General features: G+C 57.7%; 5 protein-coding genes across 6 annotated transcripts; 4 read left to right on the forward strand and 1 right to left on the reverse strand.

Moving 5' to 3' along the window:
• Positions 1–3,021: 3,021 nt before the first annotated feature.
• On the forward strand, positions 3,022–33,740 carry XPO7 (exportin 7; the record flags this gene model as incomplete). The annotated part of the gene is made up of 27 exons (XM_084274026.1): positions 3,022–3,174; positions 3,856–3,949; positions 4,723–4,889; positions 6,782–6,847; positions 9,703–9,807; positions 12,477–12,642; positions 13,182–13,255; positions 14,605–14,724; positions 15,489–15,635; positions 16,424–16,596; positions 18,086–18,279; positions 19,244–19,349; positions 20,606–20,741; positions 21,633–21,706; positions 22,820–22,900; positions 23,432–23,495; positions 24,594–24,702; positions 25,166–25,272; positions 25,718–25,806; positions 26,459–26,566; positions 27,628–27,710; positions 28,230–28,444; positions 29,188–29,326; positions 29,667–29,827; positions 31,063–31,161; positions 31,444–31,571; positions 31,762–33,740. Coding segments are annotated over 27 exons (3,252 nt in total), but the record flags the coding sequence as incomplete, so codon positions are not given.
• Positions 33,741–34,287: 547 nt separating this feature from the next.
• On the reverse strand, positions 34,288–35,804 carry PBDC1 (polysaccharide biosynthesis domain containing 1). Its single transcript, XM_084273959.1, has 6 exons — positions 35,743–35,804; positions 35,597–35,662; positions 35,082–35,141; positions 34,845–34,985; positions 34,639–34,750; positions 34,288–34,521 (listed from the first exon to the last, which is right to left on the reverse strand). Exons 1-6 carry the CDS (start codon positions 35,764–35,766, stop codon positions 34,400–34,402), a joined length of 525 nt encoding a protein of 174 aa, XP_084130085.1. The 5' UTR covers positions 35,767–35,804; the 3' UTR covers positions 34,288–34,399.
• A 2,651-nt stretch (positions 35,805–38,455) lies between these two features.
• FGF17 (fibroblast growth factor 17) lies at positions 38,456–42,567 on the forward strand (the record flags this gene model as incomplete). 2 transcript variants are annotated; one of them, XM_084274020.1, is made up of 5 exons in its annotated part: positions 38,456–38,487; positions 38,670–38,706; positions 40,552–40,729; positions 41,859–41,965; positions 42,271–42,567. In XM_084274020.1, the coding sequence occupies 5 exons, from the start codon at positions 38,456–38,458 to the stop codon at positions 42,565–42,567; spliced, it is 651 nt and encodes a 216-aa protein (XP_084130146.1). The 2 variants fall into 2 exon arrangements, with proteins under 2 accessions (XP_084130146.1, XP_084130147.1); XM_084274021.1 differs by having other exon boundaries at positions 40,585–40,729.
• Positions 42,568–51,824: 9,257 nt separating this feature from the next.
• Positions 51,825–56,448, forward strand: DMTN (dematin actin binding protein). Its single transcript, XM_084273926.1, has 14 exons — positions 51,825–52,023; positions 52,460–52,534; positions 52,717–52,872; positions 53,003–53,047; positions 53,194–53,302; positions 53,436–53,492; positions 53,587–53,739; positions 53,854–53,963; positions 54,053–54,158; positions 54,283–54,347; positions 54,449–54,505; positions 55,265–55,324; positions 55,420–55,500; positions 55,597–56,448. Exons 1-14 carry the CDS (start codon positions 52,006–52,008, stop codon positions 55,708–55,710), a joined length of 1,206 nt encoding a protein of 401 aa, XP_084130052.1. The 5' UTR covers positions 51,825–52,005; the 3' UTR covers positions 55,711–56,448.
• A 3,658-nt stretch (positions 56,449–60,106) lies between these two features.
• Positions 60,107–65,081, forward strand: LOC311199813 (actin filament-associated protein 1-like 2). The gene is made up of 15 exons (XM_084273950.1): positions 60,107–60,332; positions 60,456–60,530; positions 60,638–60,714; positions 61,014–61,104; positions 61,178–61,386; positions 62,335–62,514; positions 62,732–62,815; positions 63,013–63,417; positions 63,519–63,649; positions 63,753–63,873; positions 63,973–64,081; positions 64,234–64,386; positions 64,499–64,653; positions 64,731–64,841; positions 64,926–65,081. Exons 1-15 carry the CDS (start codon positions 60,149–60,151, stop codon positions 64,950–64,952), a joined length of 2,112 nt encoding a protein of 703 aa, XP_084130076.1. The 5' UTR covers positions 60,107–60,148; the 3' UTR covers positions 64,953–65,081.
• Positions 65,082–67,270: the final 2,189 nt, after the last annotated feature.

Here is a 67,270-nt window from a genome sequence, read left to right on the forward strand (position 1 = left end):
TTCCGTATGTCTGATGGTTTCTTTCACAGGAAAACTTGTTCTTTAATGACCACAGTGCCATTAATGGGGGGTGTTTAATGGGGCTGTACCGCTGGTTGATGTGGCTGGTTTCTGGGAGCTGTTTTGTTTCAGTCTTGGAGGTTGTGTGTCCCCTCTGGCACGGAGGGAGTTAACGAACTGTAATCTGCAGGGTCTGGCATGGATCTCGCCCTGTGCACAAACAAGGGGGGGTTTGTCACAGAGTGTCACACAAAAGGAGCCCTGGCTATTGCCAGCAGTCCCAAACAGTGGCAGGGAGTTAGCCTTCCTCAGAGGTGTGAAGAAAACTGACTGCAGGGAGAGCCCATTCCTAAACTTCTTGAAGAACTAGTGCAAAGTGGTATAAAACTCTTAAAAATAGGTAATTTTTTTTCCCAAAAAAAATTTGTCAGTTCCACTCTCTGCATCATCCATTTGGTGTGGGACCATGGGCTGCGATTCATCCCCATCCCACCAGGATGGGGAACCCAGGCTGAGCTGCTGCCCAAGGATCCCATTGTCTGAAGGACTGAAGGGTTGCAGTAGCCTGTGGGGTTGGTAGATGGTCGCAAGGATTTGGGAGGTTTGGGGGCAAAAGGTGTTTTGTCCTCGGGCTGCTGCTGCTGCACATAAACAGGCACCTTCCTGCGGGTTATAAATAACCAAAAGTGGATTTGTAATGTGAAAGGAGAAGTGCTGACAACTGCTTAACAGGAATCAGAGTAGTTTATGGTTAATAATGGTCTACATTTGTCTTAGATTTTTGAGGATTTCCTGTGTGGAGCCTGAATCTCTGGGTTTTGCTTTTCTCGAAAACAAAACTGTTGAACTTGCTGTCTGGGGCTTGGCAAAAAAGGTCTCTGTTTTCTCTAAAGTAGTGAAGCTCTCAGGACAATGCTTTCTGTGAGGTTATTGCTTTAAAAATATATAAAATAAAATTAGTGCTCTGGAATATGGTGTAAGTGTGGTGGTTTGACCCTGGCTGGAGGCCAGGCGCCCACCAAAGCTGCTCTGTCACCCCCCTTTTCAGCTGGACAGGGGAGAAAATAGATATTGAGAGGCTCAGGAGTGGAGATAAGGGCAGGGAGAGATCATTCTGCAATCAGTGTCATGGGCAGAACAGACTCAACATGAAATTGAAAAAAAAAGACATTTATTACACTACACATTCAGTGAAACCTGAGTCTGATGATGAGAGGTAAAACCACAGACTCTGTCCATGATTTCTCTCCCTTCTCCCCCTGCAGGTACCACAGGGGGAGTCAGGGATGAGGGTTTTGGTCTGTTCCTCATGAGCTGTTTTCTTTCTTAGTTGTTTCCCTTCCTCACACCCTTCCCCTGCTCCAGTGTTGGGTCTCACGCACGAACTTCTCCAACGTGAGTCCTTTCCCACGGGGCTTCAGCTCTGCCCCAGCGTGGGGCACTGCTATGGGCAGACCTTCAGGCCCAGACTGCTCCTGCCTGGTCTCCCACGGACTCAAAAGTGTCCCCCCAGCAAGCTTGCTCCAGTGTGAGCCCCTCTCTCTCCCTGTGGGCTGCAGGTCCTGCCAGGACCTTGCTCCAACGCAGGTCACAGCATCTCCTCTATGTCTCCACCTGCTCCAGCGTGGGGCCTCTCCACAGGCTGCAGGTGGGGTCTCTGCTCCCTGTCATCTTCCATGGGCTGTGGGGGGACATCCACTCCCCCATGGGCTTCTCTGGGGGCTGCAGGGGAATCTCTCTATCTGGCACCTGGAGCACCTCCTCCCCCTTCTCTTCACCGACCTTGGTGTCTGCAGAGTTTCTCCCATCACCTCCTTCCCTCGTGTTTTTTCCCCCCTCTTAAATGTGATCCCCAGCGGTGCTGTGACTGTCACTGATAGGCTTGGCCTTGGTCAGCAGCTGATGCTTGCTCTGTGGGACCTGGGGGTGAAGATTCTCCCTGTTCCCACCCCCACAGCCCCCTCCTCCACCAGAACCCCACCATGCAGAACCACATTTTTTGCAGAGTCTCTCTTCTTACACCACGAGCCAGCGCTGAGCTGCTGTGCTGCAGGAACCTGTTGGCTGACCCCATCCCTAACTCAGCTTGTGCATAACGATCTCTTCTCTGCAAATCAATCAGATGACTGATGCCACCCTTTTTCCAAATGTAGAAGTCAAAGCACAAAAGTTATGGCATGCTTGTGATGATTTACCCCTGGAAACCTGGAATGTAGCCCTAAAGCAGTTGAAAATACCTGCTTATTAATCTAGCACTAAGAACCTGAGGGAATATTTATATCCATCTGTGAAGCCACTTCTTAACTAGGACACCTAAGATTTCACTGGGGGAAACCATCTGCCTGGATGAGAGTTTATGGCAAATATTTTCCAGTTGTTTGAGCACAGAGAATCTGCCTGGTAGTTTTATTTCTCTCTGAAAGTGTTCATAGAGATGCTGCTCAAAGGCATCCTCCCCATTCTTCATTTGTTCTCCTTTGCTTTAGGTGTTTTGGGCATGTGTAGCGTAGAAGATTTATCATGAGATCCTTCCAGCATCCTGGGATGCTAAAGTCTGTTACTGTGCCCTGCAAAGGGAATATAAACCAAGTTTGTGAGGGCTCTGACACCGTATAACATTAAATCTAGGTGCAAGGATTGGTTTTTTTGCTATTCAAAGTGGGCAGGGTAGGGTTGGCACCATTACAGCACAGGATGTGAGAGGTTTTCCACACCTCATCACCCCTGTGGTGCATTCAGGCTGTGTGGGCACTGACCCTGGGAGGTAACAAAGGAGTGGGGAGGCAATGCAGTGCTCTGTCATGTGTGAGAGGTACTTGTGGAATATCTGTACAGGTCATTTGGTGTGTTAAATGCATTTAACTGATGGAAGAACTGACTGTGAGTTGACCATTTTCCTTCCTTTGGGCAAAGAGTAAAGTTCTATACGTATATGTATGTATATGTACATATAACCTGGGTTAAACTGCTGCCTAACTGATGTGTGAAACCTCTCCTTTCTAACTGCTTTGTCTCCCTGTGTTGCAGAGCCTTGCCCAGCTAGAGAACCTGTGCAAGCAGCTGTATGAGACCACAGACACTGCGACACGGCTCCAGGCAGAGAAAGCCTTGGTCGAGTTCACCAACAGTCCAGACTGCCTGAGCAAGTGCCAGCTTCTTCTAGAGAGAGGGAGTGTATGTAAAACAATATCATTGTCTTGGTATTTTGGGCATGGAGAAGGGAAATAGCCCCAAGGTCTGGTATGTGGTGTTCATATCCCATACCCAGAACGCTCTCACCTACCCCAGTTTGTGCCAGAAGAAAGCCCTGGCTCTGAGTGGTTATGACAAGTGGTTGTCAGTTCTGATGTCTTGTGGGCCTCTTCCAGCCCCTCACCACTCTCTCTGGAAAGAACTTCCCCCTAATATCTAATTTAAACCTTCCCTCCTCCAGTGATCTGCGTGCTGTTCTGTAAGAAACACGTTTTAACCTGCTTTTAGTATTCCAGTGGAAGTTAGGAGAGCTTTTCAATGTGTAGCAGGGTTCTGCGGTGGCTCAGGGGGATTGTTGTCTTCCAGGCACGCTGTTTAACATAGCTTCATGCAGTTTGAGTATGTTCACAGTTTTACTCCCACCTTCAGTGGCAGTTCAGTTGTATTTCACTCTCTAAAAGCTTTTCCTTCCTTAAACACTTTGAGTAGTTGGTTTATTTTAGCATCTATAAAAGCTTGGACTAAACGCTACGTAGGCTATTTAGACTTATCAAATCTAAACTTAAATTGCTGGAGAGAATTAGCTTAAAATCCAGCATCACTGCTCAGTCTTTGAAGTGTGTGGTAAAACTTCTGTTTATTTTCTTTTGGGTTTCTTTCTAGTCATCCTACTCCCAGCTGTTGGCAGCTACATGCCTTACAAAGCTCGTGTCGCGCACAAACAACCCGTTACCGTTGGAACAACGGATAGATATTCGTGAGTACCACAGTGAATTTTCTAACCAAGCTCATGTTTGTGTCATAGGGGCTTTTTATCCACAGGTGGGAGGTTTTCTGCAAGTTATTGTGCTCTGCAGTTTGAGCAGCCTAAGGTGTAAGATGCCCAGAAGGTTCCTCTTGGATGGCATCTTTGCCTGTGTCATTAGCTAACAGCATTCAAGGCAAAACAGAGTTTTTCCACGTGGAAGGGGATGACAACTCTGTGGGCTTGTGAATGAACTGAGTTAGAGTATAAAAGAAGCACAGTGAGGACATCCTTTCAAAACAGCAAATCCTTGATGGGTGTCTGAAATGCCATTTAGAGTATCTCCTAGGGCAGCAGTCAGCCTGTCACAGCGTGCTTTTGAGAATGGCCAGTACTTCCTCTCCCCTGAGGAGCGAGTCTGCCCTCCAGTCTGCTTTCTGTTTTACACGTGATGTGGTGGGTGACCATCCCCAAGGCGTGGTCTTGAAATATTTTCAGCTTTTCATGCTATTTATGTGTGCTCACAGAGGATTGGGCTTCATCTGATAATACAGAACACGTTAGGCTTGTGGGGAGGAGCTCACACCCGGCTCTAACCACCTTCCAGGTCTGATCCGCAGCTTTAGTGTGTTAAAGGCACCAGTGAAAGGTCACAGTCTGTATCAAACCCACTGCTGTGCTGTTGGGTTTTATTAATAACATTCACAAAGATGCCTTTTCCCACCAGCATTACCATCTCAGCTCCATCCACAGGGGTTTGTTTTTGTCCCTTCTCTGTGTTCCAGGAAACTATGTGCTCAACTACCTTGCCACGAGGCCGAAGCTGGCGACGTTTGTCACGCAAGCACTGATCCAGTTGTATGCCAGGATCACAAAGTTGGGCTGGTTTGACTGTCAGAAGGATGAATATGTCTTCAGGAACGTGATCACAGATGTCACGAGGTTTTTACAGGTCAGATTCTGTTCTGTTAGATGAATACAGGCCCTGGGGGATTTGAAAGTCCCTGCATCTTCAGTTGGTGTGCACCTTGGTATCCTCTGTGCTTTTGTTGCTTGAACAGTGACTACCAAGGCTGAGCTGCTGGCAACATGGGCTGGTTTTTATCATTTCAGGTGTGGTGGGGCAGGGGTTTATTTGTAGTTAATGGTAAGATGTGTCTTTTAGTGTTCACAAATCTTCCAAGCTCCCAAGCTTAAATCCATGCTTCCTGTCTACAAGGGAAGTGTGTGCCTTGCTTGAGTCGCTTTCATTCATGGCAAGGGTGATACCAAACATGACTTCCATGCCTATATATTGACCTGAGCTGCCCTAACTAAATGCAGCTTAAAACCAGCTTGTTCCACAAACATTATTGTTCGTTTTGCTGAACATTTCATCAGTGTACCTGCTGTCACCACAGCACAGGGCTTCATTCCCAGCCCCAAAACTTCCTCCTGGAGAGATCAGTGAATCCTGTAATGCTGTGACCACTGATTTATTTCTTCTGAAGTATGTCCCAAAGTCAAAAGCTGGAGGAAGACAGTAGAAGAGCTCAAAATGACCGGAAACTCTTCCCAGAGTGGAAAAGGAGATGTAACAAGGCTTTAATTCTGGAGTGGTAAGGTGTGGGCATGCAGAAAATAGGCTAACTACTATTTTTTCAGGTATTTGCAGATGTCTGCAGTGAAGTAGGATCCAGAAGGTGTTAAGTAATGTAAAGATCATGTTCCTTTCTGCCTGGTGGTAGTTCACAGGTGCTCTTAGCTGAAATTACCAGGGCTAGATTCCTCCCTCTCCCAGCTCACATGGGGAACGTGTGCTTTTTAATCAGGAACCTAATTAAATGGTGTGAATATCTCCTTGCTGTGTGTTCACTTTGAGATGTCTGTTACCCTTTGCTCAAGTTACTGGTTCTGGCTGCTAAAGCTTATGGGAGGCTGTGCTGTCTTTTAAAGACCTTGGGTTCAGCAGGGTTTCCCAGTGTCTGGATCCTTCTGTGGACATCCTGAGACCCTTGTCAAGAAGCAGATGAGTTTTCCCAGCCCAAATGTCTTTGACTTTCTGCATCGCAGACCTGTTCAGTCGTTGAAACTGGAGACGTTGTGCAGGAGGTGCAGAGCAAGCTGGAGCTAGGAAAGGGCACATCATTTCTTAGTTACAGAGCAGAAACTGGGTCAGAGAAACAATACAGGTTGTTTCTCTTAAATGGTTTGATAAATGGATAACCATGTCAAGTGAAGAAGGGTCTGTAACAGACTGGATTTGCTGTTGGCCCCTTGCTGGTGGTGTCGAGCACAGGCTGGGAAGAATGAGCTCCCTTCACTGGGAGATAGGCTGTCCTTCTTGGCAGGATAGCCCAGGGGGTGGGTCTGTGGAGAAACTTGGTCAGCTGTTACTCTTGTTGCTCAAAATCTGTAGTTTTAAAAGGAGGGGGGGAAGAAAAGAGGTTTGTTTCCCAGAGTTTTCATCTGGCAACTTCAGTACTCATCCTAGCACTGCAGAAGCTTCACCTCTGTTAAAATTAAACTGATTTAAATCTGAATATATCTTTTCAGAGTTAGAACAGAACTCAAATTTTGATTGAACTATTAAATGAAAGGCACCTATTTTTACTAGCTCCTGTTACCTATCTCTTTAGAACCCTTGGCATTAACAACACCAAGTATTTTAAAACCACATTTCAAATTCTTTGCTCTGTATTGCTCCCAAGCTTTCTTCCATTCCCAATACTACAAAGATAAAGCATTTCTAGACAAAGATGTCTAGAAATCCTCCAAGCAGCAAGGTCTTTGAGTGATGGTGAAGCTTAATGACAGCACCCTGGCACTGCTAACTGCTTTCCCTGTCACCCTTTCCTTCCTCAGGATAGTGTAGAGCACTGCATCATAGGAGTGACAATCCTGTCCCAACTAACTAATGAAATTAATCAAGTAAGTGCTACAGCCTTCCTCAGTGAAGTAAGTGTCCAATTTTCTCATTCATATTGTTGTGTCCTGCTGTGTGTCTGTGCACTGTTTGGGGTTGTTTTTTGGGGGGTGTGGGGGTGTTGTGTGGTGGGTGGGGTTTTTCCCCCCCTGTTATTTTTGCACAGTCATATACTTTTGTGATGATGCTGAACGCCCCCCCTGTCCTGATGAATTCTTTTGTTTCACTGGCATTTCCATCTCCTCTCATGGTTGATGTCATCTTCTGAAAGGAAAGAAGGGAAGAGCAAGGCTAAGCCACTAGTGAGGACAAAGCCCTGAGCGTGAGGACACCCCTAGCACCTCCTGTTGTCGGTCCCTGTGTGTTGTTTCAGCTTACAGCATTCTCATGCCAAGAAGTGAACAGAGCAGACCCTCCTCCCCCTTGACCAGGGAGATGAAACAAAGAGGATATGTCCAACTGGACAGATTATTTTAAGCATCCTATCCATTCAGTACCAAATCCCATAGCATTCCCAGCAGGCAGTTCTCAAATTCTGCTGGTTTCTTGGGGCTGGGTGATGAGTGCCTGGCACAGCAGCTGTACCCAGCTTAGCTCATACACTGTGCTGACTCTCTTTGCTGTTGAAAGCTGCAACAAGTGGAGTTACTCGGTGCTATCTAAGCTAATCTGATGGCTGCCACAGTCCTGAGGCAGCATGAGGGTTGCCAAATGTATAAATACCTAATTTTCCTCAGAGAGATCAGATGTAACAGAGTTTTGGGGATTTTAATATCTTCTTAAGGATAGTTTTGGCTTTGCTGGCATATTGATGAATTCAGGCATTGGAATGGAGAGATCCTTGTGTGGAACTTGAGGGATGATTACAGACTGTTTTCAGCACTGGAAATGGAAGTTTTATCCTGGCCAGAGCAAAGCTCCGATTCCTTCTCCTGGACTTGATGAAGTTCAGGACCTCTGAGCTTTCCGAGCCTTGTGCTGGCATCTGAACACCTTCTGCATCTGTTTCAGATCCCAAATTCACTTTCATTCTTCAACCCTGGCCTGATCAGCAATCCTAACCCACAGGCTCTCCTCCTAGACTCACAATATGTCTTGTTAGCATCACCATTTCCTTGCCCAGGCTTCTGTACATCCCTCAGTCCATCTCCGCAGAGGGCTGGTCCTTTGCTGCCCTGCATCAAGGGATGAAAGCAAGTCTGTTTACCTCCACAAATTAGTAAGTGTCTGTCAGCATCTTTGTAGAGGGCTGCAGCTTCTGCTGGCAGAATGGTCTTGACAGAGTCTCTACAGGTTCATACTAAAGCAAACAGTGAAGTTACAGACTGATCAGAAATGTCCCCCTAATATTTTAGATAGGAGATCTGCCAGAGTTTACTACTCCTTCCTGAGGCTGCTTTGTGCCAGCAACTGCACGGGGCTGGATTCGGTGACTCATCTTGGAAAGTCTAGAACTGCCATTACTTGCAAAATAATGACTCTGCCAACATACCCACAGATCAGAGCGGGGTCAGGCACGTGTGCACAGCAGAAAAGGAAGAAAAGGGGCTTCTCTTCAGGCTTTGAGAACAATTTCAACTTCCAACTACATTGCACGAGAGCTGAATTTTCCAGAGCTCTGTTTACTAAAGCTTTTGTTCCAAAAGCTCCCAGTACAAATAAAATAGAGTGCTAGTAACTGCCCTGAAGTATCATTTTTCATCCTGTGGGTGCTGCACAGACTTGCCCGGAGGTGTCGAGCACCAATTTAATGCACTTCTTCCCAGTGAGGGTGAGGGAGCCCTGGGACAGGCTGCCCAGGGGGTGTGGAGTCTCCTTCTCTGGAGAGATTCCAGACCTATCTGGACCTGTGCGACCTGTCCTGGGCACCCTGCTTTGGCAGGGGGTTGGACTAGATGATCTCTGGAGGTCCCTTCCAACCCCTGTGATTCTGTGATGTGTGCAAGTTGAAGGTTAACAGAGGCAGAGTAACAGGAGCACGGAGAAAATGCAGCTTGACGTTGCGTGCCTCTGTGCTGGGCTGCAGGGAGGCTCTGTGCCAGCTGCTAACCGACTGCCCATGGGATAACTCACCCCAGGAAGGCAGCGTTGTGCTGGGTTGTGCTCAGGGAAGTGGCAGAGCTGGGAAGTATCACTTCACTTTTCTGCTTTTCTTAGAAAGTAGTCACTGGAGTGACGCTGAGTTGTGCTGCAGCACGTGGAGTGGGTCAGCTGGGGATGATGCTCTCCAGTGTATTCCAGTGTAGTGCAACATGTGTGTGTTGTGCCTCTCAGCTCAGGTGTCAGCTGCTTATTCCATACGCTGAGAGGTCTGGAACCCATCCTTATCCTGGATACAGCTGCATCCAAACTGGTTGTTATGGGTTTATCTCTCCTTCCAGTTTTCTTCTCATCTGTGCAGGTTTAGGAGGGGAATTACAGCTGCTAGTGCTTGACCATGTGTCTGCCCAGTGCCTTCAGGTAGCATTTAACTCTTAAGGAGTTCAGAGCACTGTAGGAAGCAGCATTCAAGCTTCTAAAATGACTTGAGCACTCTTGGAAGTACTGCTGTTCTTCCTGCTTTGGAGGAGACTTAGAGAGAGTAAAGCCAGCCCTGCTTGCTGGCAGGGCCACACTCAGACTGCCTTGCAAGTACTGTAGGTGGCAAGTCCTGTGTCATCAGCCAGCAACATGATTTTTATCTGCAGCAGAACCGCTGTTCTGCAGCAGCAGCACATACCACAGCAGCAGTGCATCCTCCTGCTTCAGCCTGGGGAGGGAAACCTTCATCTCCTGGTGCTTAACTGGGTTCCTACAGGTTCTGCTGGTCTCCTTCCACCTCTGCCCCTGAGTTCTAAGCACTGGTTTTCTCTCTGCTCAGGCGGATACCACCCACCCACTGACCAAGCACAGGAAAATCGCCTCCTCCTTCCGAGACTCATCCCTGTTTGATATTTTCACACTCTCATGCAACTTACTGAAACAGGTAAGGAAACAACCGTTTGGTGTCTCTCTTGGGGGCTGTGTGGTGGGGTGACAGTCTTGGGACTGAAGTTATCACTGACACTACTCTCCTGGAACAAGCACTTCTGTTCTAAAAGCTGTGTTCTGGACTTGTTTTCAGGAAAGCTTTGACCTAGGTTTGTATTAAGGAAAAAGACCACAGCACAAACATGACACAAATACAGACATGTATTTCTTAAGCTTGATAGGATACACATATCTGTACCATAAGCCTTGGGTTAAACTTTCCTGTCTTAAATCATCAGGAAAGAGGTGTTTGGTTTGTTTGGGTTTGGGTTTTTTTTATTAAATATCAGATTTACATTAATGGCAGAGAGATTTCCTGTAAAATAAGCCCTTGTCTCTTTTTTTAACTTCACTTTAAAAGCCACATGGGGAGAGAACCAATGCTAGTGAAGATGTGTTTAGTAAACTGAGGTTGTCCTTGATATTTTACCAATGATAAATATTAGATGGTCTTATGTTCCCCAGGTTTTTATTCTGTGCTGATTATCAGACATGAGTTAACTTGTCTTAAAAATACTTACCTCAGGACAAGGCAGCAGTGCTCTGCTCATAGTTGGGGTTTATCTCCCCAAAACCAGTTTATCTTTCAGCTAAAGTAGCACATGTAGATTTTTCCAAAGAAAATTCTTGGGTTTTGCATCAGGCTTCTTTTCTAAATAGCTAATCTGGAGCTGGAGTGATGCCTGCAGGACCAGCCCTTTATGGGAAAGGCTACCCCAGTGAACTGATTTGATTACTTTTACTTTTATCCTCCCAGCTGAGGGAAGTGTCAAAGTTGACAAATAGCACAAAGAGCAAATTTTCTTTTAAAGATATTTCAAAATGAGCAGCTCTGGTTCTGTCAGTAATAAAAGTGGGTACGTGGGTGGAATTCCATCTCTCTTTCTCCTCCTGGTTTCTGATGGATGCAAGGCTGGTACAGTTAGCACCAGTCATCCCTCCTGATCCCTAACAGCCCTGGTACCTTTTGAATTCCTTGGCTTATTTCAGGTGCATTTGATGGTCAATTAGAGGTCTCAGAAATAAGAGGATTCTTCAAGTTTTGTGAAGAGAAGCGCTCAGGGAGGTGCAGGCAGGGCAAGGTCCTTATCACTGGAAAAACTTAACCTGGGAGACATAGCCCAGACCTTGCTAGCCTGGTGTCCCCAGGATTCCCCTCCTGCTTATAAGCTTCCTTATAAACAGGAGGGGAATCAACTTTTTAAAAAGGATAGACAATGGCAGGACAAGGGGGATGGATTAAAGCTGAAGGAGGGGAGGTTTCAATTAGATATTGGGGGGAAGTTCTTTCCAGAGAGAGTGGTGAGGGGCTGGAAGGGGCTGCCCAGAGAGGGGGTGGGTGCCCCGTCCCTGGGGGTGTTCAAGGCCAGGTTGGATGGGGCCCTGGGCAACCTTGTGTAGCTCCAGGCCTGGAGGTTGGTGTCCCTGCCTGTGGCAGGGGGTTGGAGCTCTGTGATCCTTGGGGTCCCTCCCAACCCAGAGCATTCCATGATTCTATGACTGCGCTCGTACCGTGGTCCTATACGTATAGCTTGGGCTCAACTGTCACCTGCACTACTGTAGCTGTGTGACCACGGGGCCTTAGCAGGTAGAAAGACATGGCTTGTTGCAGGAGGAAGGCTCTAGTTTCCCACCCTAACTCTTCTTCATGCTTTTGTTTCTTGGGGTGCTGTGCTCCGAGACAGGTTGGCATGTTTCCTGTCATCTCATGCAACATCCTTGTTTTCCTGTGATTAAACACCTACTACCCAAGTTGTATCTATTTTTGTGTCTAATAGTAGCTGTCTCCATCTTCTGTCTCTAAAGCAGAAGTTTCCAAGGTGATCCTTTCGAGCACAGGAGTAAGTCTTAGTGACAGGTACAACAGAGAGTGAGGAAGACATTCCAGTGAGCCCAGGCACTGGTCTGGGCAGTGTTGCCACACTGCAGTGTGTTATTTGTGATAGATTTAAGCTGAAAGGAGTTAATTTTGGTTTTAATACAGAGCAGTAATGGAAAGGATAGACAGACCCATCCCTGGACTACAGACCTGAGTGTTGCATTTAAACTGCAGGGAAGTGACCTAGTGCTTCACGTCCATCCGGCTCTTTGTGTCACTTGAGAGTGTCCATGGTTTCCCTGCAGAGCAGTGTAACCAGAGCAGGGCTTCTACAGATCATCTGTACCCAAAAAACCCATGAGAGCAGGTCTTCTACAGATCATCTGTACCCAAAAAAGAGTGTGCACTCATTTCCATATGAGGGTGAGGTAGAGCAACAAGATTCCCTGCTGCTGAGTGCTTGTCAGGCAGAAAACGTGTTCTTGTGTTTAACCTCAATAAGAACTTGCTTATCTCCTGAATCTTCCAGTATAATTGCAAGCTGGCAAGCCTGGCTGCTTTGCTCCTGCACGGTACAAGCAGAGTGGGAAAGAAAGCCCTGTCTGTTTATCCATCTTGTGTAAAGACTAAGCATGCAAATACACAGGCTGTCTGTAAAAGTGTGTGATAGCTGGGGTTGGTGCTTGTGGCACATGATCCTTTTGATTGCCACATCCTGTGTAGAGTCAAATTACTGTTTCAAACTCAGCTGTCACCTGGAATTTTATTTTTTTAAATTTAATTTTATTTTTAATTTTTTTAAACAGGCTTCTGGGAAGAACCTGAATCTCAACGATGAAAGCCAGCACGGTCTGCTCATGCAGCTTCTTAAGCTCACACATAACTGCCTGAACTTTGATTTCATTGGCACATCAACTGACGAGTCCTCAGATGATCTTTGCACTGTGCAGATCCCAACCAGTTGGAGATCAGGTAATCTTCCTGGAGGAAGAGGGCTAATTCCAGCATACCCACCAAAAGCAGGCGTGACTTGCTAGAGCCCTCTCCATACTTAACAAAGAAACCTTAGCCCACAGTGCCACCTGTAAACCCAACCTGTCCTTACTGGGAGGATGAAGGCACTTCAGTTTGGGTTGCCTGTCTTGAGCTGTAGAAATGTTCCTTTACACTCACTCTTAGGCTTGTCAATTCAGGAAGCAGGAAACTGTTTGAGTTTTTTAAATGTAAATAACAAACAACTTGGCACCTGCTCTCATCCTCCTTGCTGTTCTCACCAGGCACTTTGCAGACAGTTTTACAGATTGTGCCCTTAAAATATTTTCCTGTAATTTAGTCTTTAGTACCAAGTACTGCTGGGTTCACTTTATTTCTAGGAAACACATCCAGTCCTTTGGAAATCTTCTTACAGTGTGGCACTTCATGTGACATGTGCCTGTTGATAAGATAAGCGTTGGACCCACAGATAGCAGTAAATGGAGGTGTTCTCAGTAAAATGCTCCTTTCTGTTTCAGCATTCTTGGATTCTTCTACCCTTCAGTTGTTTTTTGATCTTTATCATTCCATCCCTCCTTCGTTTTCTCCTCTGGTAAGTTCAGTGTTTATTTTTCTTACAGACTTTGCTACCAGAAAGTGTTTGTAGGATTCATCTTGGAGACTTACTGGTGGTTAAAATGCCATAACCTGACTTCAGACAGCTGCCTTGCCTTTGATGGCACTGTCTTGTGCTGTAGCAACAATGGAGAGGCTGCCCCCTTGCTCCTGCTGATAGTTTTGATGCATCTGCAGGTTTGGGATTTGACCTAAAAGCACCTCGTTTGGTGGAGATCCAACCTACTTCTTTGTCCCTGTGTAGCTTGAAGCCTGTTCACTCATCCAGTGAGCCTTTTTTTGGAGGGGTGTAGCTTATGTTATTGCCACTGTACTGTGAAGTCAGTCCTAAAACCATACCCTGAGTAGGTAGCAAGTCTGAGAGCACGACTGAGGAATGTAATTTCTTCCTTCCACACTTGAAAACTAGGTCATGTCCCAGTTGGATGCAGTGGCCAATAGTGCAGCTGAATGAAAGTTGGGTTATTTCTTCTTGGGGGAAAAAAAAATCGCCTGCCAGGCATTTATCTGTCTGATAAATACTTTTCATAATTAATGCTACAGTGAAAACATGCCCTTTGGCTAGGGAGGGAAGGGTCCTTCAGAAGTACTTCTTCCACTGAGACTCTCAGCACTGTTCCTGATGTTGAAGGGTTACTAATTCTAATTCTGAATGTAGAGCCTCAAATATTCATGAGAGATTTTTAAATGTGAGATGGTTTTGGTTGTTTTTTTCTGTTACTGAGCAGAAATCTGAAGCAATTACACCTTTAATTGTCCTGTCTCCTTGATCAGTAATTGTCAGAGCCTACAAGGAGGAGAGGCTGAGCAGCTAGTCCCTATGCTTGCTGGCCAGAGGGAATGGGGCTTTGCTAGGTGTAACTCGCTGCTGCTGCTCTTCACAATCCTCTTCACCAGCTTGTTACTCGCTGCTGCAGCTGCACCCTGTGGATTCATTCTGGGTTTAAATTAGAGTTGAGAAGAGCGCTCCTTTCCCCAGCCTCTGCTGTCTACCAGCTTTCCCTGTTGGTCTTAGTGATTTTACAGTCTTACATGATCCATGGTCTCTATCTGAAGAAACCCCAGTGGTGTTGGGGAGGCAGAGTTTGGAACACACCTTTAGCTGTCAGGATGGAGATGCTCCTTTGGGTGGTGGCAGGTTTTATCTCAGCTGTAACTTGTTCCTGTGCTTCTACACAGACCACGCAGGATCGCAAAGCTGATGAGCTCTTGTGTAGCGATGCAGAGGAGCTTCAGACTTAAATCATGTGCCATGAAAAGGAAATACACAGTTCATTGAATAGTTCTCATCCCTCCCTCTCTGCTTATTCCCTTTGCCCCTTCCAGGTTCTCTCCTGCCTGGTGCAGATAGCCTCTGTGCGCCGGTCCCTCTTCAACAACGCGGAACGAGCAAAGTTCTTGTCTCATCTCGTCGATGGAGTGAAACGAATACTGGAAAACCCACAGGTGAGTCCTGCAGTGGAATCGTGTCTCTGCTGCCTCTGCACCGAGCTTCTTCACCAAAAAATACTTCCCAATCTAAGTGACATGCTCGTGGCTCTGAGGAGAGTGCAACATCTTATCAAGAATCCCAGACTGGTCTGGGTTGGAAGGGACCCCAAGGATCACAGAGCTCCAGCCCCCTGCCACAGGCAGGGACACCAACCTCCAGGGCTGGAGCTACACAAGGTTGCCCAGGGCCCCAGCCAACCTGGCCTTGAGCACCCCCAGGGATGGGGCACCCACCCCCTCTCTGGGCACCATGTTCCAGCCCCTCACCACTCTCTCTGTAAAGAACTTCCCCTAATATCTAATTTAAACATTCCTTCCTTTAGCTTTAATCCATCCCCTTGTCCTGCCATTATCTACCCTTTTAAAAAGTTGATTCCCCTCCTGTTTCTCTGCTCCCTTCAGGGACTGGCAGGCTGCAATGAGGTCCCCCCACAGCCTTCTCTTCTCCAGGCTGAACCAGCCCAGCTCCCTCAACCTCTCTTCACTGGGAAGCTGCTCCAGCCCTCTGAGCATCTTTGTGGCTCCTCCGAACCCTCTCCAACAGTTCTACATCTTTCTTTTATTACAGGCCCCAGATCTGGACACAGGATTCCAGATGGGGTCTCAGGAGGGCAGAGCAGAGATGGTCTTGCTGCCATCTTCCTTTTCCTACTGTCCCACCAGTGTGTGTTGGGAAGTAGTGCTGCCTCTCCATTCCTCTCCTCTTTTTCTCCTCTCAGAGTTTATCAGACCCAAATAACTACCACGAGTTCTGCCGATTGCTGGCCCGATTGAAAAGCAATTACCAGCTGGGAGAGCTGGTGAAGGTGGAGAACTACCCCGAGGTCATCCGACTCATTGCCAACTTCACCGTGACCAGCCTACAGGTACAGAGTGGTGTGACTTCCCCTCAGTGGGTGTTTATGCCCCTTGACTACTCATGAAACAAAATTGTAACCCTCTTGTTTGTTCTTTGCCCCTTAATTCGCTGTGTTATTCTTACCAAAAAAAAACCCAAAACCCTACAGACTCTGTGACCAAATCCTGCTGTGTTGCATTGATTATTCTTTGAATTCCTCCTGAATGGAACAGGAGCAAGATGTGGGGGCAAGCAGGGTTGCTATGCTTCCAGAGTCTTTCCAAGTCCTAGCAGGGGGTGAGGGAGGGGACCCAAATGTGTTTAATAAGGCTTATTTTTAGAATTCTGTATCGCTTCCCTATTAAAATGCAACTGCAAGTATTGCTAGGAATATGAATATCATGCCATATCCCCACTGTGTTTTCCACTGGCATACAGCTTGTAGCTACACCCCTGCACAGAATATGGTTTAAAACAATTGCATAGCTTACATCCTGCCTTTGGTTGTTAAATTTTAATATTTATCCAGAAAACAGCTTTAAACTCCACATTCTGTGTGGGGAGCTGTCTGCTGAGTGCTACAGCATGAGCTCAGCAGTAGCTTGGGACCCAGCCTGGGAACTGGGGTTTAACTTCAGGCTTTACTGAAAGCTGATAATGCCCCCTGAATTCGCGTGTGACCTGAAATTCCTTCTTAAAATGGGCAACCAGATCATCAGAGCTTTTAGATGTTACCATATCTAGTGCTAGATGAGTCAGAATAATGTGGGTATTAGGCTGCAAGTCACTGGTTTCCTTTCCCTTGGCTCCTGGTAGCACTGGGAGTTCGCACCCAACAGCGTTCACTATCTCCTGAGCTTGTGGCAGCGTCTGGCTGCGTCCGTGCCCTATGTGAAAGCCACAGAGCCTCACATGCTCGAAACCTACACCCCAGAAGTCACAAAAGCTTACATCACATCCAGGCTGGAATCTGTGCACATCATACTGAGGTAAGAAAAGCAGAGACACGGCAGCACCTCTGCCAAAAGCTCTCCGGTGTGTCCCTTATGGGCACGGCTTTGGGAAGGTTTGCAAGTCACCAAAAGATTTCTAAGGGAACCTTACCTAAAATTGTATATTCTGGCTCATGAAAATTATAATCTGTTTGTTGTGGGCTTTTTTAAGCTGGTTGTTTGGCGGGGGGGGGATAGGTTGACCTTGCTCAGTCTCAGATGGCTGAGAGGGATCTGAGGGATCTCAGACATGTTGTGGGCATCCACAGCATACTGTTCACTGCCACCATAGCAGAGAGGAATGAGGATGCAAAGCATGATTCACATAATTTTTAGATCTCTGCTGCTGTAGGATAGCACAAATTATACCTAGAAGTATTTTTTTCTTCCTTTCTTTGAGCGTAGGGGCATTCTACAGGACTGGATTTGTGGGGGATGAATCCTGCCTGGTGTGCTTGAAAACAAATGTTCAAGTATAGAAAAATAATGCCTTGCCTAGGGAAGACAGATCAGTTTATCCCTCTTCAGGTATCTAGCAATGCAAGGGAGGAACAGCAGGTTTGGCTAGTTGGGGAGTTGGCAGTAAACCTATTGTTGAGGTTAGTGTGTTTGGAGGGAAAGGCAGCTGAAACATTGCGAAAGATGCGAAGCTTTGTTATACAACAACAGCCAGAGACCTTGTTCTTGGCACTGCACGTTCTGTTCAAAGACCTGGGTAAACATTAAAAACATAAGAAGAGATTACTCATCCCAGGGCCTGATGGCTCTTCCACCTGAACAGCTACTGGTGCTCTGATTTACAGCTGTGGTAATGATCAGAGGGTCATGTCTGTGTTTGTAGCTCTTCGTGGTGACAAATAGGAGAGGCAGAGACTTCAGTCATTGGAATTGTCCCCAGGAAAACACCCTCTACCTGGTAGAAAAAAGCTTGTGTTATGATATCAGTTATTTCTGTGTTCTCAATTCTTTTCTAATTCTTTTCTGGGCTCCCTGGTATAAAAAGACAGGGATCTCCTTGAGAGAGTCCAAAGAAGGGCTATGAAGATGATTAAGGGCCTGGAACATCTCCCCTATGAGGAAAGGAGGCTGAGTGAGCTGGGACTGTTCAGTCTTGAGAAGACAAAAGGGGGACCTCGTTAACCTTTATAAATATCTTAAACATGGATTGCGGGGGGAATTGGCCAGCCCCTTTTCAGCGTCTGTGGGGACAGGACAAGGGGCAGTGGCTGCAAACTGGAGCATAGGAAGTTCTGCACCAACATGTGGAAGAACTTTTCCTCAGTGAGGGAGCCCTGGGACAGGCTGCCCAGGGGGTGTGGAGTCTCCTTCTCTGGAGAGATTCCAGCCCCGTCTGGACACTGACCTGTGTGTCCTGTCCCAGGGACCCTGCTTTGGCAGGGGGTTAGACCCAGTGGGCTCTGGAGGTCCCTTGCAACCCCTGTGATTCTATGATTCTGTGATTCTGATCTGTTTTCTTGCTGCTTAGGGATGGTTTGGAGGATCCACTGGATGATACTGGCCTTGTGCAGCAGCAGCTAGACCAGCTGTCTACCATTGGCCGCTGCGAGTATGAGAAGACCTGCGCTCTGCTCGTGCAGCTCTTCGACCAGTCAGCCCAGTCCTACCAGGAGCTGCTGCAGAGTGCCACTGCCAGCCCCATGGACGTTGCTGTACAAGAAGGTGAGGGTATTTGGAGAGCATGCAGTAAGTTGCCTGTTCTTAAAAGTAGCATTTCAGAAGCCTGTGTTCCTGGTGAGATCCATAAAAGGGGAAGTGGGTGTCTCAAATGTTCCCTTAGGGAGGTGCCTCTGGTGTAGAATGTTTTTGGCTGTGGGCAGACACTCCCATCACACACAGCAGTGCTGGCTGAAGAGATTGCAGTCCTACACCTGACCCCATTCTCTTTTTTGAGGGGGGAGATTTAGTGCATCTCCTTGCCTGGTCTTTCAAAGACCAAGTTAAGAGGTTGTTCCCCCCACCCACAGTTGATGAGTGCTGCCTGCCCCGTGCCTCTCCTGTCAGAGGCTGCTCAGCCCACAGCATGGGGTGGGATCAGCATGGAGCTTTGTCACTTACCCAGCTGCTTGGGTTAGAAATTGCTCAACGCTGGCCATAAAGAAGTGGCTCCTTTGCAACTTCTGCCTCATGCCCCCTCTCTAATAACCTAGCTGGCTTCCTCTTCTGTGGAGGACTTGGGCACATGAGCACAAGTGTGGAAACTGTTCCTCTTCCTTCTGAAACAGTATTGTCTGACCTAACACAGTACATTTATTAATATTTGGGGGAGGGAGGGGGCAAAACTCCATATGATACTGACTTCTTCACCAGCCACGTGTACTTTGAAAGAATAAATGCTGCCTGCTGGCATCTGCACATGTTCAAATGCACAGACCACAAGAAGGTGGCTTTCTGCAGAGGAACAACTTTAAATAATGATGAACTTCCAGGCAGACCCAGCAGCCTTGTTTCCTTTTTAGTCAAGTCGTGCCAAGGAGAAAACTGAGTGGCTTTGGTAGAGAGAGCGCTAAAGCAGAGAGGTACTCCTTGCAAATCCTGTCTTTGCCAAACTAAAATGCAGATCTCCTCAGCTTCCTCCATGCAAACGTGTGACACGCCTGGTTCTGATGTCCTCTGTTGGTTTCAGGGCGCCTGACGTGGCTCGTCTATATTATCGGGGCAGTGATTGGTGGTAGGGTCTCGTTCGCCAGCACGGATGAGCAGGATGCGATGGATGGCGAGTTGGTCTGTCGGTAGGGATGCTGACTGTTCTCTAGCTGCACTGCTCTTGAAGCCAACAACAAAAACAATTGCTGTTGTGAAGCTGCCACCATGTTCTTCCCCTCTTTTTTGCTGAAATGAACAGCGTGGAATTGGCTGTCCTGAAAGAGATTGGCGAGAGCCAGGCCAGGCAGCAAGCTTCTGCTGTGGCTTGGTTAAATTGGGTTAAATCTGAGTTATAAGAGGGAGAATGAGAGGGGAAGAGCATGTAAGAGGGGAATTATATGGGCTTAAAATGCATGCATTGGAGTAGAACTAAATGCATGATCTTTGCTGGGGTGGGGGGGATGGAAGTCTTCTTCCTAGTTAATAATCCAAAGTGGGTTTTGTCCTTAAATACTTTGTGAACGTTGTAGTACTTCTCTAACTGTCAGAACTTAGTGCTGTCTTCTAACACGTGGGGGATTTGGGGGATTTCTAAATCCTCTCCAGTGCAAGCGTTATTTGATGGATGGGAAAACATACATGTAGCTTTACTACTCACAAACTACCTCTGTGGTCCAGAGCCCATCAGCTCTGCTTGGGAACTAGGGTAGTAAAGGAGCTAAACTGGGGACCTATGAAAGCTGGCCCATTGGCAAGCCAGTAGAACATCCCACACTGGCTTCCCACGTAGCTGATGAGTTACTGAAGAGGAAATGGTGAGACCCACCGTGTATTTCAGCTACCTTTTAGTGCCAGCATATATAATAGATGTTCATGGAAACCCTATTTATATTTTATCTTCTTCCCCACATTTGGCACCATTGCTTGCTCTGCACGTGCATCACCCTAAAATCCCTCCAACCCCTTCCCTGCCAGCCAGGTCTGCTCAGTATGCCCAGGTCACAGCCTTGTTTCTTTGGGCTCCCAACAAAAGCCAAACTGAAGTGGGAATGTTGTTAGTCTGGCTCTGTGAGAGGAGCAAGGTGATGGTTTCTCCAGTGGCTTTGAGAACGTGACGCTGGGCGAGGGTGCTAACACACTCACAGCTCCTGCAGCACACTGCAGCCTCACAGCCCTGGTAGAAGGGACACAGAGGCTTTACAATGACCTTGCACAGAAGAGGAGTGTGTCCTAGTCAGTGTTCAGTGTTCTGCTGTCAGTTTTGTCAATTCTTGACCCAAACTGCCCACAGAAAGTAAAAAATACTGTTGTGTGCAGCCTGGAAACACCACCACCTGCCAGAAATACTCTGTTCCTCCCAGTGTCCAGGAGCAAAGTGTGTTTGTCCCCCACTTCTTTCCAGGGTGCTGCAGTTGATGAACCTGACAGACTCTCGTCTGGCGCAGGCTGGGAACGAGAAGCTGGAGCTTGCCATGCTGAGCTTCTTTGAGCAGTTCCGGAAGATCTATATTGGTGATCAGGTGCAGAAGTCTTCCAAGGTAATCTATCTCCTTGGCTGTATCTCTTTCCTCATGGCAAGTCCAGGAAGAGCTTCACTTTCTAAATGAAAGCAAGTGGCATCGCTTGTTTTCCTGGTAGCTGATGTTATTGAAGAGGCTCGACCGCTGTGTTTTCAAGATACGTGTCCAGTGGTAACACTGCAAACCCTGAGCTGTTCTTGAAGCACCACGTTCTGCTTGCGTCAGGAAGGAGTCAGTGACTGTGACAGTGGCTTAAAACTTTAGAGCTTCATATAGCCATGAGGAGCCTGAGCTTAGTTAGCATCTGTTCCCTGCTTCCTCAGCTCTAAAGTGAAGATAAATATCCATTGTCTTCATCGTGAGACAGTTGGAGAGGTACTGGACTTTGAACACCTTTAGAGATGCAAAATACCTTTTAAAAATTAAAAAATAATAACACTTACTTTTTTAATGGAAGCATCATTACTCCAGAATGAGATTCTCTTACCTTCAGGTAACCACTGATCTTCCTTCCCCACCTCAGAGACTTCAGAACAGTGATGTGACAAGGAGCTTAGAGCTCCAGGCAGATTCACCAGGATATTGTGTGTAGGTGCAAGTGGGAGATGGAGGAGCACAGTTGCCACATTCCCTTTCCCTAGGGAAAGCAAGTACCTAGCCTATGTGTACAGTATCCAAACCCACTGTGAGTAGCAGTAGGAAAGCTGCAGCAGAGATCGGGGCCGGTGTCAGCCCAAATGGGATCATGAACATCTCTGTGCTTTGTTTGATTGATCTGGGAAAGCCCAGAGCCTACACACCCCCCTAGGCAAGTGCACCACAAAGAGAGAACAAGTGAAATAGAATCTCTGAGCATTACTTGTTTTGTTGACAGCTTTTCAATTGGTGGTAATTTTGTCCCCCCTCTAGCTGTACCGCCGTCTCTCAGAGGTCCTGGGGTTGAATGATGAGACCATGGTCCTGAGCGTCTTCATAGGAAAAATGTAAGTGTTCCTGCTTGCAGGCATCAGAGATTCCAGGGTTTATTTGAAGGTGTAACCAGGAAAACTGGCGTACGAGGGAGCGTTGTCAGTCTAGTAACATCTGGCTTCTTGAGAGAATTGCAGCTGTTGTCAGGGCTTAAGTCACGCACGATATCCAGGACTGATTTACCCACCGTGGATTCTAGCCTGGGCTATGGAGACACAAAAATAAGCCCTACACCAGGATAATGGATCCTCTTTCCAGTGCCTGCTTAGTAGAACCAGAGTCAGAGAAAGGACAGCCTCGAGCACTCAGGCCCTGTCACTTGACTATTGCCAATCACCAGCCACGAAAGCTCTGTGGGGAGGGAACTGCTCCTTCAGAGGTTTTCCTTGCAAATCCTGTTCAGTGCCAGAGCAGCTCAAGTCCTTTTCTTAAAAGTCTTCCACCCTGGTAGGCACCCTATTCAGCCTGTTCTTGGCAGCTCTCCTCTGGACCGAACCCACTGACTGGCTTTTTGTCATGTCTTCAGCAACCTCCATTAGCATTTTGAACCAATTCAGTAAGTCCCACGCTGACACCCAGTGCCGTGTGCCTGGTGAAGTGCAGCCTCTGGCTCCCCCCAAATTTCTTGAGCATCGGCCCCGTCTTTACTTGCCTGGGGCCTTGCCCACCCTTGCGCACCCCAGGCGGCTGCGCAGCATCCCTGAGGGCTGACATGGCTCTCCTGGAAAGAAGCAAGGGCTACTAGAATTCTGCAGCTGACAGTGGATGGTGCAGGTGCAGAATTGCATACGTCTGCATGTAGTCACTGCCGCAGAATTCTCTTACCCTTGCTGCAGAAACCAGCCCTGGAGTGCCACAGAATTATTCCAAGGGCCTGGGTATGGGCCAGTGTAGCTTGGGACCCAAGTAGTGAAGATTATCTGAAGGATAATTTTCTAGTCAACCAAATGTAAGTACAGTGATTTTATACCAATATTTTGTGGCTTGTGATGTCTGTGGTTTCGGTGGAGGGTGGAGCTGATGATGATGATGATGATGGGTGACTTTTGAACTGGAAGAATCCGCCGCACAGCAAAGGGGAAGCTGAGCAAACCCCTCTGACCCGTCCTTGTTGTCCTCTTCCCTAGCATCACCAACCTGAAGTACTGGGGCCGATGCGAGCCTATCACCTCCAAGACGCTGCAGCTGCTCAATGACCTCTCCATTGGATATCCTTTGCAGAAGAGCTCTTGGGTGCACGGGACACCTAAACCTCAGGATGGGGGAAGAGAGACCCAGATGCTTGGCTTGGAACAGGAGCACCCTGTGTATAACATTCCCAAACCCTTTCAGCTTTGGGGTAGTGAGAGGAGCAGAGCACGAGCGCTTGGTCAACACCTTACCAAGCTGTTGAATTGCAGTAGATGGCAGTGATATTGGGAAGGGGGGGGGGGTGTGTGGTTGTTATTTTGGATCAGAATTGCTTCATAGCTTGCTGTCCACAGTTAGTTTGTTTAATCACAGTCTGTCTTAGGGTCTTCTCCTGGTTCTTCCTCCCAGAGCAAATGAGAATGGTCGCCATGGGTCTCTCTAGTAACAATGTACACAACTTGGTTGCTCTTGAAACAAGTGGAAGAGACACTGGGACATATTGACTAATAAAGACACAAGTCCCCTTCCAGTTTTGCCCTGGGAAGTGCTTTGCCAGTGTTGCAAGAAGTTTTCTGCTGCCTCTGCTGCTTCCTTAACACCCCCTTTACGTACAGCAGCGTCAGAAAGCTGGTGAAACTCAGCGCCGTACAGTTCATGCTGAACAATCACACGGTGAGTCCTGCCACCTTCTGCTTTTCATCTCCTGGTGAACTCCTTTGTGTGGCTGAGAGAATCCCCTAATTTTAACACCCAGGCACACTCTGGAAGTGAACCTATCTCCAGGATGTTTCTGTTGTACTAAATGAGCCTCTGGCAAATGTCTTCCATCTCTTTCTTCAAAGCCTGCCCTTGAGTTTTGAGGGGCTGTACCTCAAAACTTGAGGTACCTGTTATCCCCAAAAAGTTAATGTGGGGGGTTTCTACTCTCCTCTGAAACTGTGGGAGATGTCTGATACTGCTGCACACACAGGCAGTCAGTGGTGAGCACTGTTTATGCAATTTAATGCAAAACCAGCATTTCAGTGCCCTGGCTGTCGTTCCAAAAGTGCTGATTTGGAAGAAGTGCCATCCCTTGTGGTGGCAGGACATCAGCCTTGTTCCTTTGGTCAGTACCAGAGCGGTGCTCCCTGTGTGGATCAGGGATGCTGACTGGAAATCAGAGATGTTGGAATGAGCAACTAGAAGCTGGCAGCATAGATCAGGTTTCTCACTGGCCTCTGGGAGCGAGTGGTCATTCGATGCTCCAGCGATAGGACTCCCAGCACCATCTCCAGAAGCTTCACTTGAATGAGGTGCTGTGCTCCTTGGGTTTAGGGGATGTTCTTAGGCATCCCCACCTGCTGTGTCTGGCTCAGAAGCTTCATTGCCTGGGGCTGCTGTTTCCATGAAGAAGGAGAGCAGAGTACCTGGGGATCCCTCTGCAGAGGGCTGGTTTTCAGCAGCCTCAATGCCTGAAGGGTCCCCGTGAGCAAGGGAGACAAATTCTGCTCTGGAGGCAAAGCATCCTTGTTCATCTGCTCCTGGGGATTTCCAAGATGAAAGGTGGTAGGGCTGGTATCTCTGCTCGGGTTCCTGTTGCCCTCTGGTGGCCTGCTCTCAGAGAGGGCTGCCAGTGGGACACACTGAGGAAATAACCATGGAGCTCACCGCTTCCCAGCCTTGTGCAGGCCCAGAATGAGCTGTTTGAATGAGGGATCCTCAGCCCTTGATAGATGAGCTGGTTTGAGGGGGTGGTTCCCCTTTAACCCATCTCTTCTCTTCTGTTTGCAGAGTGAGCACTTTTCCTTCCTGGGCATTAACAATCAGTCCAACCTGACTGACATGAGATGTCGGACTACGTTCTACACTGCACTTGGGCGTCTTCTCATGGTGGATTTAGGTACTGGGGTCTTGTGGGAGCCAGAGCAATACAGTGACTTTGTGGTTTGGGTGCTGGGCTCTGCTGTAGGTGAGGCCCTGCTATTGAGGGAGCTGTAAGCTCCTGCAGGAAAGGATGCTGGGATGGGACAAGTCGAATGGGATAAGAAAAAGGAGGGGGAAAGAAGCTCGAGTGGGCGTGATGTCGTGTTGCTGGGTACAGTTAGTCCAGAGGTGTGCACCACCAAGGCTGGGGCTACATCTTTCCTTTGTAATATTCCAAACGGTTTCCTGAGGTTGTAAGGTTGGTTCTAAGTCTTTTCCCAAAGTTAGATACCAGCAGTGATGGATCACCTGTCTGGAAACCTGTGGGCTCTCTGCCTCTATCTCCAGAAGCAAGCAGCATCAGGATGCCTAGCACAGCTAGTGCTGCCAGGCACAGGGATGTCTATTCCCTCCTCACTTCCCTTTTTGTTTCCTTACAGGGGAAGATGAGGATCAGTATGAGCAGTTCATGCTTCCCCTCACAGCTGCCTTTGAGACTGTGGCACAGATGTTCAGCACAAATACTTTCAATGAACAAGAGGCAAAAGTAAGTCAGGCAGGCCCTTCCCTGTTATCTGTGCTCTCCCTTAGGGGCTTTGCCATTTTCAGTTCAGAGAACAAGCATCTCCTGCAGAGTAAGAACAGTTCTGCCCTCTGAATGAGACAAGTAGATGCTGGAGTGATAGGTGCTTTCCTGTTGGAACATGGGGAAGCGGCGGTGTGCCTTGTATCCCTTGAGGTCCAGGTGTAGTTCATAACTGAAGTGGTGAGCCTATCTGCTAGCTTTCCTTCTGCTGGGAGGGAAATACTCCAGTACTGTCACTGCACTGGCTCAAGTGAAAGAGCTCCAGAAGATGAAGAACCATCTAACCTGGGATTGGCATCCAGCACAGAAAGGCTGCATTGCTGTTGGGATGGGAGGTGGGGGCTCAGGGCTGGTGGAGCTCCATACGTGTGTTACATTCTAACCTGTCTTTTCCTTTGCAATACAGAGAACTTTGGTTGGTTTGGTGAGAGACTTGAGGGGAATAGCCTTTGCCTTCAATGCCAAGACCAGCTTCATGATGCTGTTTGAGTGGATGTATCCTTCTGTTGCCCTAAAACTTGAGTCCTGTCTGTCTGCCTGACTGCATGCAAATGCCCTATTTTCCTTGCTAAGTCCTGACTGGGGTTTCTCTTCACTTTTATAGTACTCAGTGTCCTGTCCCTGAGCCCTAAAATAGATTCAACTTGGTCTGTCAGCAACAAAATCAACCTAGAAATCTGCTCAGTGCCAAATTGTTGGGTTTTTCCAATTGGACCTAAAGAGATTTGACCTGTGAAGCACTAAGACCTTTAATGGGACACTTGTGTCTCAGCAGCAACAAAAGCTTTCCTATTCCCCACTAAAGTCAACAGCAGTTGGTATCTTTGTCCCCTTGGTGAGCTCATAGCTGCTCAAAGAGCATGGTATCCAGGCTCCAGCGTTCCCTCTGGTGAAGGTCAGCTGTCCCCAGTGATGGAGTTTCCTTTTCATTCAAAACCTTTCTGGTTCTGCCTTGTCCTCGTACAGGAAGGTTGCACGCAGCCCTTCCATGGGGTTTGTAGTAGTACTCATCTGTAATAAAACAGACCCCAACAAGCAGCATCTGTTTAAACCTCCTGCAAGATTCAGGTGTGAACACGTTTTGGCAGAGGCTCTGACCTCATCTCTTCATGTGGAACAAGGAGGTTCCTTAGCTTTCACCTTGCAGCTACCCATCCTACATGCCAATCCTCCAGCGGGCGATTGAGCTCTGGTACCACGACCCAGCCTGCACTACACCTGTCCTCAAACTGATGGCAGAGTTGGTACACAATAGGTAGGAGCCCCCAGCATCTGAAAGCTGGCAGGGATTCGTGTCTGTCTGCTGCTTCAGCCTCTGTGCTCAGGGTTTTTCATGCTCAGTTTCTGTACTTCAGTCTTATTTATGCTGTAAAGGCTGCCAGGAGGGACAGGGTGGGGGTGTGGGGGGAACTGGCTTTGTTTCAGTAGGGAAGAAAATCTAATGGTTCAGACACCATTCGTGTCGTGACTCAGACCCAGAGACACGATCAATAGACACTGGATTTGTTCAGTGTCTGCTTCCAAGGGCAACACTAGGAGAAGCAGGCAGGCAGCTCACACTAATTTTTAGAGCCTGTGCTCAACAGGAGCACTGTTCCACCCAGCAGCCCAATGACTGCTTCCCCTCTAGAGCACGGGGCAGATAATTGGGAAGCTGGATGATCTGGTGGTGGAAAGTTGCCAGGACACTGCTCTGGCCTATGGCCAGCTTAACACAGCCCTATAGGAAGGGGCACGAGGCTCAGTCGGTTGAGAGTTGACTCCCTCCAGCTCTTTGCAACGTTCGAGCGGCGTCTCTGCAGTGGGACAGTCCTTCCTGGGACATGGCCACTCATTTATTTCAGAGCTGAACCAGACAACTTGTTGCACTTCAATTGTAAGATCTATTTGCTTGGGGTGGGGGGGGAACCACCCAAGCTCCGAATTCTTGGTTGTGTTATGAATAGGAGCTAGTCAGCCTGCCCTACAATGCTGCTTCCAAGATGTTGGCTGTGTTTGTGTACAGCAGCCTAGTGACTATTGCCAAGGCAGGCTTTCCAGCCTCCCTCTTGTGATGTTCCTAACGCCTCTGAAATACAGGCCCTTTCTTCTGTGAGGGCTGAGCCTGGCTCCCCTTAAATGCCTGTGTCCTGCCTGGTTTCAGTGGTGAACAGCAGTGTTTTCTGCCGGGCCAGGGCGTCCTGTTAACCCCAGGGGAGCAGCCCTGGGAGGAGGGAGCCCCAGTAAACCAGCGGCACGTGGAGGTGCTGGAGTATCAGCTTTGTGTCCACTCCCAGGGATGTTTGAGCTCGTGTTTATTCCCTGTCTTTCCACTAGATCCCAGCGGCTGCAGTTTGACGTGTCCTCGCCCAACGGCATCCTGCTCTTCCGGGAGACGAGTAAAATGATAACGACGTACGGTGAGTAGCTGCCAGGCCTCCGCCTCCTCTGCTGCCTGGGGACTGAGGGCTGGGGCACTTGCCAGCTCCAAGAGCAAGCCTGGGCTGCCAAGCAGTGCCAAATCGCTTGCTGAATGCGTGCTTGGATAGGATGGGATTCTGCTTGAAGTGCTGGGGAGGCAGAAGGGGCGCAGGCTGCTTGCCACGCAGGTGAGGAATTAAAATGACAGCAAGGAGCAGGAGCTGAGCCCCTTGTGAGTGTGCAAGGTGACAGAGGCAAGCCTGGGAAGCGAGCAGAAAGCAATCCTGTCCTTCCACTGTCCTGTTCCCACAGCAGAATGACATGTCATTGGGTTCTCCTGTGGTTTCCAGCAGAGCTGTGCTTTTAACCTGTCACCCTGAGCTTTGCCTGGGGAACAAGTCGTGGTGCTTGTGACTTTTTGGTCACTCCTGGTCACTTCTGTTTCTCCGTGCCCCTGGGAGAGAAAAGGGACTGGATCTGGTTGCTGAAATACTGAGTCCACTTCTGTGCTCGTGCAGGAAATCGTATCCTAACGCTTGGGGAAGTCCCAAAGGATCAAGTCTATGCCTTGAAGCTCAAGGGGATTTCCATCTGCTTCTCTATGCTCAAGGCCGCGCTGAGCGGGAGCTACGTCAACTTTGGGGTCTTCCGTCTCTACGGGGATGATGCGCTGGACAATGCCTTGCAAACTTTTATCAAGCTTCTGCTTTCCATCCCTCACAGTGACCTTCTGGTAAGCTGACACGTGCCACTAGTGCTGGGGAGGGCAGGGCTGGAAGTGGAGAGATGAGCGACCCTGTGTCGCTGCCCGGAACCCCAGCTGTAGGCACAGGCCTGCGAGAAACCAGCTCCTGGGGTGTGCAGCAGCAGCAGGTCCGGTGTGAAGGCTGTAACCCCACTCCCTGAGGGCCTGGGGGGTATGTCCTGAGCCTCAGCAGAGCAGCTGCCAAAATAACAGCTCCTCCATGTGAAAAAGACTTCTTGTGAGTGAAGGATTTGCCTGCAGGCCGAGCTCACGGTGTGTCAGCAGTTCCAGTGTGACTTGCCTGCTGAAGACCACCGGTGGAGTCCTGCTCCTATCCACACCTTGTGCACAGAGATCCTATTGTGGCAGAGCTTTGAGACCCCGCTGGCATGGTCCTGCTCCCCAAAACTCTGAGGAGAGAGGACAGCCTGTGCCCCTCCGAGGTCTTACCCACTGTATTGCCATAGCAGGCTCTGAAAGAAGCCGTTGCCGTGCCTGTGACTGCATCCAGCATGGCCTTGGTTTAATACACCTCTGGCCCAGAGTTGTGCCCCTCACCCCACCCCCAAATCTGGGGGCTACTGAGGGGTCTGTGCCAGTTGCTGAGCACAGGCATCAGTCAGCCAGTGCTCAGAGCAGAGAGTGCATGGGTTGGGTCCAGCAGAACACCTCAGCTGATGGTTGCAGGCTAGTCATGAGACCTTAAACGTTTTTCCTTCCTTCCTCTGCAGGATTATCCCAAGCTCAGCCAGTCATACTATTCCTTGCTGGAAGTTCTTACCCAGGACCACATGAATTTTATAGCTAGTCTGGAGCCTCATGTAATCATGTATATTCTCTCTTCCATTTCAGAAGGCCTCACCGCACTAGGTAACTGCTTCTGTCCGTTGTGGTGCTCCTGGGGTTTTTGCTTTGGGAGTGGGGAAGGATTGCTGGGCACTTGGAATGTGTGGCTGGATGAATTCAGAGGCACCTTGTGAATGGGGGGAGGACGTTTTCCCCTCCATTTAAACCTTGGAACAGGAGGGTGTAGTGACTGTGTGGGTGAGGAAGTTGCTGCCTGGTTAGGGTGAGGTGGCTCTTGCTTGTTGGAGTCCCCAGAAGCACCCGGATCCATGGCATTGTTTCCCTGGGAGCCTGCCCAGGTACATCTGAGCAAGGGAAATGCTGGCAGTACCCCACTATCTCCCTCCTTTTCCTGTTCTTGCAGACACCATGGTTTGCACAGGCTGCTGCTCCTGTTTGGACCACATTGTCACCTATCTCTTCAAGCAGCTGTCTCGCAGCACCAAGAAGAGGACCACACCTCTGACCCAGGAGAGCGACCGGTTCCTGCACATCATGCAGCAGCACCCAGAGATGATTCAGCAGGTGAAGACCAAAGGCTTAGGGCCTTGTTGTGGCACGGTGAACTCCCTGAGGAGCCCTGAATTCTCTTGGTGTGATGTAATTACGGGGGCTGTGTGTGCTCCCTGCTCTAGAGCCCCAGGCTTTTCCAGAGGAGCCACAATTATTTGCTGGTGTTGCATCTCTCCCACGCTTTCACCGCATGGTAGGTGCTGTGCAGAGTTGTACCCTGGCACTGTGGCTCTCCCTGTGGAAGGAACACTGGGTTTGCATATCAGGTGTGAGAGAGAAGTAGCCCCAGATGAGCTGGTTTTATCCTGTTCGGAGCACACGCTGCCTTCAGAGCAGCCTCAGCAGGGTTGGGTTTCATCAGCAGGGTTGAGTTTCATCATCAAGGTGGTTACATGCTGGCAGCACCTCTTGTCTCCCATCTCCATCCCCATCCACACAGAGCTGGCCACTTCATTCTGCTCCAGGAGCACGTGCAGCATGGAGGATGAGTGTGGAACCAATCATTTCCCTTGCTTAGCTCAGCCTTAGCTCCATGTGTACCTACACGTACCATGGAGCTGAGGTACCTCTGTGCTCACAGAGGTGTTGGGGCCTGAATAGCCATACTTCAGAGCAAAACGCTTCTCTGGGCTTCTCACCCAGCCACAGGCCTTTGAACAGTGATGCTCCATGCTTCTCTGACCACGTTACCCAGCCTCACTCACTGGGATTTGTCAGAACATCAGTGTGACCCCCCCATGAAAGTGAGGAATATGGTTCCCCTCTTGCTGACAGATGGGAAGCAAAGAAAAGTAGGTTTTTGGGGGGGGATGGAAGTTGTGTTTTCAGAGGATACAGAGAGAAACTGGATCTTCCAAACCAGCTAGGGATCAGGTACTGGCTGTAGCCTGAGGAGGCTGTGGAAAGGAAGCAGACACACCACTGGTGTGGACCAGAAGCTCCCCAGGGCACCACCACACGTGTGCCCGAGGTCGAATCGCTTGCACTGACCTTGCTGGGGTGAGGATGAGACAGTCTTGGGGCAGGAGGAGGCAGCGTGTTGGGAAGAAATAAATATTCCAGCAGCTTTCCAGACTCCTCCTTGTGTGCCTCCAATGACATTCCCCACCAATCCGTGGGAGCTGCAGGTGCTCTCTTGTGCCAAGAGCTCTCGTCGTGTTGAGGTTCCTACAGCGAATTGTTCCTCAGTGCTGAGGAGAGAGCTGGGATGGAGGGGCAGGTTGTAAAGCTCCCTTTCCCTCTTGCAGATGCTGTCAACAGTGCTGAATATCATCATCTTTGAGGACTGCAGGAACCAGTGGTCGATGTCTCGGCCCCTGCTCGGCTTGATACTGCTCAATGAAAAGGTGAATGTCACACGTGGCAGGTGGAGGAGCCGGCTGGGCTTGAACCATGCCAGAGCCTTCGGGTGGAAGGGAGCAGATGGGGATCGGAGCAGGTGCTGGGGAAGTTGGGACAGCAGATTTGTGGGTGCCCAGCCCTTAGGCCCCTGATAACTTTGGTTTATGAGGCTGCTGGAAGTTGCCTGGGAAGCTGTAATGTGTTTCCCCCCCTCTTCCCTGCCCCGAAGCCGAGGCGGCTGTGCCTCTGAAAGCTAACCCATCCTTCTCCCCTGTCCCCCCCTACAGTATTTCTCTGACTTGAGGAACAGTATAGTGAACAGCCAGCCTCCAGAGAAACAGCAGGCAATGCACCTCTGCTTTGAGAACCTCATGGAAGGCATCGAACGCAACCTCCTCACCAAGAACAGGGACAGGTGGGTGCGGGCTGGAGACCCCCCGTGGGGCTGAGCCCATCCAACGCTGACCCAGAGGTGCCACAGCCCTTGTGGCAGCCTCACCAAGAGCAACATTTAAGGAAAAAAAACAAACCCCAAAACCAAACTAACCCAACCCCCTTGAGGAACGGGCACCGTGCCCCTCTTAACCCTCTGCTCTGCCTCTCAGGTTCACGCAGAACCTGTCGGCGTTCCGGCGGGAGGTGAACGACTCCATGAAGAACTCCACCTACGGCGTGAACAGCAACGACATGATGAGCTGACGTCTCCCAACTCCACCTGTACAGCGCAGCATCTCTTTGGCCTGGCCCAGAGGGCTTACCGTTTCCGATGGAAAGAAAAAGAGGGCGTTTCTCATCCCTGCTCTTCCCCAGGGGCTGGATCGCGGCGCTCGCTTTGGGCCCTAACTCCACGTCCCGAGGGAGGAGGGAACAGGAGGGGTTGTTGAGCTCCCAAAAAGCGGGGTGCTTCTGTTTCAAGTGGGAGGGGGTTAGAAGGGCGTAACAAAACACAAAAAAGCCCGGTGCAAGAAGCCAGCGACTCCCTCCCCGCACGGCTGCGTGGGACGCCAGCGCTCTGCTGCAGCCTGCCTTGTATAGACATGTACATTTTTTCATAACATTTTGAACAAGGTTTATATTGACTCAGTTTAAAGAAAAAAAAAAACAAAAAAAGAAACAAAAAAAAACCACAAAGAAAAAAAAACCACAAAAAAAAAAAAAAGGAGGAAAACAAACAAAACCAACAAAAAAAAAAAATATAGTGTGATTGAAATTTTTACAGAGTCCTGGTGCACCGGTGCTGGCGTGAGGGTTGTGTATGCGAGTGAGGAAAGCGTGTCCTGCGGGGCCTGAAGCTTTACTGGGCGAGGGCTGGGTGTGGGGAAAGTGCAGAGATAGATTTAGTGACAAGTGGAGAGAGAGAGAGAAAGAGAAGCAAAGAGAAAAATCTACAAAAAAAAAAAAAAAAAAAAAAGGAAAAATATAAGAAAAAAACCCAGAAAAACACACCACAAAAGGCATTGTAAAATTCCAAAATGTCTATTTTTTCTTATTAAGGCCCTTGAAATCACGACTCCCCCTCCCGTCTCGCCCTTGTTATTAGGAACTCTAAGCCATGCCGCGTGATCTCCATTCGTGCTTGCTCGTGGGTGTCTCCCATGCCCCCCTCCCCAGGTAGCAGTAGGTGCTGTCCCCTCGTCGACCCGCTTCTTGCAGGGCCCTTTTCTCCCCTCACCCCCTGGTACACCTCTCTCTCCTCTTGCTGCCTTTTTTTTACCCCTTCCCTTTCACCCCCATCTCACTTGGGCAGGATGCTCTCCCCATGGGATGCTCCATGTGGGCTGTGCCACCTGGGATGCTCTCCAGGGGGATGCTCTGTGGGGTGCTGTCCAGGTGGGATGCTCTCCCCATGGCATGCTCCACATGGGATGTGCCACCTGGGATGCTCTCCAGGGGGATGCTCTGTGGGGTGCTCTCCAGGTGGGATGCTCTTCACATGGGGCTTTTCACCTGGGATGCTCCACCTGGGATGCTCTCCAGGGGGATGCTCTGTGAGGTGCTCTCCAGGTGGGATGCTCTTCACCTGGGATGCTCCACCTGGGATGCTCTCCAGAGCTGCCCCCCCCAGCCGGTCCCCACGGCAGCGCTTCGGGGTGGGACGGCGCCGCCGCAGCCCAGGGTTCTTAATAACAAGGTTTGCCTAGCATGAAGTATTTAACACCCCTCAGATAATTCCGGTTGGGTTGGGCTTGGGTTTATTTTTCCCCTAATAAATGTTTTGGGTATAAAATTGACTTTTGGAGGAAAACTGGTGGGGGAGGGAACCTGTTTGCCTTGTACTTTTTCCACTATCGTTGCTGCTAGTCGTGTGCATCCTCTTGCTCAGCTCTACCCACACCCACTCGGTCCTTCGGGCTTCGGTTTCTCTTCCCAGACACCACCTACTCTTTTTTTTTCTTTTCCTTTTCTTTCCCCCCCTTTTTTTTCTTTTTCTCTTTTCTTTTTGGTTGTTTTGTTTCCTTTCCTCTGGCGATTGTGTGTTGGGTCCTTTTCCGCGGGAGCAGATTGCTGGTTGACTTGTAAGGGTGTTTGCTGCATACAGTGTAAGTAAGCATTGTGACTGCAAATAAAACTTCAATGGTTTCTACCGAGCCGTGTCTGCCTGGGTAGCACCCCTGCCCCAACCTCACCGCTCCCTGCTGCTGAGGGGGGGGGAAAGTGTGGGTTTAGGGAAGGCAGGTCCTGCCAAACTTAACCTGAGGGCCTCCTGTGTGACCAGGAAGGGCTGTGGGTGTAGTGCTGTGATGGCAGCAAAGCCTTGCTGAGGCTGTTTCTCCCAGGGTTCTGCTGGAGACTGGCTGTCCCCAGGCACGGCTTTGCTGGGTGAGATGCTGGCTGGTGCCTGGGCTGAAGAGTTGTGAATGGAGCTAAACCCAGTGTGAGGAGCTGGATCCAGCATGAGCCTGGTCACCAGTGGTGTCCACAGAGCTCCATCCTGGGGCCAGGCCTGCTCAGGGGCTCTACCCCTGACCTGGGGGAATCGAATGTCCCCTCAGTCAGTTTGTGGAGGACACAAAGCTGGAAGTGTGGGTCTGCCTGAGGGTGGGGAGGCTCTTCAGAGGGACCTGGCCAGGCTGGATCCACGGGCTGGGGTTGGGGTCTGTTCAGGGGAACGACGCTTTCACAGAAACCAGTTTTGGTTTTAACCATTTATTCCCAGTCTGGAATGAAGCTGAACTGGAGGCACAGCCCTGCTCTCCCCTCCTGCTGCTCCTCCGCTCAGCGCTGGGCGAGCTCACCCCATCCTCACCCAGACCCCGCTTCCTCTGCCGCAGCGGCCGCCGGCTCCCTGGCCCTGCTGTAGACGAGGCTGTTCCAGCCCTCCCTGTTCCGGGCGATTTCGATGGCGAAAAACTGAATTCTGGTGGCTACAAAAAAAAAATAGAGGGGGGGGAAAAAAAGTCCTGAAGAGGGAAGAGCCCCAGGTTCGGCTTCTCGGTGGCCTCTCCCAGCCCCTCCCCAGCGGGCAGGGCTGTGCTCCTCACCGAAGATGGTGTTCTCCTCCGTGTAGCCCTCGCTGCAGGCCAGGCGCAGCAGCGTGCCGTAGTTGAAGTCTTCCACCACCCCCTCGAAGCGCAGGCAGAACGGGCGCCACTTCTGAGGAGAGGAGGAAGCATCAGCACCCCCCAGGGAAGGAGAGAGGATTGGGGACACACACAATCTGGGAGTGGGGGGGGATTCCCCCCCATACCTCCTTGGCAGCCTCGGATTTCAGCTCCTCTGGGTCCAGCACGTCGATTTTGAGATCCCTGAAGCTTTTCCTGAACTCGCTGTAGATCTGGTCGTCGACTTTGGTGAGCTTCAGAAACGTGGGGTCGACTGAGGAGATGAGCTACGTGGGAAGACTGAGGAGTTAACCAGGAGCCCCCCCCCCCGGGACCCCACCCCCATCACCAGTGTGACCCCCCCCCCCAACCCCAGGACTTACGTTGAAGTAGACCTGGGCGTGCTGGTGTGCCTTCATGGCCCAGGCCAGCTCCACGCGGGGCTGCGGAGGCAGGAGCAGGGTCAGGCAGGGCTGTGCCCCCCCGGGGGGGTCCTGCATCCCCTCGGGAGAGGGGGCGAGGGGAAGGAGGGGGCATGGGGGGAAGCTTGGGGGTGATGGGGGGGGTCAAAGCCCTCCCCACCCAGGAGCTCACAGGTGATGCTGTGGTCCTGCTCTGGGGCCTGACCCCCCCACACACACCCCCGGTGCTGGGGACACCCCAGGGCTGAGACACCCTCTCCAGGGTAGGAAACCCAGGGATTGGGGGACCCCCCCCATCCTCCCCGGGACGGGGACCCCTCCCACGCGACAGGGACCCTTCCCCAGGTCAGGGTCACCCCTCGGGACACCGACCCCCTCCCTCAGGACAGGGACCCACCGCCCCCGGGATAGGGACCCCTCCCCCAGGACAAGGACCCCCTCGGACAGGGACACCCCCCCCGCCCCCCCGGACTCACGTCGTTCCCGAAGGCCTCGGCCGGCAGCGACAGGGCGTGAGCGGCCGCGGCGGCCTCGCCGGGTCCCTGCGCGGGGAGAAGCTGCTGAGGGACCGGCGGGGCGACCCCAGCCCCACCGGCCCCCCCAGGCCCCCCGCCGGCCCCACCAGCCCGGCCGCCGCCATCGCCATCGCTGCCGGAAGCGGCGCCGGGACCACGCGGCGCGGGGGGGGCGGGGCGGGGGCGGGGACATGCGGGACGGGGCGGGACACGGGACCCGAGGGGGCCCCGCGGCGGGGCCGGGGGCTGCAGCCCAGCCCTGCTCTCGCCGAGCCCCCCCCGGCACCGGCAGCTCCTGGGTCCTGGCCGGGCCCGGCCCCGCAGCCCCCTCCCCAGCCCCTCGCCGGGGCTCGCTGGGGTCACGGGGCAGCTGGGTGCGGGGCTCTGACTGCCCCGAATTGCTAATTAAGAGGGAAAGGTGCTGATTGGGTGGGTGGGGGTGTGGGGACTCCTCTGTAAGGCCCCTGGGTGGGGGGAGCTGTTGCTGGCGAGTGGGGTTCTAGGTACTGGGGGGCCCCGAGCAGGGCGGTGAGGGGGTCGCAGCCGTAAGACCCCTTCTCCGCCTCTTCCAGGTGCAGAAGAGCCTGGAAAGCTGCCGGTCGGGCGGTCTCCTTCCCCAGTCAAGGGTATTTTGTGCTCCTGGCTCTCTGTGCTGGGCTTGGGGGGGGTGGGAGCATCCTCCGTCCCAGCCAGGGGCTGCTCCCCCCTGCCCCGGGGCTGTGGGCAGCCCTGCGCCCCGGGTTTGGCGCACTGCCTGCCCTGGCAGCATCCCTCCCGTCAGGAGGGAGGGGTGGGGATGGGGATGGGGATGGGGATGGGGATGGGGATGGGGGGCAGCAGCCCCCCTCCCCGCCGTCCCACGCAGGGTAACAAGTGTTGCTTGTGAATAGGAGACAAAGGGGGATTACTGAGCAGCGGGGAGATGATTATAACTCCTTGACCTGGCCTTGGTCTGGAGGCAGCAGGTATTTGTGGAGGGTCCGGTGCCCCTCCGGAGGCGGGGGGGGGAACTGGGGCTGCTGTGTCTCAGATTGGCTTGGGGGGGGGGGGGGGCTGAGCCGGCCACAAAGGCAGCTTTGGTCTGCACCAGGTGTGGGGCAGGAGGGCTGAGCCCCTGGGGGCTGCTGGGGGGGACCCCCATCCGCAGGTAGCGGGGTGCCCTGTTTGGGGTGCGAGGATGGGGCTGGGGGGGGTCAGGGCAGGGTCCCCGGAGGGTCTCGGCTGCGGGGGCCACACGCAGAGGCCTTTGATGGGCAGCCCCCTCCCTGCGGCCTCGGCTGGCTCCGCGGGGGCTGCTTGCACAAGCTGCTGCTCCCGCCCGGGTGTTGATGGCTCCCTGGGACCCGCTGCCCCGAACCGGGCTGGGGGGACGTGACACGATGACAGAAGAGTGATGACAGCTCCAGGGCCATCAATCATCCCCTGCGGCCCCCCCGGGGGATGCTGAGCCCCCGGGGCTGGGGAGCCCTGAGCAGGGGGATGCCGGGCTTGTGGTTACTGGGGGCTGAATTCCCAGCCAAGAAGGTGAGAAGGCAGCAAGGGGGGGGCTAATTTGGGTTGTTAGCACTGAATCAGGGGTGTGGGTACCCTGCTGCTCTCCATCACCTTCATCCTGTAGGGCTTGATGCTGCCCCTTGTGCTGATGGGGAAACTGAGGCACGGGCACGGCAGCCCGTGGGTTCTGTGCTGACCCCAGGCGCTGTCACCTCCAGCCCCCCCCGGGGCGCTGCCCCAGCTCCCTGCCGGGGTATTTATAAGGCACTTAGCACCTTCCTGGCCGAGCAAACGGAGCGTGGAGGGGTGGGCAGCCTCCTGATGGGGCCAGGAGCGGGCGGGGGCAGCAGGGAGCCGTGACAGGACCCCCCAAACCCCACACCAGCTGGTTAGAAACCACTGCGGTGCTTCCCCCCCACCCTGCCCCGTGTGAGGCACAGAGCGGGGCTGTGCCCAGCACCCTGGTGAAAGGGGGGTGACCAAAAGCATCCTCTGTGCCAGCCCACCCCTCCCTGAGGCCTGGGGCAGGGGGGAACCCGGTGCTGTCATCGTGCCCCACATCATCATCCCCCCCACGCCCTGGCATCCTCCCTCCTGCTAAGCGACGCTGGGGGCTTTGCTACCCCCTGCGATGGGGACACCCCCAATGGCTGAGCCCCCCCTCCTCCCCTCCCCGCCTCCCCCGTCCCCTCCTCCCGCCCCAGCCCCTGCGGGGTCCCATCCTCCTTCCCTCCCCAGCGCTGGGCTCTCCCCACCTTTAAAGCCCGCTGCTTCCCGCACCTCCCGCCCGCCTCCCGTCGCCAGGCCCGGACCGGGAGGCTGCCCCCCAACTCGATGGCGTGGGGGGCTGCCCTTGGCCGTGGGCAGCCCTGCCCTGCCCGCAGCCCCCTTTCCTGCTGACCGGTGCTGGAGGGAGAGGCGGCAGCGGGACCGAGCCCACGGACGGGACGCTGATGGGGTGGGGACGAAGGGGCCGGGATGGATCTGGATGCCCCCCAGCCGTAGGACCTGCAGCCCCCAGCCCCAGAGGAGGAAGAGGAGGAGGAGGAGGAAGACGACACGAAGCCCCGGCCGCGGCTGCCACCCCCATGCTCCATCCCCGCTGCTGCTCCCCAGGCGTTGGCATCGCACGTGGGGTGCCGGGCGCCTGCGTCTCACCCCGTCTGCCCCTCGCCCTCCCCAAACGTGGGGAGCACCCGGAGAAGAAGGAGGGGACAGGCAGCTCCTCGGCTTTCCCTGCCCCGGCGGGGATGTGCCGGCGGTGAGGGAGGGCAGGGCTGCAGAGAGCCCGTGGGTGTGAGGAGGGGGGTGTCTTCGGCCAGCGCCATGCAGCCCATCAGCATCCAGAACCTCTCCATGTAAGCGCTGCCTTGGCTGCTGCGGGGGGGGGGGGTGGGTGGTGGGGTTTTTTGGCTACCTGGGGTTATCAGGAGTTTATTCCCAGTGCTGATAGATCCCTCAGGATGGGGTGGGGTGGGGGGCTGGGGAGGAGAAAACACCAACCCCCCTGTTTCTCTCCCTTTCTCCTCTCCTCCCGCAGATGTTTCCAGCTCCTGATGTTCTCCTGCCAGACCCAGGTAGGTGGATCTGATTCACTGACCCCACTGCACGTCGGGGCAGCCAAGGCACCCGCTCTGCCACCCCCCCATCGCTTTTGGGGGTCTCCTGTGCTCTGGTGGGAAGCCAGCCCGGGAGCTGAGGGGGGCCTGGTGCCCCCACCTCCAGTGGTACCCAGCTCCGGGGAGGATGCTGGGTGGGGTGGGGTCCCATCGGCACCGGCTGGGGGGTCCCTGTGGTGGGGAAGTGCATCCCCCCCCAGTTTCCCATTGCAAGGTCAGCAGGGAAGCCCCCCCCCCCCCCCTTTCCACCCCCCACTCCTCAGCCCGGGGCAGGAGATGCATTTCCCCCAGCTCAGGGAGGGACGTGCCAAACCCATCAGCCTTGAGCTGCGGGACGGGCGCTGCCCAGGCCGGCTGCTGAGGGGGTTAACGGGGGCTCTGCTCCCCTCACCGGTGGGGTGGGGTGTGTCCCCCCCCCTTTCTCCCCATCTCTCAGGCTGCACCATCCCTTTTTGTGCCCTTTAGAAAGTCAGTGGCTATTAAAATGCACTGTTCCATATCAGCACCCTCTGCTCCGCAGCCCGAACAAAACCCCCGGCCCCAGCAGCTTTAATATGTGCTCCAGACCTTTCTTCTTTTATTTATTTCCCCTTCTTCCCCCCCCCCCCCCCCCAAGGTAAATGCTTTTATTTCTTTGAAAATGAGAAGGGAAGAGAACCGCCTTTGATGGAGAGGGGTCAGCCCCCCCTTCATCCCCCCCCCAGCCCACCTCCTCTGCCTGCCCCAAAGGCTTTAAAGAGTGGATCCAGGCAGGAAATGAGTCCCCAGGCTCACACAAAGGTTGGGGGGTGCAGGCAGTGTGTGTGTGTGTGTGTGTGTGTGTGTGTGTCCCACCATCCTGCTGCTCCCCCCTCGCCAAGGCTTTGCGCCCAGCGAGGAGATGCTGCAGCCTGGGGGATGCAGGATGGCAGGGGGTGATGCTGTGCACCCTCAATGGGGTAGACACCTCCCCCCAAAACACTTCCCCCATGGGAAGAGCTCCCAGAAAGTGTGCCCCCCCACTCCAACCTCAGCCCCTGGGTTTTGGGATGGCTCAGCCAGGACCGGTGTCCCTTGGGCCCTGCCCTGTGCTCCAGCTTCCCACTTGCACTGGGATTCCTCCACATCGGCTCTCAAGACGTGTGTTCAGAGGTGCTGGTTGGAGTTTGGGATGGGGACCCACCACCAGCACTAATCCCCCCCCTCCACAGCTCATCCACAGTAATTAGCAGCTGTTTGCCATGCAGTAGCCTCATGTGTTTGTGCTGCTGCCTTAACACAAGCGGCTCTGGGGCCAGGAGGGGTTTTATTCCTCCTGCTCGGGGTGGGCTGGGAGGGATGGCTCTGCTCCCCTGACACCCAGTCTGGCTTTTGGGGGGGGACCCCAAACTCAGCCCTTGCAATCCAGCCTGTCCTTGGTACTGACCTGGGAGCAGGGGGCTGCTGCTGGAGCAGGGATGCTGCCAGGGCTGCTGCCCAGAGCCCATTTGGCCCCAGGGCACAACTGGGACCAGCATCTCAGCCCCACTTCTGAGGGACCCATGTGCTCTGCCTGGAGGAGAGGAGCATCCTTCCCTGTGAGACCCCCTCATCCTCTCACGCACGGGATGCAGAGCAGCATCTCTGCCTCTCCCTGCCCCCTGTGCCAGTTGCTCTGGGGCCCAAAGCATCTCCTCAGTGCCTTCATCCCTGCTCAGAGGAGGCTGGGAGCCCCTCTGGGACCGGGACCAGCATCCCCCCCACCCCTCCCACACCCCACCAGGGTCCCCTCCCCATCAATTTGTCCCAAACAAATTGATTTTATTTTTCCCTTTGTAAACAAAGGGGGAGAATCAACCGTCTCCTAATTTTAACCAGTACGTGAGGGACCAGGGGGCCATGACCGACCAGCTGAGCCGGCGGCAGATCAGGGAGTACCAGCTCTACAGCAGGACCAGCGGCAAGCACGTGCAGGTCCACGGCAAAAGGATCACAGCCACCGCCGAGGAGGGCAACAAGTTTGGTAAGGGGCCAGCAGCTCCCCAGAAGGGGCTCGGTGCAGCCTCCTGGGAGGGCTGGAAGGGGGTGAGAAAATGCTGCTTCTCAGAGGAGCTTTGCAGGAGGGGGGGATGGGGGTGAGGGGAGGTTTTAAACGCCCCAAGGGGCTGGTTTTGTACCCCCAAAAAAATCCCCAAAATACCCCTTGGGATAGCAGGGCTCCCGAGCAGCCAGCCCTGACCTTAAAACTTCCCAAATCCTGTATTTCCCCAGCATCTATAAACCTCTATTTAGGGCTTTTGCTTTCTAACCTCTTCCCGCTGTGAGACAGGCAACTTTTCCTGGAGGAGAATCACCTGATCCTGGTATCAGCCTCTTAAACACCCCTACGTGGTGGCAGAGCCCCCCCAGCCACATCACCTTTTCCCAGGGGGTTCCCAGCCCTGACACCACCCTGATGGGCATCACAGCCCCCTGGGCATCACAGCCCCACAGCAGGCATCCCCAGCACCTAAAAGCTTTTTGGGAAGGGTTTTGCTTCCCACAACAGGTTGATCCATCACCTCTCCAGGCTTTTCCTTAAATTCTCCCTGCTGTCTCAGACGTTGGCACAGGACCTGCCTGGTGGGGAGGTGTGTTGTGTGGGGGTGTCACTGGTTTTGGTGTCAGATCCCAACCTGTGTCATGGAGAAACAATGAGGATGAGGAGAATGAACCCACCCACTGGGTGCTGGGCTCAGTCTAACCCCAGAGAACCCATTGAATTGCTGACAATGTGGATGTGCTGGAGTTTGGGGGGAGGCTGTGGGGGGCTGGGGATGAAGGGGCCATCGCTCTCCCCATCGCTTTCAGCCAACGCCCGGTTTGACTCTGCTGGTTTTTAACAAAGCCCCTTTAGCATCATGGCTGGGGAGCATCCCCCACCAAGGGCTGCCCTGCTTCAGCTGGGGGGGGGCTTGTCAACCTCCTGCCCCCCCCACCCCAGGGGGGTGATGGGCTGGAAGGGATGTTGGGGGGGTTGAGGGGGGGATGTGGAGATGGAGGCAGGGTGAAGGAGATGGAGGGTGGTTTGGGGAGGCTCATGGAGGGTGGGGAGGGGGGGATGCTGTAGCCCCTGTGGGACACTTGCCCCCCCCTTGTTCCCCGACTGGCAGCCAAGCTCATCGTGGAGACAGACACCTTCGGGAGCCGCGTCCGGATCAAGGGGGCGGAGAGCGAGAAGTACATCTGCATGAGCAAGAGGGGCAAGCTCGTGGGGAAGGTGAGGCCCGGCCCTGCCCCGTGCTCCCGGGGTGCTCAGCCAGGCTGCTCCCCGCCTCCCCTTGGTGCAGTGGGGGGGGTCTCCCTGCCCCTCTAGGAGCCTGTGGGAGGGTCTCCCTGCTGCTGGTACCCCTTCTCCATCAGCACCGCGCTGCTCAGCCCGGCTCTGCAAGGAGAAGACCCCGGGGCGGATGAATGTGGGCTGGGGGCAGCGGGGTGGCAGCACCCGCTGGGTCCCATCCCCCTGCCCCCCCCCCCCCGCCCCAGCCCCAGGGTTCTGAGCGCCCTTCTCCTCTTCCCCCTCAGCCCAACGGCAAGGGCAAGGACTGCATCTTCACCGAGATCGTGCTGGAGAACAACTACACGGCGTTCCGGAACGCCCGCTACGAGGGCTGGTACATGGCCTTCACCCGCCGGGGCCGGCCCCGCAAGGCCTCCCGCAGCCGGCAGAACCAGCGGGAAGCGCATTTCATCAAGCGCCTGTTCCGCGGGCAGCTGCCCTTCCCCAACAAAGCCGAGCGGCAGAAGCCGTTCGAGTTCGTGGGCTCCTCCTCCCCCACCCGCCGCACCCGCCGCACCCGCGCCCCCCGCCCGCGCACGTAACGCCCGGCAGGCAGCACCCCCAGCCCGGCCTTTCTCTGTGTCCCCCTTCCCCACCGGCTCCTGCCCTCCTCATCCTCACGGCGTTCAGCCTCAGCAGACCTTCCCCCCTGTCCCAGCACCGCTCCATCCCCACTGTCTCTAGAGATGCTCTGCCCTTCTGCTCCTCCCGGGTACCGCGGGTGGGTTGGGGTCTGCACGCCGCAGGGTCCCTTCATCCCTGGAGCATCCCGCGGTCCCCGCCTTCACCACCCGGTGCCTTTGCCCTTTGGAGACTCATCCCCACGCTGCTGAGGGCTGGGACCCCTCCCCAGGGTTGGGACACCCCCCCAGCCACATTCCCATCCCTGCAGACATCCTTCTCGGTGCCAGGGATGGATGGGACTGGCCATGAGACTGCGGGATGTCCCGTCCCACCTCCCCCTGGAGCGGGATGCAGATCCCATCCCTGGACCTGTGGGACGATGCTGTGCCCATCCCTGTGAGGGGTGGCACCACGCACTGCCAGGTGAGGGGGAGTGTGGGGTGCCTGCCCTGTCTGCCTGTCTGTCCAGCTCCAGAGGGCTGCTCGGGCACACAGACCCCATGGCCAGCACTTGTACCCCCCGCAGCTGTGGGGTCTCTGTTATTTATTGGAGGGGAAGCTCTGTGTCCCCTCCCAGTGGCATCGGGGTGCCGGCGGTGCAGGGGCACGTGTGGGTGCTCCCCTGGCCAAAGACAAACAGCCTTTGGGTTGTTGTTACTGGTTTGGAGGGGTTGGTTGTGTGGGGTTTATTCCAAGTTCTGCTGTTTCCTTTGAGAGTCAGTTTTAGGCCTAAACCCTTAGATTTTGGAGTTTATTTGTGTAAAGAAGGAAATCCCGAGGTAAATAAAAGCGAGTGCCTAGACTTCTGGGGGAGTTTTCATTCCTGTGCCAGGGTGGTGTGACTGCTGGAACTGGGGGCACTGAGCTCCCCCTTGGAGGTGTCTTCACCCGCCTTGGGTGTGAGGACCTGCTGCTTCGGGAGGGATGCTGCGTGGCAGGAGGATGGAGGTGGCTACTGTAGGGGACGCCCTGTGTCCCCATCCAGGTCTGTGCCCCCTGGGTCTGTATCCTGGGAGAGGGGTCTGCTGCATCCTGGCATCACCCTCAGCACGGTACCCACTGCTCCCCTCATAGAGCATCACCCTCAGTGTGGTACCCAGCGTGGTACCCACTGCTTGCCCCATAGAGCATCATCCTCAGTGTGGTACCCAGCGTGGTACCCACTGCTCCCTTCACCCCAGAGCCACTCCCTGGCCCACTCCACAGCAGCCACTGGCCAAGGTGTCCCCCACCAGCCCCGAGCTTGGTGCCCCCAGCCCGTGCTGTCCCACCCTCCTGTAATTACTTTCCCCTCTGACAATGCCCTGGGAGGTGGCAGCCGGACGGCGGGGAGGATGTAATCCCTTAACCGGAGCTCACCCAGCCCCTACAAAGCCCCACCAGCATGGGCAGGGGGGGGAAAGGCACGGCTGGGGAGGGGGCAGCGGGGAGAAAATTATAACAGTTTGAGTTAAATGAAGCTTTAAAGCAGAAGAGAAATGCAACACCCAGCAATTACAGGCGAACAATGCGCCCGGCGCTGCCTGCCCAGGTGTGGTGGGCAAGAATGAGCCGAGCTGCTGGGGTAATTTCCACCCCCCCCTCCCATTTCCTTCGGCCCCCACAGCCCTGGCTCCTTGTTTCCAGAGGAATTCGAGACATTCTTGAAAGGAGAGGGCTTTGAGAATGGGGCCAACTGGGTCCGGACCCTCCCTACCCCCGCCGCCCCCTCCCCAATTTAGCCAAAGCTTCAAAGGTAGAGGAGTTCCTTTTGTGTAACCTCCGCTTTAATTTCCACCCCCCCATCCCTTTCCCCCCACACCCCCACCCCGCCTTCTCTTCTCCTTCCCAAGCCCTTCCTCTCTTTTCTTTCAGGGTTTTCCCCTTCCTCCCCTCTCTTTCTTCTCGACCTCCCGGGATAGAAAGGGCTCGGAAGGGTGAGTCCTTTTTAATTATGGCCAGGGAAGGAGGGAGGGGGGGTGAGGGAAGGGGGGCGGGTGGAAAAACCCAACCCCACACTGCTTCTTTCTTGTGTTTTGAGGTGAGACCTGGGGTGGGGGAGTGGAGGTGGGGACAGGAATGTCCTGTCTGTGCAGAAAGTGCACTGGAGGGTGTCTCGCCCCGTCGCGGCGTGTCCGGCTGTTCCCAAGGCTTTGGGATGCTGCTGGGGCTGGGGATGCTCAGGCGGCCTTGGGAGGCAGGGAAGGGGTGTGTGGGTGGGTGTGGGGGTGAAGTTAGGATGCAGGGGGGTTGCTGTGCAGCCAAGTGGCAGCTCCCCAGAGCTGTGACCCCAGAGTGAGCAGAGGTGATGGGTGCTGCCCTCCCCAGCCTCGTACCACACAGGGTCTTGAGATCTGGATTGGGGGCAGGGGTTGGCATCCCATGGGATGTGAGTCATATCCAAGGGTCCTCCGGGGAGATGCCACCTGCAAACCCATCATCAGCCCCACGGTGGGGCAGAGGGGGTGATTTTGGGCCCCCGGGGCAGCTACATGGCAGAAAGACGGAGGGGTTGTGCAGGGAAAGCTCCTCACCCCCATCCCACGGGGCGCCGAGGCCGAAGGATGCTCCTGCACATCCTCCTCGTCGCTCAGCGAGGCTGAAGGATGCTCCTGCACATCCTCCATCGCTCGGCTCCAGCCGGTTGCGGCGGGAGGCGGTCGCTGTAGCAACGCGCGGTGCGGCGCAGGGGAGGGGATGCTCCGCGCAGGCATGGCTCCCGGCGGACAGACAGACCTCCCTGCGCCGGGCCATGGGCTCCCTTGAAGGTAGGGCCCTGCTACCCTCTGCCCCGGCTCCCCAGCAGCCCCCTCCCCCGGGCAGGGGGCCGGCAGCTGGGGCTTTGAAGGGCATCGCCGGGATGAGGGGTGACCCCATGGGGCTGGTGAACACGGGGGGAGGATGGAGAGCGGGGGGGGTTCTGCTGAACGCCTTGGGGTTTCGGGTGGGTGGGTGTGCACACACAAGGGTGTAGGAGCTGGTGCGTGGTGTCCGGTTGGTGCAGGATAGGTGCGTGTTCAAACTCCTCCCTCCCCCGGGCACCCCCGGGCGCCGGGCAGGCGGCGCGGGGGGCTGAGCCCGCGGTGGGTCCCAGGGCTGGTGCGGCCCCGGGCGCAGGTGGCCGTCCCCGAGCAGCCGCTGCGGTCGTCTTCATGCTTGAGAAACTGGGTTAGCGTGGGGGAGGCAGCCGCAGCCTCGATTATTCATGGCCACGGCCCCGCGGGGGGGGGTGCTGGGACTGGTGAAGACCCTCCAGTGTGGGGGGTGCGGCAGCATCCCCCGCCTGAGGCCGTGATGCTCTTGGTCTGATGAGCGATTCGGGCCCGGGTACCACAGGATGCAGGGCGTGCATCCCCCTGGAGATGCCTCCCTGGGAGTGCATCACTTCCCACCTCCACCTCCCCCACCCCCCAAGATGTGCATCCAGGGGGGTCCAGTGGCCCTCGCTTGAGCCGGGAGGGAAACTGAGGCAGCAAACAGCATCGAGCGTAACGCCAGGGAGGCAACCAAGAAACAAGAGCTGCTGTCACCAGGCAGCTCTCTCCCACACAGAGCCGGGAATAGACACCGGCTCCCGGTGCTGCGACGCCGACGCAGCGCTGCCGCCCCCGGGAGGGGTCCGGCTGTGCCGCCGGTCCCACACTGGCCACCTGGGTTCGGGGCTGAGGGGGTTCGGAGGGGTTCAGGGGGCATCTGCAGCCTCCCAGCCCAGCCCAGCCCTGGGCACCCGGCCAGCACCACCACAGAGCTCAAGGGCAGGTGCTGGACCGCGGCCCCTGGGATTTGGGGAAGGGGGAGGTTGGGATGTGGGGGGCAGCGTTTCTCCCCCCTGCCTGGCTCTGGGCTCTCCCTGGCAATGCCCGTGGGCAGGGCAGCACCTGCAGAGGTGGGGGCTTGATGTTTGGGAGATGCTCAGCACCTCCCAGGGCAGTGAGGGGTGGGTGCTGCCCTCAGAGCACCCCCAAACCCAAACCCCTGAGGAGGGGGGATGGGGGACCCGGCCGGGAGCCCAATCCTCATCCCCCACCCACCATGTCGCAGCCCAGCCCATGTGCTGTGGGGTGCTCAGCTCCCCCCACCCACCCACCCATCCACCCAGCGCTGCGGGGCTCGGAGATGCCAAACCTCCAGCTGGGGGAGGAGGGGAGGGGGATGCTGTCCCCAGCTGCATCCTGTCTGCTGCAGGAGATTGGGGAGGGGGACACGCCGGGGACCCCCCAGCCCCGTCCGGGCTGTTCCTGGCGGGCGGGCAGGCTGGGTTTATTCCTCTTTTCCTCCCTCTTTGTGCCGGGGAAGCGGCGGCAGCGGGAGCCAATACTGCTTCGTCATGATGCCGGCTAATTCTCCTCTTGTTCGGAAAGAGACTGAGCCAGCAGCAGAGGTGGGGAGAGGCGAGCGGCACCCCCCGCCCCCGCACCCACCCCCCCGCCCCCGCAGCGCCCCGCCAGCGCCCGGCGCGGGTTTATCGGCGCGGCTGGCGCCGGCAGATAGGCGCTCGCAGCCCCGGCCCGGCCGCCCCTCTCGGATGCGCCGCGCGGCGTGGCGGTGCCGGTGGCTTGGCCGTAGCCGGCCCGGCCGCCCGGGGGGTGATTCGGGAAGCGGGAGAGCAGAGGAGGCCCAGAGCATCCCCCCGCCCCCCCCCCCCCCAGCCCTTCTCCAGCCCCCCGCCGCGCCGTGTGCCCGGCCCCAGGTGAGTGGCTGTCACCCCGCGGGGGGGCAAGGAGGGAGGTGGCCATGGGTGGGGGACCCACGGCTGGGGAGGGTTGGGGGGGGCTGGTTTGGTGGTGTCGGTGTCGGCCCCCCCTTTGCTTTCCCGGGGTCTTTCCGGTGCTGCCGTTCCCCCTCCCTGGGTCGGTGTAGCCCCCCCGCTGCTGGGGGGGGCTGAGGGGGCAGCCCCACGTCTTCCGCCGGGGGGAACTGAGGTCGAGACCCCTCCCCTGGGTCGGTGTAGCCCCCCGCTGCTGGGGGGGGCTGAGGGGGCAGCCCCACGTCTTCCGCCGGGGGGAACTGAGGTCGAGACCCCTCCCCTGGGTCGGTGTAGCCCCCCGCTGCTGGGGGGGGCTGAGGGGGCAGCCCCACATCTTCCGCCGGGGGGGCCGTGGCTCTGTGCCCCCTCCCCATGCCCGCGCTGCCAAACCAGCTGCGCTTGCCGGGGGGGGAGGACGGGAGGGGGGACGGGACGTGGGGACAGGAAGGGCGGTGACCCGAGGGGGGGGACGTGGGGACACGGGCTCAGCCCTGATGGAGCTACCCCTCCCCGTGTCCGCACCGTGCTCCCAGCACCCCCACACCCCCGGGATACCTTACCCTTACCCCCCTCCTGCCCCCAGGCCCCGGGGGGCTCAGAGGAACACCCGCTGTCCCCCTTCTTTGGGGACATCGGCACCCAGGGGAGTTGTTACAGCAGCCCGGCCATTCCCGGCCTCACTTGTGGAGTGAGTTTGTGGGGTCTCAGCACAGCGGGGATGGGGACCCTCATCCCTCTTCCCCCCGCCAGTCACAGGCTGTGATGGGGTTTGATGCTCACTGTGTGCAGTGCAGGGGGAGGGGGGGGCATGGTGGTCGGGGGCTTGGCACGGGATTGTGGACCCCCCCCCCATCTCATCCTGGCCCCATCCAGCCCTACTGATGAGGCACTGAGGGGCCAAACTCCCCTCACCCCACTGCCACAGAGCACTGGGGTGGGGGGGCTACCTGTGGGGAGATGCCTGGGGAGGGGGGGCACTGTTTTCTGGCCGTGGGCGTGGGGGGCTGGTGGTCAGGCAGGGCTAAACCCAGGCTCTCCCGGGAAGACCTGGGCCACCAGCTGCCACCTTGGCCCTGGGGACCCCCTGGCCACATCCCACCGCCCAGTGTCCTGCCTTCCTGCGGTGACACCCCTCCTCAACCCCCCCACTCCACCAGCGGGGTGCCCAGGGACCTGCCACCCCGGGATGCTGGGTGCAGAGCACCCCACGGTGCCATGCCAGGGAGAGCTGGGGGCTCCTCGGGGACCAGGGGCATCCCCAGCCCCACGCCAGGAGCCCCGTTCTCTGCACACACCCCCAGCGGGTCCCTCCCGGCCCCTCCGCGTGCGGGATGAGCAGGCTAATCCCATTTTAATCCCAGATTAGGTGCCACGTGAGCCGCTGCTCAAAGCAGGGCTGCGGCGTGGCCAGCAGAGCAGGGGCCTGGGGATGGACCACCCCCCACCCAGGAGCTTTAGGGTGAGCACCACGCATGCCCTCCCCCCCCCCCCCAAACTTGTTGGGGGGGGTGGGGTGTGCTCAGAGCCTCCTGGCAGGGCTGGGGGGGGGGGGGGGGGGGGTCAGGAGAGCAGCTGAGGTGGCCCAGATGCCTTGGAGGGAAGGAATGGAGCATCTGGGGAGGGGAGGGGGGAAATGCCCCCTTCATCTCCTACCACTCCTGGATGGGGCAGGCAGGTTGTTGCTATCCCCTCTCCAGCCAGGGAAACTGAGGCACGGAGCAGCCCTGCGTAGGCAGGAAGGGCAGCCAGGCAGGGTGTACCCTCCACTCCCCCCGCCCCGGGGATGGAAAAATCCCATGTCGCTGGCAGCTGGTGGCCTTTAAAGCCCCCGAGGTGTCCCCTGGCCAGGGCAGCGCCTGGCAGGGTGCGGCGGCGCGGAAGCGATGGGCTGTCAATAGCCGAAGGGTCGCTCGGCGCTGCCGGGCGATGCTCCGGCGGGGAGGGGAGGGGAAGGGCAAGAAACAGGACAAAGGAGGAACCGGACACCGGTGAGATGTGGGTCGGGGACCCACGTGCTCCCCGCCAGCTCGGCCCCGTCGCGATCGAGTTGCCGGTGGGGCCCCGGCGTGCCCGGTACCGCGGTTCCCCCCGCAAGGCAGGGAGGATGCTCGGCGGCTCCCCGGGACCTGGTTGTTTGGGGTTTGTGGCGAGAGGAGGAGGAGGAGGAGGAGGCCGGGGTTGGTCTGGGAAGCGCCGGACGCTGTTCCCAGAGCTGGCGGGAACCATCTGTTCGGGGAACTTGTGACCCCGCCGCGTGTCCCCCCCCACTCGCGCTGGTGGGGAGCCAGGGAGTGTCAGGGTGCCCGTGCCCGGCACGACGGGCAAAGACAGGGCGGGCGGGGAGGAGGGGGAGGGGAGGAAGGCTGGGGAGGGGTCCCTACAACCTGGATGAGGGGGCTCGTGCAGCCCGCCCCCCGCCCCCCCCGGCCCGGTGCCGGGTGCTGATGGCTTTGGCTGCTGTGAAAAGTCAAATCCGGATTTCCTCGGGCGGGGAGGGGGGAACCGGCCTCTTCCCGCTGCAGTGGCAGCTCTCCCCACGGCCCCCCCGGGGCGTGCCCCGCGCAGGGGGCTCTGGCGTGCAGTCCGTCCATCCTTCCATCCCTCCCTCCCTCCCTCCATCGCCCTTCCTCTTCCCGCGCATCCCACCCAGCACCTTTCCCTCCGGCAAAGTGCCGGGGTACCCTCAGCATCACCCTGGGGGGGGGCACAGCATCACCCCCCTCATCCCGTCCTCCCCACACCCCCACCCCCGGCCAGGAAAATCCCAAACACGTGCCGGGCCTTATCTTGGCGAGCAAAGGACCTGCCGGGCAGGGCTGCTGGGGAGATTGGAGGTTGCCATGGGGAGCCAGCCTGCCATCGGGGCGGTGGCTCCCTGCCTGCACCAGATAAGGTGTCCCCACGTCTCCCCCGCTACTCCAGGCTTGGGGGGGGGCATGGCCGGGCTGGTTGTAGAGCCCCGGCACCCCTCGGCACCCCCGTGGGCTCTCTGCCGGCATCCCCCCCGCACCCCTGGCTCCGGCTTGTTTTCCTTCCCCGCCAGCATCCGCATCCACCCGGCCCCGCACCCACCCTCCCGCCGGCCCCGCCGCTTCCTCTGCCTCCTCCTGCTCTTTGCCAGCTCATCCATCTGCTCGCTGCCACCCGACGTGCCCCCGTGGTCCCACCGCCTGTGCCCCCAGCCCTCCTGTACCCCCGCGGCGCCGTGGGGTGCGAGCCGGAGGCGGGGAAAGGGGGGGACTGGCCTGGCTCTGCCGCTGGAAAATGTGAGCTCATGGGTGTGCGGGGTGGCTGCTGCTGGTCCGGACAATGCTGCCTTGTACCACGCTCTGTGTAGATCCAGGGGGGTGCTTGTCCCATGGCTATGGGGTCCTGCAGACCCCCGGGAGGGTTGGGTGGGGATGGGGATGGGTAGGAGCGATCAGGGCTTCCCCCCCTTCTCAACTCCAGTGGTAAAGCCAGGGTTTATTTATGGCAGGGTGGTCTCACAGGAGGGACGATGGCTCCAGCCCTGAGCTGCTGGCAGAGCTGCCTTGTCCTGGCTCGACCCTCAGAGGAGCGGGCCCAGGGCGGTACCTCGTGCTGGGCTGGCTGCCGGCAGCTGGAGGATGCTCCAGGCTTTGCCAGATCTGGTCCTTCTCCATCTCTGCATCCCATGGGAATGGACCCGTGCTGGGAACTGGGGGTTGTGGGGGGCAGTGGGGTTGGGGCGGGGGGGGTCTCCAGAGGTGGTAGCATCCCCTCCCAACCCTCTGCACAGGCTGCTGGGGGTAGGGGTGCTTCAAGGCTGCAGGGCTGCTGCTGTCATCGCCTGGGTTGCATGAGGTTTTTCCTGACGCCCTCCCCTCTGAAAGGAGAAGTTTGGAGGAGAATGGGGAACGTTCCCCTTTGTGTGCCGCATTGTGGGCTTTAAAGCCCAGGGAGGGCTCCGGCCCGGGGGGCTGCAGGGGCTGAGCACAGCACGTCCTCCCCACACCACGGCTGGAGCCTTCTCGAGTGCTCTGGCTGCCGATGCACAAAGGGGTTCGTGACCTCTGCTCTGCCTGCCAGCCCTGTCAGCACCCGCAGCGCGTCCCCGGGCCAGCGGGACCGGCAGCCGGCGCGGGGCAGGGGTGGCACGCAGCAGGGCAGGGTGCTGCGGGCACCGGGGCGTGGGGAGGGGGTCGCAGGGGCAGCGGGAGGACGAGGTTGGGTTGTTCCAGGCTGGTGTCATCCTGTCACCCCTCTGGTCTCCGTTGCAGAGGCAGCAGCAGAGCCCCAGCCCGGCGTTAGAGCCCAGAGGGATGCGGAGCCACAGAGGCAGCGGTGAGTGGGGGTCTGGTGTGTCCCAGAGCCTCTTCCCAGCTCCGGGGTGGGCACGGAGCCGTTTGGCTATCCCAAGGATGGTGACATCCCCTGGAGAGCCTGTCCTGCTGCCAGCAGTGGGGCTGTGCTGGCCTTGTACTGGTCCAGTGCTGGGCTCAGCCCCACGGCAGGAGAGGGGTGGGGAGCGCAGCCCCACTGCCATGGGGCACCTATCCCTGAGCCCCACCTTGGGGTGCTCTGTGCCTGCCCTGGCAGTGCCCCCCAAATCCCCACTCTCCCCATGCAGGACCCTGTGACTGACACAGCTCCTCCAGCCCACACCTGAATGGAAAGGCTGCAGAAGGTAAGGGAGGGAGGGGTGTGTGTGTGGGGGGCGGGGGGGCGTGGGCAGGGTCTTGGGGACACACGGGCAGTGGGGTGCCCTGGAAGGCACCCAGGGGCTGGTGGCCAAGGGCAGGGGCTGGTGGCCAAAGGACATTGGCAGAGTCACCTTGGGATGATGCTAACAGCCCCCTGCCTGCCGCCTCCTCCCAGCCCAGCCTGGCAGCACCATCTAGTGGCAACGCGCCCCGGCCGAGCCACTGTCACCTCCCGGGTGTCCCCCAACCCCGGAGCAAAGGAGACCCCAGCGCCCACCCAGAAATACCCCATCCCCGAGGAGGTTTTTCCCCGGTGCACTGAGGTGTAGGGGGTACAGGGGTGTCCCTGGGTCCCCCTTGCCACGCCCCGGGGGTCCAAACCCTGTCCTTGAGCCCCTAACAATCTCCTTTTCCTTCCAGCAACCACTGACCTCCCCTGGGAGCGTCTGTTCTTCCCGCGGGTCCAGCGTCCCTGGATCGCCCTCCAGCATCGTGGTAAGGGGCCGCTCACACCCCCCACCACATCCCTCCATCCCCAGGGATGGGCTGCGCCTCCCCAAAGCCCCTCCGTGAGCTTGGAGGGGCCAGGCAGGATGGCAGCCCCGAGGAAGCCCTTCCCTGGTCCCTGATGGTTCCCTTTCCACACCCAAAAAGCAGGTGTTTTGCCTTCTTTTCAGGCCAAGATGGATAACGAGGTGCTGGGGTACAAGGACCTGGCTGCCATCCCCAAGGACAAAGCGATCCTGGACATCGAGCGCCCCGACTTGATGATCTACGAGCCCCACTTCACTTACTCCCTCATGGAGCACGTGGAGCTGCCCCGGAGCCGGGAGGTGAGGGTCCCCTGGAGCCACCTGTACTCTGGGGGGGGCACACTGGGGGAACCCCCCACCCTTCCCAGACAGGGGTTTCCCTGTTTTCCCTTTATTCCTGCTGGAATAAAGTCGTTCTTCCCCTCTGCAGCGCTCACTGTCTCCCAAATCCATCTCTCCTCCTCCGTCGCCAGAGGTGAGTTACCCACACCCCTTGCCCCAGCGCTGGGGTGCACGGTGGGGGGGATGGGGTTTGGGAGGGTAAGGAGGGGGATGAGGAGTGTGGGGGGACCACCCCGAATTGCCGATGCTTTGCTGCTCACCCACCCTGCTCGCCCCCAGGTGATCCGGGAGTGGCTGGAGAGCCGGACCCCCAGCAGTGCCCCCCAGCCCACCTCTCGCCAGGGCAGCAGCTCGTCCCGCAGCAGCGTGCAGCACTTCCACCGACCCGGTACCCTCACCCCCCTGTCCCCCTCCCAGCTCTGCCAGACCCCAAGCACCAGCACAGACCCATTGTGGGGTGGGGGGGTCTGGGCAGGGGGTTCCAAGCTATTCCTGACCCCCAACCCCCTTTCTCCTCGCAGAGACTGACACGACGGAGCTCAACATATACAAGAAGCCTCCAATCTACAGGCAGAAAGGTGAAGGGGGGGGGGTCTGGATATGTGTCCCATGGGACAGGGCACCCCTGGGCGCTGCCTCACCCCCCCGCCTCCTCCACCCCATGCCCCACAGAACACCATCCTGGCACCCACCACGGGAAGCATCTCATAGAGGATTTGATCATCGAATCCTCCAAGTTCCCGGCAGCGCAGCCCCCAGACCCAAACCAGCCCGCCAAGATTGAGACCGACTACTGGCCGTGCCCCCCGTCCCTGGCTGTCGTGGGTAGGTGGGGAACAGCAAGGCAAGGGGGTAGGCTGCACCACGGGGGGTATTTCCCCTCCCAGAGATCCCACGGGGATGCTGAGGATAGACATAACGTTCCCTCTTTTCCCCCAGAGACAGAGTGGAGGAGGCGAATGGCCTCCAAGAGAGGGGAGGAGGAGGAGGAGGACCTGTCAGAGGAGATGAAGAACCTGAGGGAGCTCCAGAGGCAGGAGCTGAGCAAGGTGAGGGGCAGAGCAGGTGGGCAGGCACCCTGCGAGGGGCTGGGGATGGGCTGGCACTGACCCACCCCCATATCCCTAACCCCCCCCAGGTCACCTCCAACCTGGGGAAGCTGATCTTGAAGGAGGAGATGGAGAAATCCCTCCCCATCCGGAGAAAAACCCGTTCGCTGCCGGACCGGACACCCTTCCATACGTGTACGTGGGATGCTCTTCCTGCATCCCTTCCCATCCTTTCCCTTCCCTTCCCATCCTTTCCCTTCCCTTCCCGGGCAGCAGGAGCCGCTGCCAGCACCACTGACCACTTCTCGCTCTCTCGCAGCTCTGCACATGGGGAGCTACAAGAGCTCCTCGCTGCCCGCCTCGGGCAGGAGCACCCTCACCCGGGTGAGTGGGCAGGCAGCTGTCCCCACACCGCTGGGGCCACAGGGCTCCGGCTGGGCTTTAGGGGTGACACCGCTCTGACACTGTCCCCTGTCCCCTTGCAGCTGCAGTCGGCAGAGTTCAGCTCGGCAGGCAGTGACAAGGGCAGCCCAGGTGAGCATGGGGGTGTGCCCAGGGATGGGGGATGAGGGGTGTCCCAAGGGATGGGGGATGCTGGGGTGTCCCAAGGGATGGGGGATGCTGGGGTGTCCCAAGGGATGGGGGATGTGGAGGTGTGCCTTGGGGTGGGGGATGCAGGGGTGTCCCCGGGGATGGGGGATGATGGGGTGTCCCAAGGGATGGGGGATGTGGAGGTGTGCCTTGGGATGGGGGATGCTGGGGTGTCCCCAGGGATGGGGGATGCTGGGGTGTCCCAAGGGATGGGGGATGTGGAGGTGTGCCTTGGGATGGGGGATGCAGGGGTGTCCCAAGGGGTGGGGGATGTGGGGGTGTCCCCGGGGATGGGGGGTGCAGGGGTGTCTTGGGGGATGTGGGGGCCAGCCTGGACTCAGCAGAGGGTGTAAAATCACCTCTTGAGATGTGTTATCACCCGGGGGAGGATGGGGGGAGGATGCAGTGGGGTTCCCAGGGCTAATCCCTGCTCTTCTCTCTTTTCCAGGCCTGCAGGTAAGCACTCCTCCAGCTGCAGGTACAGAGACCCAACAAGGGGGTGATGTACGCTGGGGGGGGGGGAATGTGGGGTCCAGGCACTGCGACCACCCCTGTGACTGTCCAAGGCGAGGGGAGAGCTGGAGGTGGGCAGGGTGGGTGTGCCAGTCCCTGGGCTGGAGCCCATCACCCTGGTGGGGAGAAAGCAGCCCTTTGGAGAGGCAGGGAGCCGGGGGGGGGGCCTCAGCTGACATCAGCCTTTGCCCCCTCAGAACGGCCAGCGCGGGCGCATGGACAGAGGCAATTCCCTGCCCAGCATGCTGGAGCAAAAGGTGAGCGGGGCTGGGGGCTGCAGGGCTGGGGGGGGGGGGGAAGGCTATGGAGAGGGTCTTACAACCTCTCCCAACCCCCCCTCCCCCTTTTGCAGATCTACCCCTACGAGATGCTGATGGTGACAAACCGAGGCCGCGTGAAGCTGCCGCCCGGCGTGGACAGGACCAGGCTGGAGGTGAGGGCTGAGCCGGGGCTTCTGGGGATGGAGGGGCGGGAGGACCCATCTACCCCATCACCCACCCTCTTACCCCCCCCTCCCACCCTTCCCCAGCGGCACCTGTCCCCCGAGGATTTCCTGCGGGTGTTCGAGATGCCCCCCGAGGAGTTCGGGAAGTTGGCCCTCTGGAAGCGCAACGAGCTGAAGAAGAAAGCCTTCCTCTTCTGAGCCCCCAGCTCCGTCCCTGCCGCGCCGTGTAACCGCTTTAGGGCTCCCAGCCGGTTTTTACTAGGATCCCTCCCACCTCCTCCTCTCCCCCAGCACACCCCCTCACGCCCCCCTTCCCCCCCACCCCACCTCGCTCCTCCTGCGGGATGGGTTTGGGGTGGGTGGGGCTCGAACCTGCCTCCGCCCGGGTGCTGGGGCTGGGAGCAGATCCTGCCCCGGAGCAGGCACGGTTCGGCTGGGAGGGGTGTGGGGGGTGTGGTGGGGGGTGTCTCTGTGCTTTGTGCCCCCCACACACACTCCCCTTTCCTCCTGGGCACGTTGGCAGGGGCAGTGCGTGGCTCTGCTTTCCTCCTCCCTGGGGTCAGCTGCCTTCATCCCCCCCCTCCTCCCCAGCCAGGATGCCCCTCTGCCCCCCCCACGCCTTCACCCTGAGACTTGGGAAGCACCTGGGGGTCGACTCACTGCCAGACCGACGTGTTCCCGGCAAAGCCAGGCCCACACCCTGCCCTGCCCTCCCCCAGCCCCCTTTTAACACCCCCCTCGGTCCCTCCTGCGCCAGCTGCCGCAGCGAGGGCCGCAAGGGCACGTACACTGCCAAACCCTGCCCGGCCCCGGGCTGGCGGGGGCACGGCTGGGCTGCTGCTGAGGTGGCCACGGGGGGATGGGGCAGAGTGGTGCTGATGGGAGGGGTCCCAGTGGGACCGTGGGACAGCTCCTGCTGCGTATCTCACCTGCAGTGGGGGGATGCAGTGAGGGGATGCAGTGAGGGATGCTGCAGGGGGGACGCAGCAAGGGGATGCAGGGGGGGTGTAGTGAGGGGATGCAGGGGGGGATGCAGCGAGGGGATGCAGCGAGGGGATGTAGCGGGGGGATGCAGCGAGGGGATGTAGCGGGGGGATGCAGCGAGGGGATGCAGTGAGGGATGCAGTGAGGGATGCAGTGAGGGATGCTGCAGGGGGGATGCAGCGAGGGGATGTAGTGGGGGGATGCAGGGGGGATGCAGCAAGGGGATGCAGTGAGGGATGGAGGGGGGATGCAGTGAGGGATGCAGCAGGGCAATGGAGTGATGAACCAGGGCGATGTGGCCAGGCAGAGAGGAGCAGGGCACAGCTCGATGGGCACCACCGGGATCTGGGCAGCACTGCCCAGCACCCCCCCAGCCATGCAAGCAGGGCTCAGCACCCAGCAGCACCTTCCCTTCTCACACCCCTCCCATCCTCTCTTGGGCACACGTTTCGGGCAGGACCCCTTCTGTCCCTGCACCCCTCCCCAGCCCCCACGCTCCCCAGTTTCTGTTTCCAGCCTCCAGACCTCGTTGGGATGTAAAGAATGTAATTTATGGGGAAATCACTGGCCCATCCTTGCCTTTCACTGCTACTCTACGAACGACATATCTATAAATATATATATAAATATGGGTTGTTTTCTGACGGGCCCACGGTGGTTCACTTTCTCTTGTTTCGTTAGAGTTTTTATTTGATTTGCTGGTGCCGGAGAACCCGCGTGAGAGTGGTTTTTTGCTTACAATTAAAGGTGAAATGGCTTTAACCCGGCCCGGCTGCGCTGCGGTGCTTTTCCCCGGCCCCAGGTCCCTGCAGATGGCGATGATGCTCCGAGGAGGATGCGGAGCCCTTCCCCCGCCTTCGCCCCCACCTTCCCCGCCCCGGTCGGGTTGTGCTGGGGACCCACAGGGCGTGTACGGGCCGGGCCGGGCCGGGCCAGCGCTGCTCCGGTCCCGGTGTCGGTCCCGGTCCCGGTCCCGGCGCGATGTGAGCTCGCCAGCATCATGGCCCGGCAGAGAGGTACGGGGAGGAGGTTGGGGGTGCAGAGGGGCGCAAGGGTGCGCGTGGGGGGTGTGCGAGCTTGCAAAGGGGTGTAAAAGAAGGTGGGTGGGCGTGAGGCTGCGCGGATGGGGGGGGGTGTCGCAGTGAGGGGTGAGGAAGGGGAAAAGGGGTGCCCGGGGAGGAGGAGGAGGAGAGCGTGAGGAAGAAGGAGGGTGGGGGTCCGGCGTGGTGGGGATGTGGGGTGGGGGGTGGGGGCTCAAGGGCTGAGGTGGTGTCGGGGGGTTGGGGTGTGGGAGCGGGAAGGGGGGCTGTGGGTGCCCCCAAACACAGCGGGCTGGAGAGGGGTGCTGCTGTGTGGGGGTGTGTGGGGTGCCGAGGCTTCTGCCAGCACCTTCCCGGGGGCAATTTGGGGGCTGGGGGCCCGTGGGGGGAGCGCCTCCGCCCTCGAGCTGTGGCCTGGAGCCTCCCCGCAGCGACGGGTCAGGCTGCGGCCAGGAGCAGCTCGGCGCTCGGCACGGCCTTCAGCCTCCTCTGAGTCATCCCACGCTGGGCCAGGGCTGCCCCGAGCACTGGAGGAGGTTCTTGGGGTGCCCCCAAGCAGCTGCTCCCCCGCTGCACCCCAGGGAAGCGCTGGGGAGAGGGGCTGAGCCCGGGGCTCCTCTCGCCCCTGGACGCACGTGGGCGCAGGGAGAGGTACCAGCCCGAATCCCTGGGATGCTGCCATCACCCGGGCATCCCGCGCTGCCACGGCATCCCCCGGGCACCCTGCTCCCCTCCTCGGAGGATGAGGAGGACGGGGATGCCGTCGGGCCAGGCCATGCCCTGTGGGACCAGGGCGCTTTGCTAGGAGACGGCTGTGTGTTTGGGGGGCGTTTTCCTCCCGCCCTGGAGACAGAGGCAGCTGTTTTCCATCTCAGCTGCCTTCCCTTGGCCCCGGCAGCAGGCAGCTGGCACGGGCTCAGGGGGGAGGGCAGCCCCTGCCCGCTCGGCACCGGGCTGCGGGCACCCCCCGGGCACCGTTCCCCTGCCCCACCGAGGGCAGCGGGGCCGGCTGGGGCTGGGGGGAGGTGCGCAGGGGGAGGAGGATGCAGGGAGGGCTGGGGGGTGAGTGGATGGAGATGTCATTGCCCAGGAATTCGGCCTGGGCGGAGGAGAGGAGAGAGAGAGGGAGGGAGAGGAAGAGCCAGGCACACCGGGCATGGAACACGGACCATGGGTGTCCCCCCATGCTCACGCTGTGCCCACGGGTCCCTTTGAGCAGCCCCTACTCCAGCCACACACACCCCCTCGCCCCCCACCCCATCAGTCCCTCAGGGAGCTGGTGTTCCCCCCCCCTTTCCCTTCCTTTCCCCCGTTTCCAGGGAAATCCAGATGTTTGGGCCCAGCTCCGGCGCTGCTCAGCCTCGTGGCGCTGCCAGATGTTTCCTCTCCCCCCGGGCAGGGGTGTGTGCTCCCCGGCTGGGGACACCGAGGAGGGGGACTGTGCTCCCCCCACCGTGCCAGCCCTTCTTCAGGGGCTTCCCCTGTGTCCCCCAAAGCACACGAGGGACGGGGGGGCTCCTTACCCCCCACCTACTCTCACCCACCCACTCCCTCCCCCCCCCCAGGGACTGCCTCTGTCTTTGGGGGTGCAGTGCATCCCCCCAGCCTGGAGTGATGAGGGATGCAGCGTGAGGATGCCGGGGTCACCTGTGGCAGCATCCCAGCTGGCTGTGGCTCTGCTGGAGTTATCCCTCTCCCATTTGGGAGTGGGGGGGGAGGAGGGCATGGGGGGAGCTGGCACAGCCAGGCCCCGTGCCAGGAGGCAGTGGATTTCCTGGGGTGTTGTATCCCAGCTGGGAGCAGGGAGCAGAGCCTGGAGCAGAGCGATGCAAACCACTTCCAGATGCACAGAGGGAAGGAGAGGGGGGGGATGCAGGCAGCGACCTGGGGGTGGGGATTGGGGGTCTGCCTGCTCCTGCGGTGACAGCTGGAGGTGCCCAGGGCAAGGGGGCTCAGCAGGAGTGGGGCAAGGGGCTAGGCTGGGGGTGTGCATGGCCCCTGCTTCTCTGGCTCCCACCCAGAGTGGCCTGTTTGGAGCCAGAGGGACCCTCTCCCCACGCCCACGGCCCTGTGGGTGTCCCCCAACTCGCTGGTAGATGGGGGAGGATGCAGGGCAGAGGCACAAAGCAGCAGCAGAGTCCTGTCTTCTCCAGTCAGGGTGAGGAGGCACAAAGCATCTCCTTGTCCTGCTCCATCCCTCCTTCCTGGCACAGCAGGGTTGGGGTCCCCTGCTGGCACTGAGCCCCGACCCTGCTCCCTGCCCTTGGAACAGGCAGCGGGTGAATGCTCAGCATTTTCAGCATGCCCAGAGCAGCCTTCATCAGCTGCTCCTATATGCTGTGCCTCCTCCATCCTCCTCCTCCTCCTCCTCCTCCGCACGCTGGGCTGCCCTGCGCTGCCCCCTGCCACGGCTCCCCTCGCCCAACCGGGAAACAAACCCGCTCTGTTGAGCACACAGAGAGGAGCCTTCACCAGTGTGGGTCCCCGTCCCCCCTCCTCATCCTCCCTCAGCACCCCAGGCCTGTCAATGGCAGGATTGTGCAGCGCTGGGGCAGGTGCCCTGAGCGGGGGCCACGGTGGGTGGCACAGGGCACGTAACCCCCCCCTGGCTGATGGGATGGGCATCCCTACCCACACCTTCCGCTGGCACATCCCTGTCCCCTGCAGACCTGGACAAGCTGCTGTCGGACCTGCGCTCCTTCCTGCTCATCCTGGACCAGGAGAGCCTCAGCGCCGGGGCTCGGGCCAAGAAGAAGTCGGTGGCCGAGCTGCTGTCCCGGCTGCAGAGCCCCCCGTGTGAGCGCGGGTCTGCGGGTGGGGGGGTGTGGGGTGGCCCCTGCTTAGTGCCCGGTGGGTGGTAGGGGAGGGGGGCTGGGAGCGGGGCTGTGACTGGGTGTTTCCCCACCCCTGCTCCCACAGCAGAGGATGCAGAGTACATGATCATGCGCTGCCTCTCGCCCTCCCCGGGGATGCCGCAGAGCCCAGCCAGCCCGGGTGAGTCACAGGCTCCGACCTGCACCCCATCCCTGCCGGCACGGCGAGGGGCTGCCCGGCTGCTGGCAGACCCCACACATCGCTCCCAGACCCACTTTTCTCCCCAGGAGCCAGGACAGTGGCTGCAGCAGAAGGGAGAACCTGTGAGCATCACCCGGCCAGCACCCCGAGCCTGCGTGGAGGGGTACGGGTGGGCAGCAGAGGGGTGGGGGGGGGGGGGGCTGCGGGTGTGCAGGGGGCTGGGGCAGCAGCACTGTGCCGGGATCATAGAACCACAGGGGCTGGAAGGGACCTCGAGAGATCGTCGGGTCCAACCCCCTGCCAAAGCAGGAAACGGGGCCTGGGAGAGTGGCACCCAGTGGGCACCGCAGCCTCGCTCGTGTGGGCATTGGGAGGGTTCCCGTGCTGCCTGCCAGCTCTGCACAGAGCCCCCGGCAGCCCCATGGGGGAAGCACCCTCAGAACACCCCCCCCCCCTCCCCAGAGCAAGGTGCTGGGTGTCTCTCCATCCCCACCGGCCGATGACTCCTATGAAGATGCTGAACCGCTCGGCCCCGGGGGATGCGCTGGGTCTGGTGAGCACCCCACAGCACCCCCCTCCCCAGCACCCGCCTGCACCCAGCACCCTGACGCCGTCCCGGCTCCCAGGCAGTGACAGCAGCCACTACGAGTCCTACGGGGAGGATGAGGATGGTGTGATGGACCGTGCCTGCTACCTGCAGCGGGCACCGGCCACCAGCCCCGGCGCCGAGGCCCCCGGGCGCCCCGAGCCCCAGCTCTGTGGCTTCCTCTGGAGGAGGCGCTGGCTGGGGCAGTGGGCGAAGCAGCTCTTCATCATCCGGGAGCACGTGCTGCTGGTGAGGGGCTGGGGGAGCCTGGCTGGGGGAGGGGGAGGGAGGGAGGGAGGGAGGGAGGGTTGGGTGGGTGGGTGGATGGATGGATGGATGGATGGATGGATGGATGGATGGATGGATGGATGGATGGATGGGTGGATGGATGGATGGATGGATGGATGGATGGATGGATGGATGGATGGATGGATGGATAAGAGGCAATGAGCATAAACTTGAATACAGAGAGTTCCAGGGTGGCAGAGCTCTGGGCCAGGCTGCCCAGAGAGACTGGGGAGTCTCCATCTCTGGAGATTTTTGAACCCCATGATCCTGTGCAGCCTGCTCGAGGGGACCCTGCTCTGGCAGGGCTGGGACTGGGGGATCTCCAGAGGTCTCTGCCAGCCCTGATCTGTCTGTGATTCTGGGATGGATGGGTGGGTGAATGGATGGGTGGGTGGGTGGATGGATGGATGGATGGATGGATGGATGAATGGATGGATGGATGGGTGGATGGATGGATGGACGGACGGACGGACGGACGGATGGATGGATGGATGGGTGGATGGATGGATGGATGGAGGGATGGATGGGTGGATGGAGGGATGGATGGATGGATGGATGGATGGATGGATGGATGGATGGATGGGTGGATGGAGGGATGGATGGATGGATGGATGGATGGATGGATGGATGGATGGATGGATGGATGGATGAATGGATGGATGGATGGGTGGATGGATGGATGGACGGACGGACGGACGGACGGATGGATGGATGGATGGGTGGATGGATGGATGGATGGAGGGATGGATGGGTGGATGGAGGGATGGATGGATGGATGGATGGATGGATGGATGGATGGATGGATGGATGGATGGGTGGATGGAGGGATGGATGGATGGATGGATGGATGGATGGATGGATGGATGGATGGATGGATGGATGGGTGCCAACCTTGCTGTTCCCTTGCAGTGCTTCAGATGTGCTGCTGACCCGCAGCCCGTGCTGGAGCTGGACCTGCGGGGCTGCCACGTCACCTACAAAGCCAAACGTGGCAAGAGGATGCCACACACCCTGAAGGTGACAGGGACAGTGGGAGAGGCACTGGTCATCGGCTTCCAGAGCCGGCAGCAGGCTGAGGACTGGAGGAAGGTTTGGAGGTGTTGCAGCCTGGCAGAGCTCTGCGTGGGCAGGGGGGGAGCTGTGGGCAGGGGGAAACAGGAGCACAGCCCCGTTGGGGTGTTCCCAAGGTGACTGGGGACAGCCTGGTCCATCCCCAGCTCCTGTCCCATCCTGGGGGTCTCTGGAGCCCTATTAGGTGGGGGAGTGGGAGCCCCGGGGCTGCAGCCCTCCCCTGCTCCCTCGGCAGGTGATCGAAGAGGTCAGCAGCGATGCCCAGAGCGGGCTGGCAGCCATCAGCATCCCAGCATCACCCTCCTCCAGGCTCAGCAGGGTGAGACACTTGTCCTCCCCTCGGGATACCCAGGCTGGGAAAGGGGTGTTGAGGGTAACCCCCCCCCCAATTCCCTGGCCAGCCCTCCCCATTGGGCGATGCTGGGAAAGGCTGCATTCCCATGGGGTGGGGGTCAGGGTGCTGGGGGCTTAAAACCTGCAGGGAACGGGGGGGGTTCTTTGGGTCTCCATTCTCAGGGTGCCGGGTCCCGTCTCAGCAAGGAGGAGGAAGAGGAGGAGGAGGAGGAGGAGAATCGCTCCCAGCAGAGCCTTGCCCGCAGCCCCCGGCCTGGAGAGGATGCTAAAGGAGGTGGGGTACCCGCGGCCGGGGTAAAGGGGGTGTCCCCGCGCCCCGCGCCGCCGCTGACGGGCACGGCCCCCGCAGGCTTCCTGGCGGTGCGGCTGCGCGGGCGCTGGCAGCGCCTGTGGTGCGCGGTGCGCCAGGGAGCCCTGCGCATGTTCCCCGAGCCCGGCGGCACCCGGCGCCCGCTCTGCGCCCTCAGGCTGGAGACCTGCGAGGTGTCCCCGGGGGCGGCCGCCGGCTCCCCGCAGCATCTCCGCATCCGCATCGCACAGCGGGGCCGGGAACTCGCCTTGCTGCAGGTGAGAGAGCCCCGCAGCATCCCTGCCCGCCCCCCCCCAAACCCCTCACTGGGGGTGTGTGGGGGGGATGCGCTGAGCCCGGCTCCTCTGCCCCACACCAGACCCGTTCGGATGAGGAGAGGGAAGCCTGGCTGAAGACCCTGCGGGCCAGGGGAGGAGGGGAGCCGGCCGGTGACAGCCCCCGCGCCGAGACCCCCGGGCTGGGCAATGCCAGCAGCGGCCCCGCTGCAGGGTGAGGAGGCGCTGGCCAGCCCCAGCCAGCCCCAGCCAGCCCCAGCCAGCCCGCTCCCCAGGGGGGGCCGTGAGCAGTGATGGGACCCCCGCTCTGATTGCAGCGGGCTGCTGCTGCGCCGCATCCCGACCCCCAACGCCTACATGGATGATCCCTCTGGGCAGCTCCCACCAGCTGAGACCCCCAAACACCTCTACACCAACGTGGAGAGGCTGCAGCAGCTGGTAACCTCCACTGAGGCACTTTGGCCCCACCTCCGTGTGAGCCCCAGGGCGAGGGGGACGGGCTCCCACCCCTCACCTGCCCTGGGCTTCCTTCTGCAGCAGCAGAGCTTGGACCCGGCAGCTCCCAGGCGATGCAAGAGACCCCTGTCTGCACTGCCCACCATCACCTGCAGCCACACAGCGGGCAGCACCCTGCCCTCACAGGCAGGTGAGCAGGGGCTGGGGAGCGGTGGGGTCCCCCCCCCTGTGCTGGGGTGGAGTCTGAGGTGCCCACAAGCATGGTGTTGCGCCGTGATTCCTCTGCCCTTCCTCCTGAGCATCCTCCCTCCCCAGCATCCTTCCTCTGCTCTTCCTCCCCAGCAGCAGCAGCAGCAGCTCTCCGTGCCAGGGCCGCCAGCCCACAGCGGGTGAAGGTGAGCCCCGAGCTCCAGAACAGGGATCTCCCCCAGTCCCAGCACACCCTGACGCTGCCTGAGAGGAGAGGAGCTCGGGATGGGTTGGATATCCTCATCGGTAGGACCACAGCGGGGCTCTGCCCTGTGCCGGGGGGTGCCTGGCCCTTGCCCGAGCAGCTGGCAGGGTCTAGGGGTGCCCCAGCTGGCAGTGCCCCCCCGTGTCCTTGTAGGGAAGAGAGCCTTCCCCAAGCTGGAGGAGAAGGTGGGGCAGCTGGAGAGGGGCTGCCGCGTGAGGGGCAGGCTGAAAGCCGGCTCCGAGATGAACCTGCTGCTCATCAGCAAGTCGCTGAGGGGCCACATCACCGCCAGCGCGGCTGGCTCCGAGGTGGGCGAGCACCGGGGAGGGCGGGGGCTGCGGGAGAAGGGTGCGGGAGGGTGGGAATTGCCGCCTCTCCCCAGCAGGGCTCGTTCCTCCCTCCGCTGCTGAAGCGCACGGGCTCAGCCAGGAGCCCCCCCAGGCCCCCGCCCTGCCCGGGCAGCGCGCAGAGCGGAACCGTGACGCAGAAGAGAAAGGTACCGGCTGGGACCTGCCTGGGGCGGGCAGAGAGGTTCCAGAGGGCCAGAGGGGTTCCATCACCCCTCTCACTGCTTCTGCAGGAGTGGGAGATGAAGTCTGCGATGTGACACCCCCCCCAAAACACTGGGGCAGCCCCTCCCCCTGCAGATGTACCTGCCGGGCCGGGATCTCCCACAGGCTGCGCGTGGAGCGTGCAGGACCAGCCTGGCGCCGGGTTTTAACCACCAGTATCAACGCTACAGCTACACACACCTGTTTTTATATAGCTAGAGATAGAGACACACACCCCCCACACCCCCCCCACATATCAGCTCTCTGCCTGGGGGGCCCCTGTCCAACTGGGAGCACCCTCGCTGCGCCCCTCGCCCATCCCAGCACCTCAGGGTTGGGGCACAGGGTTCCCAGGTACAACCTCCCCAGGCTCTCTCCCTGCTGGGGGGAGGGGTTGTGGGGGGGCTGGTCCAAACTACACACTGTCAGCATCCCACCTTATCCCTCCCCCCCTCCATCTCCCCCTCCCCGGCCTTGGACACCCACTCACAGGGGTGGGAGACGATGCGCCCTGGACCAAGAAACCAGGGGATGCAGGTGGAAGGGTTTGGGGTGGGGGGGCTGCTTGGGGACCCCAGCAGGCCCTGGGCTGGGCCCTGGGCTGCTTCCCAGCCCCTGTGTCCCCATGCCTTGCTCAGAATTGTAGGGATTTGGGGCAGGGGGGGTGTTTTAAGGATTAAATCCCCAAAATCATTTGGCTTCTACCACGTTGCGCCGTGGGAAGGGGGGGTGTGGGGTGTGGGGGTGTCCGGGACACGGGTGAGCGTCCCCATCCCAGTGCTTGGTGTGTACGGGGGTCTACCCCTCCCCTCCACCCACTCCCACCCCTCCCAGTGCAGCCCCTGGAGCCGTTTTGGGGATACAGGACCTTTCCTCAGCTCCCCCGCTCCCCATTCCCCCCTCACCCCGTCCATGCCCCCCCGCCCTTGTTCCCCAAATTCAGCCGGGGCCGGAGCGGAGCCTCCTCAGGGGACGGAGGTACCGCGGTTGGGAGCCCCCATCCCTCCCTCCATCCTTCCCTCCATCCCTCCCCATCCCTCCATCCTTCCCTCCATCCCTCCCTCCCCGTCCCTCTCCATCTCTCCATCCATCCCTCCTCATCCCTCCATCCCTCCCTCCATCCCTCCCCATCCCTCCCCGTCCCTCCTCATCCCTCCTCATCCCTCCATCCCTCCCCATCCCTCCATCCTTCCCTCCATCCCTCCCCATCCCTCCATCCTTCCCTCCCTCCATCCTTCCCTCCCTCCATCCTTCCCTCCATCCCTCCCCATCCCTCCCTCCATCCCTCCCTCCATCCCTCCCTCCATCCCTCCATCCATCCCCATCCCTCCCCATCCCTCCCCATCCCTCCTCATCCCTCCCTCCATCCCTCCCCGTCCCTCCATCCTTCCCTCCATCCCTCCCCATCCCTCCCTCCATCCCTCCCTCCATCCCTCCCTCCTTCCCTCCATCCATCCCCATCCCTCCCCGTCCCTTCCCATCCCTCCTCATCCATCCCTCCCCATCCCTCCATCCTTCCCTCCATCCCTCCCCGTCCCTCCTCATCCCTCCATCCCTCCCCATCCCTCCATCCTTCCCTTCATCCCTCTCCATCCCTCCCCATCCCTCCCCGTCCCTCCCCGCCCGGCGCCGGGCGGAGCCACCGCAACGGGGCGGAGCGGAGCGAGAGCGGCGGGACCGGCACCGGCACCGGCACCGGGAGCGGGGTCAGGACCGGTGCTGGGGAGAGGAGGGGAGGGGTCTCAGCCACGCTGCGCCGCCCGGGCACGCTGCTGCAGCAGGCGGTGGAGACGGTGAGTGGGACCGGGACGGGGCGGGGCGGGGCGATGGGACCTGTTGGGGCGCTCCCGTGCGCCCCTGAGCCCGGTCCCGGTGTGTGGCCGCAGCGGGAGCCCAGCGGGGACCTGCTGGAAGCACCACCGAGCACTGGAGGCCGCGGGTGAGGGGGTGTGGGGACGTGACGCGTTGGCTCCAGCCAGTTCCGCGCTGGGACCCGCCTGTAGGCAGCGGAGACCCCGCGCTGGGCCTGGCATCCCTGAGCCCCCTGCGACAGGGGAGCGCTGGTTACAGCTGCTGAGGCGCGAGAAACGGTCCCCAGGAAGTGGGCGAGCTGTGATTTTTGGGGCTGTGTGTGTCCCTCACCATAAGCGGTCCCTCGGAACTCCTGAGCCAGAACTTTTGTTTCCGGGGGGGCTGGTTTTGGCGACGGACCCGCCCCAGAACCAAAGTTCCGCCTCACTAGTTCCAGGGGGCCTATTTAGCGACGGACCCAGCCCGGAACCAAAGTTCCGGCTCACTAGTTCCGGGGGACCGCTTTTGGCGGCGGACACAGACTCCCAGTTCATGCCCGTGACTTCCGGTGGGCTGTTTTTCA

This window comes from Gallinula chloropus (assembly GCF_964237585.1).
Source record: "Gallinula chloropus genome assembly, chromosome: 21".
Classification (NCBI taxonomy): domain Eukaryota; kingdom Metazoa; phylum Chordata; class Aves; order Gruiformes; family Rallidae; genus Gallinula; species Gallinula chloropus.

Coding starts and splice junctions, on each gene's coding strand:
- PBDC1 (XM_084273959.1), bottom strand. CDS start 35,766: ATGGCGATGGCGGCGGCCGGGCTG. Junction 35,663..35,742: donor CGATGGCGGCGGCCGGGCTG/GTGGGGCCGGCG, acceptor CTCCCCGCGCAG/GGACCCGGCGAGGCCGCCGC. Junction 34,522..34,638: donor GGAGGAGAACACCATCTTCG/GTGAGGAGCACA, acceptor TTTTTTTTGTAG/CCACCAGAATTCAGTTTTTC.
- DMTN (XM_084273926.1), top strand. Junction 53,493..53,586: donor TCCAATCTACAGGCAGAAAG/GTGAAGGGGGGG, acceptor CATGCCCCACAG/AACACCATCCTGGCACCCAC. Junction 53,964..54,052: donor AGAGGCAGGAGCTGAGCAAG/GTGAGGGGCAGA, acceptor AACCCCCCCCAG/GTCACCTCCAACCTGGGGAA.
- LOC311199813 (XM_084273950.1), top strand. CDS start 60,149: ATGGGATGGGCATCCCTACCCACACCTTCCGCTGGCACATCCCTGTCC. Junction 60,333..60,455: donor CCGGCTGCAGAGCCCCCCGT/GTGAGCGCGGGT, acceptor CTGCTCCCACAG/CAGAGGATGCAGAGTACATG. Junction 62,515..62,731: donor AGGCTGAGGACTGGAGGAAG/GTTTGGAGGTGT, acceptor CTCCCTCGGCAG/GTGATCGAAGAGGTCAGCAG.